Source organism: Nicotiana tabacum, chromosome 18 (assembly GCF_000715075.1).
Source record: "Nicotiana tabacum cultivar K326 chromosome 18, ASM71507v2, whole genome shotgun sequence".
Lineage (NCBI taxonomy): Eukaryota > Viridiplantae > Streptophyta > Magnoliopsida > Solanales > Solanaceae > Nicotiana > Nicotiana tabacum.
In genome coordinates, this window is record NC_134097.1 from 107159547 (window position 1) to 107231635 (window position 72089).

A 72089-nucleotide genomic window follows, 5' to 3' on the forward strand; every position below is an offset into this window, starting at 1 on the left:
CCACTCTAGTAAGGTCCGTGCCCGTGATCAATAATGGACCTGACGGGGTCACCTGCGAAGTCCCTAGAGTGAGATGCATCCCAAGACTGTATGACGGCATGTACGACTCATGTAGGTCACCCGGCAAATCAGTAGCAACATCATCAGCAGGGGCCTCAACGCCCCATTGCTGGGGACCACCTCCTCGCCGCCCACCACGACCTCGTGCGGCAGCCCTGCCTCGTCGGGCACCCCCACCTCATGCGTCACCCTACCTCGCTGGTACTTCGCTGGCTCCACATAATCAGGGTCATGTCCCAAGCGCTGATCCTCTCGAGCTCGCTGCAGTGTCTGGGCAACCACCTCTACAAACCGTCGGCCGTAATCGTGCAAAGCGGCCGCAGGATCACCGACATGCTCCTGCATCTGCAGTCCCATCTGGTAGACTATATGTAGGCCAATAGCCTGCACAACGTATAAAATATAAACTACATATATTGCACTAAGTTACAGTTATATAATTAATAATAATAGAAAACATACCAGGGCCTCGTGCCGCCCGACATATGGAACGTACCGACTGCCAGCTTGATGAATGGGATTCCCGACAAAAAGTCGGGTAATGCGGCAGTACCAGGACGTATAGAGATGAATAGTCGCCTTCTGGATTTGTGAAGGTGGGGGCGGAATCAGGTAAGCTCATTGGTCCCAAGTATGGACATGCGCCTCTAGCCATGCTACAAATGCGTCATCCGCCCTGGAACGATCATCCTACTGATAATGTGTAGCCTCCCACGTAGGCCCCCTCGGTATATACTACGGACGACCAAACTGGCAAAGTACTCGCTACGTGGCATGATGCTCCAAAATATCGAGGCACATCAGCGGTATGAAAGTGCTCCAAATCAGTCGACCGACCGAGCAATAATCGGGTAGGCCACCTATCAAGCCGTCATTGTATGGCGTCTAGATGAACTATCAAATAAGAACATAAAAGTGAGTATGCTCAACTCAAGTGAATCTATACCAAGTAAGTTTAGGTACACATTTACCTGTGCGCCCTCTAGTATATCCAACACATCCTTGCAAAGGGGGAACTTATGATGAGCATCATAATCTCGTACATATCCACGCCGGAGAACCCACCTCTTAGCTAGAGGGAGAAACAGAGGTGGTGCATCCGGAGGTAATGGTGGTAGAGGTGGCTGCAACTGCAGGAACCGCTCCCAGGCCCAAACTTAACATATAAAGTTGACGTAAAGTTTAAGATAAATTTTGACTAGATAGAATTGGAAGTAATGAACAGAGTATTCGAATATGTTATCACCTGTAGAAGCAGCAGAAAACCACATACATCGCTCTGGGTGCCCATGCTCGCTTGGTACAGATGCCTGTACATGTAAGCAAGAACAACATCACCCTAGCTGTACTGGGGTAAATCATCTAGCAGCTGAAGATGATGAAGAAATCGCAAGCTCACTAGATTTTCCGAAGTGTTCGGGAACAATACCCCTCCCCCCCTTCAAAAAGAAGGAGTAGCACCAACCTCGTATACCCGTGAATATTTAGATCATCTGTCTCGTCGGTAATGTCGGGGTGCAATATCTCCAAATGCTATATAATAGCCGTCAAACTCATGCGACTGGCCCCTGAATGTATAGTCTCATCCTGTGGCCTGAAACTAGTTAGCTGCTGCAGCAAGTCCAAATATTGCACACGCGTCATATATCTCATACCCTGAGGCAGTGCAATGGCCAGTCCATCAACATGCATCCCTTATAAAACCTCCACGTCCTGCAACGTGATGGTGGCCTCGCCAATCGGCAAGTGGAAAGTGTGCGTCTCCAGTCGCCACCACTCTATCAAGGCCGTGATCAGAGATCAGTCGAGCTACAGCCGCCCAATCTCAAAAATCCCGTAGAAGCCCGTATCCCGCAGGCACTGGACTACATGGGGATGGAGAACTCTGTCCCTCATAAAGTCCCACAGCTCGTCCACTCTCCTGGCGCGGAGAGGCTGGGCCAGTAGCTCTTCTTTTCATACGTAGGCGGACCTATGATCGCCTTGTAACACTAATAGCTCATCGGAGACAGGTCCAGGATGCATAGATGGCACGTCCATGTCATCTACTGTAAACTAAACAATATTAATTGTATGTTTGATCTGTAAATTAATTAATTAATTTTTATCATATTTAATTGGACAGAGTATATGTCTATAGGCTCCAGGCTCGATATTTGAGGCCCAGTAGCACCAAGCTATCCTGAATTCTTATGTGTGTCAATATTTTTATAATTTTGTGTGTTTGTTTTGTAAATTAAATAATTAATTTTTATAAATTGTAATTTCTATGGGTTTCAGACTCGATATTTGAGGCCTAGTAGCACCAAACTATCCTGAATTCTTATGTGTGTCAATATTTTTATAATTTTGTGTGTTTGATCTGTAAATTAAATAATTAATTTTTATCATATTTAATTGGATAGAGTATATATCTATGAGTTCCAGGCTCAATATTTGAGGCGCGGAAGCACCAAGCTATCTTGAATTTTTATGTGTGTCAATATTTTTATAATTTTATGTGTTTATATATCTATGGGTTCCAGGCTCGATATTTAAGGCCCAGTAGCACCAAGCTATCCTGAACTCTTATGTGTGTCAATTTTAATATTTTCATAATTTTGTGTGTTTGTTTTATAAATTAAATAATTAATTTTTATAAATTGTAATTGAACAAAGTTTGTGTTTGATCTATCAATATAAAAGATACTTAAACTACAGGGATTCTACGCTGAAGGCTCTACATTTTACTACGCTAAAAGAACACTGGACTTTAAACAAATAAATAATCTAAACTAGATAAAAATAACAAATACCTTTTAATAACACAACATTCACGAAAATACATATAAAACAGTAAAAGAAATTTATGAACATTTTTATTAACAAAAAAAAATAATTTCTCAATTTTTAAATATTTTTTTAAAACACTAATATCTTAGTCCTAATAAAAATAACATACTAGTTTAATTGCAAACAAAACACAAAACAACATGAAAACACATTCAAGATAACTAATATGCATTATTATACGAGTTTCGACATAAACTAAATCAGAATACTTTGATTTATATTTTTCGGAAAGTCGATGAGTTGAAAATTTGAGTCTGAAACGATGAAACCACAACAATAGAATGCTTTGCTAGGATGTGGGACCTACGTTCTTATCTTTTGTGTGGCGGGTGGGGCCACTATAATTTTTTAAAGATGAAATTTGGGAGGGGGGGACCGTTTCTGTTTGGAGGTTTTTAAATAGGGGGGTTGTCCGGTTCTGATTGTGGGGAAGGAGAAGGGGCATTATTTAACTAGAGTATAGCGCCGTTGTATAATGCGCTATACATATCCGTCACATCAGGTCATCATAGCACTGTTTATACATGCGTTATACATATACAATGCGGTTTTACACCGCGCTATACTTTAACGGCTAAAACATTGTTATAGTATAGCGCGGTATATAAAATGATCACTCTTTTTTTTTACACTTATTTGCATCATACTTGTCCAAAAAGACCACAATTGATTTCCGGATTCTAACTTAATACTGAGTTGCTATTAACGTGTCATGTCAAATTAACTTGGATTTTATATCTTAATAATAATGGTGCATGATTTGATTTTTTGTTTGTTTTCCTTTTATGGAAGTTGAGATTTATTGATGTGATGTGGAGAACCCCATACAAAGTTTATAATAAAGTAAAGAATTGTATTACAGGATGTGATTCATTTACGCCAACAGCAACAAGCATCACATCACATGTTAAAGGGGTAAATCAAAGGTGCTCCAACAATACACCAAAAAGAAAGAAAAAAAACCCAAAAATGTTCACTTAATGTGTACAAAAAGGAACTTCTACAGTTCTACTCCTTCAAATGTGCTCTACTGTCCTCTCCATATTGTTACATGAGCCCCAAAGAAATTATTTCTCTTTTCCCTTTTCCTTCTGAATTTTCATCCTAATGCATTGCATCAGAAAGAAGCAATCCTTTTGCTCTTTACATATCCATCCGTCTCTGTTTGCAAAATGAGACTCTTTTGCTCGTACATTAGTCCAATCTATTCCGAAGATATTTCTTTTGCCAGCTAAATTTTTTGAGTACAACAACAACAGACTCAGTGCATTCGTACAAGTGAAAGTAGGGTATGGAGAGGGTAGTATGTACGCACACCTTACCCTGCCTTGTGAAGGTAAAAAAGTTGTTTTTGATAGATCTCCGACTCAAGAAATTGGTTCCACGCGGTACTCTCCTAATGAGTTGCACCAAAGTGGTAATGCCGGAGAGATCGTTTTCGGAGCAACCAACTTTGAAACGAAGAAACTCTGCTAATTGTTCAATGTTCTCAACCACGCGACTGCTTAAGAATCATTGTAATATGCATTTCTATGGCGTTGATTCATCTCAGCATCTCAAAGATAAGTGTATCATCTGCAAATAGTAAATGGGGAAGTTGTAAAATATCTTGCCTTCCTTTGTTATCTATGAAGTCCTCTAGACAGCCTCCTATATATGCTCTTTCCAACTAATGTATGTCTATATCTATATTATATTAACGGTGGTGGGAAGCCCTTAGTCAAAAATTAAATTACCTTTTTATCCTTTTAAAAAAGTAAAAAGAACCATTCAAGACGATAAAAAATCTTTTCTAGATCGATTTTAGGATCATATTATGTTTTTTACCACTATACTTATTCATTTTGAGGACGAGTTCTTGAATAATGATGGCATTATCACTAGCTTTTTTATTTTTTAGAAAACTAGCTTGAAAAGGGGCTGATAAAGGTGTTTTAGAAAGGTTTCAAGTGATTAGTAATGACTTTAGTAATGATTTTATAAACAGTATTACATAAGCCTATGGGCCTAAATTTTTTTAAGTTATTTGCATTAGGAATTTCGGGGATTAGACATAGAAGGGTGTCATTTATGCCATCCGGAATTTTGCCACTATTGTAAACATCTTGGCAGAGGCTAATAACTGAGCTGCCTATTATGTTCCAATATTTTTGGAAGAAAAAAGGACGAAGTCCATCCGGGCCTGGAGCTTTAAAAGATTTAAAAGAAAAACAAGCTTTGATAATTTCAGAGTTTCTGATGGGGGTTATCCAGAGAGGATAGATCAGTATTATTAAAGCTTTTTGGGTCATTTTTTATACTATTCCAATCACTGGAGACATGAGAAGTTGTGAACCTCTTTTTAAAATAATCTCTAGTATGATTGAAGATGGCTCCAGGGTCTTCAATCCAGTTGTTATTATCATCTTTAAAGAAAACAATATTATTTCATCTTTTCCTATTAGTAGCCATAATTTGAAATTTTTTTGTGTTGGTATCTCCCTCATTTGGCCAATGGATTATCAGGCCATGACCATTATGGTGGATAGTGCCATACCGTGATAGCTGGTGTAATGATTATATTGCGCTTCTATCACCCAAAAAACAAGGAATTGACAAATTAAAGTTACCTAAACTTTTAGCTTTTCTGAAGTAACATCTCTTTTTAATTGCAGATGTTTATCTTAGCTGTGACTCGGTGATTTGTGTTTGGAGTGAATTATCTTAGGTTTGCATCTATTGAAACTTCCTTTTCACTGAGAATCTGAGTGGTTGTATAAGAGATGTGCACATAGTTATCTTAAATCCAATATATAAGGAGACAATCTATGCAAGGGGGAAACATGATGACTTTGCTTCTGTTTGTTTTCAACTCCTTGCTGAATTAAATCTGGAATAGTAATTCTTATTATCTTCCAATTCCAAGTGGCTGCCTTGGTACAAAGCAGAGGCATATTTAGGATTTAAACTATATGGCTTCAACCTTCGAGATTTTTGGCATTGAACCCATTATATTGTTAAAGTTATAGGCTCATATCAACTATTTGTTGCAATTTTAGTGAAATTTACAAATAAATTTATATTCCGCGTTGAAAATACTGGGTTCATCTGAACCCGGTACTAAGAGCTGCATACGCCCTTGGTACAGAGAGTTTAGCAAAAAAGATTGATACTTCGAAGAGATTTTAGGGTTATCTTTTGGCTTTACGGAGGAATATACCAATGGAATAGATTTGAAAGTTGATAAAGATGAGGGAAAAGGGTGAACGGAAAAAGTTGAAAGAGAAGGTGATGTAGGAAAACGAGAAAGATTAGCAGGATGTGAATCCAATAACTAAAAGCTTGATCAGTTATTATACTTAGCAAATAACACAACAATGTTTTTGCAGACGATTGTGGTCATCTGTTGAACTCGTCGTAGTTAAATTGGTGGCTGTTCCTGCAGGCTTTAATCTCCTGATGCCTCTAAATTTTTTCTTTTCCTCTTATGGGTTGTAGGTTGTGTGTAGGGGTGGCAAACGGGCAGGTCGGTTCGGATATGGGACGGTCCGAAACGGGTAATGAAAAAACGGATAAATTATCCGACCCGACCCATATTTTAATACAGATAAAAAACAGGTTAACCGGCGGACCATATTATCCATGGCTTCATGAATATGATCACTTTTGGGAGAATTCCTAGTCTCCCAAACTTGAGAAACCCCCAATTTTAGGTTTTACAAATGTAAAAGTTAAAATCCATTGGTTATCCATTTTCTAAATGGATAATATGGTTCTTATCCATATTTGACCTGTCTTTAAAAAGTTCATTATCAAACCCATTTTTTAGTGGATTGTTGAGTCCCACATCGACAATGAAGGGGATGGGTGGTCTCCTTATATGGCTTTGGACAATCCTCACCTCTAGAGCTAGCTTTTGGGGTTGAGTTAGGCCCAATGTCTATTTAACATGGTATCAGAGCAGGACCCATCTTGATTTTCTGATGTTGGCCCCCTATAATTGTCCACGCTCCAGATGTCCAGTCTTGGGCGTGAGAGGGGGTGTTGAGTCCCACATCGACAATGAAGGGGATGAGTGGTCTCCTTATATGGCTTTGGGCAATCCTCACCTCTAGAGCTAGCTTTTGGGGTTGAGTTAGGCCCAAGGTCCATTTAACATGGATAATATGGGTAGTTAACTATTTTCTTTTAACAATTTTGTCACCACTAGTTGTGTGCAACTGTACATGTGTGACACACTCGCATATGGGGTTGGGGTGGGGGTGGGGATGGGGGAGGGGGCCTTACTCGCATGTAGCCATTCATCTTGCTTCTTGCCTTATTTGAGACTATAAGACACAGACATTAGGTAAGGGAAGAAGGGACTGAAGTAATTTCGTATATCAAGATATGGTTTTCTGGATTTAGATCAAAATGGAATCCCCGACAACCAAAAAGGAAATTTAGTGGGTTGGCTAGTTTCAGCAAGAAATTAAGCCGTGACAGCTGATGGGTAAAAGATTGATAAGTATGCATGGATTCTTATTTTTTTTTTGGGATTTTATAGCCATTTGATTTCCAGAGCATACAAATGTTTGTAAAGGCAATATGTTCTTTTGTGGTCTTTCTGTTGTTTGTCTATTCTTTGAAGGGCTTAGATTTTTGTGATTCATCAACTTCTGTAGGTTACCATTCACAGAAAGCCCAGGAGAATCGTGTTGCGGAAGTCAAATGTATATAGTGTGAATAAGTCACAACTACTATACCAAAAATTATGACAGCCACCAAATAATAAATAAGACAATAAAACAACAATAAAGGGAACACCAGAATTTACGAGGTTCGACTAATTTTGCCTACTCCTCGGACACAACCAATATTTTATTTCACTCCAAAAATACAAGTGAAATAATACTAAAGAGAGAAGATACAAATGCCTTAAACAGATGAGAAGGCAAATGAGAGGTGTGTTTCAATCCTAAACATTAGGCCTTCTTTTATAGGGGGAAAATCCCCCCCAAACTTAACTCCCAACCGATGTGGGACTTTGGCATTTTGCCAAACTTCAACAAATCTCCACCTTGGCAAAATTCCACATTTTCAATTCTCTCTCAATAACAAATTTTGGTTGTGTCTTCATCTTCAATCTTCAGTGTTCAACAATGTTGATCAAATCCAAACAATGTTGAAACTTGATCGCAGTCACCACCTTAGTTAGCATATCAACAGGATTTTTCGTAATATGAATTTTCTTCACTGTGACTCCTCCTTCTTCTATGATTTCTCATACGAAATGATACCGAACATCAATATGCTTCGTCCTTGCATGATAAACTTGGTTCTTCGCTAATTGAATAACACTTTGACTATCACAAAAAATTGTGATACCTTTTTGTTCAACACCAAGCTCCTTTAGCAATCCTTGAAGCCAAATTGCCTCCTTCACAACCTCTGTAATAGCCATGTACTCTGCCTCTGTTGTAGACAAAGCAACTGTTGACTGCAAAGTAGACTTCCAACTAACTGGTGCTTTTGCAAAAGTAAACACATAACCAGTAGTTGATCTTTGTTTGTCCAGATCACCCGCAAAATCTGAGTCACAATATCCAACTACAGACTGATTGTATTCCTGCTCAAAAACTAACCCGATATCTACAGTATTATGAATATACCGTAGAATCCACTTCACAGCTTGCCAATGCTCCTTCCCTGGATTGTGCATATATCTGCTAATAACTCCAACAGCTTGTGAAATGTCAGACCTTGTGCAAACCATTGCATACATCAAGCTACCAACAACATTTGCGTATGGTACCTTTGACATATACTCTCGTTCAGCTTCATCCATTGGCGACATAGTAGTACTTAGCTTAAAATGGGGAGCAAGTGGAGTACTAACTGGCTTAGTCTTGTCATCTATGCCAAAACGTTGTAGTACTCTCTTCAAATATTCTTTCTGAGATAAACAGAGTTTCTTTGAACGTCTATCCCTAATTATCTCCATGCCAAGAATTTTCTTTGCCTCACCCAGATCCTTCATCTCGAACTCCTTCTTCAGTTGATTCTTCAATTTATCAATTTCTTCCGAATTCTTGGAAGCTATCAACATATCATCAACGTATAGGAGAAGATATACAAAGGAACCATCTTTAAGCTTGCGCAAATACACACAATGATCGTATTTGCTTCTCTTGGACCCTTGCCGCAACATAAACTCGTCAAATCGCTTGTACCATTGTCTAGAAGATTGTTTCAATCCGTACAACGATTTTTCAAGTTTGCATACCATATTTTCTTTTCCAGCAACTTTGAATCCTTCTGGCTGAGTCATGCAGATTTCCTCCTCCAATTTTCCATGTAAAAATGCAGTTTTTACATCCATCTGAACTAGTTCCAAATCCAATTGTGCTACCAAAGCCAACATAATTCTAATGGAGGAATGTTTTACAACTGGAGAAAACACTTCATTGTAATCAATTCCCTCCTTTTGAGCATATCCTTTGGCCACCAATCTTGCTTTGTAGCGAACATATACTTGGTTAGGAAATCCTTCCTTCTTTGCAAATACCCATTTGCACCCAATTGCTTTCTTTCCCTTCGGGAGATTGGCCAATCTCCATGTATGATTCTGATGAAGGGACTGTATTTCATCATTCATGGCAATCCTCCACTTATCTTCTTCTGAACTTTGGACAGCGTCTTTATAAGTAGTAGGAACATCATCAGCTACAATTGAGGTTGCACAAGCAACCGTCTCTATGAGACGAACAGGTTTCGTTATTGTTCTTTTTGGCCTGCTGGTTGCTATTGATTCAAGTTGTTGTTGAGGTTCCTGAGTTGGAATCTCCTCTACTGGCTCTCCTTCCAGAGGGTAATCTTCATTTGTTTCCTCCTCTGCTTCTTGTGTAGGAAAAATAAATTTTCCCTCAAACTCCACCTGCTTAGAAGCACCTTTATTTTGTTTGGTGTCTTCTGTTACCTTATTTACCATAGCAGATTCATCAAAGGTAACATCTCTGCTGAATATTACTTTCTTTGTCATAGGACACCATAAGCGATATCCTTTGACTCCAGAAGTAATTCCCATAAAAATAGCCTTCTTTGCCCTTGGATCCAATTTTGACTCCGTCACATGATAATATGCAGTTGAGCCAAACACGTGCAAAGAGTTATAATCTACAACAGGTTTTCCATACCATTTTTCAAATGGTGTCTTGCCATCAATAGCAGCAGATGGTAGACGATTAATAAGGTGGCATGCATATGTAATTGCCTCAGCCCAAAATTCTTTGCCCAAGCCAGCATTGGACAACATACACCGTACCTTCTCCAGCAAGGTCCGGTTCATACGTTCTGCCACTCCATTCTGTTGTGGTGTATGTCTAACAGTGAAGTGTCGGACGATGCCATCATTTTCACAGACCTTATTGAAATGATCATTTTTGTATTCACCTCAATTGTCTGTGCGAATACACTTGATCCTCTTGCCTGTTTGATTATCCACCATCGTCTTCCATTTGAGAAAAATTCCCAACACTTCATCTTTGTTCTTCATTGTATACACCCATACTCTTCGGGAAAAATCATCAACAAAGGTTACAAAATAGTGCTTCCCACTCAATGAAGGTGTTTTGGAAGGACCCCAAACATCAGAGTGTACATAATCCAAAATGCCTTTAGTATTATGGATGGCTGTATCAAATTTAACCCTTGTTTGTTTCCCTTTAACACAATGCTCACAAAACTCCAAGTTGCAAGCCTTGACGCCTTTTAACAATCCTTGATCTGATAGAGTTTTCAAGGATTTTCCTCCAGCATGTCCCAAGCGCATGTGCCATAGCTTGGTTGCTTCTGCCTCTTTGTCGTCACTGGATGTCACTGTCGCTGTCCCAATAACTGTACTGCCACGATAGCGGTACATATTATTATTCTTCCGATTAGCCTTCATTACCACTAGTGCACCGGAGCATACTCTCATCACTCCATTTTCTGCAATGATTTTGAACCCTTTTGATTCTAGGGCTCCCACAGAGATGAGATTCTTCTTCAAATCCGGTACATATCAAACATATGTTAATGTTCTGATCATTCCATCATGGTTCCTTAATCGTATTGAACCAATGCCATATGAGGTAAGATGGCTGTTATCCGCTGTGTGGACGACTCCATATTCTCCTTCTTGAAATTCCATGAACCAGTCCCTGTTGGGACACATATAATAGCTACAAGCCGAGTCCATCAACCATATGTCTGATGATGTTGATGACTCTGTTGTAACTAATGAGAAGTCTGAATCATCACAATCAGCTACATTTGAATCCATAATGGCCTTTCCATTGTTATGTTTGGCCTTATTCTTCAACTTCGGACAGTCTTTCTTCCAGTGCCCTTTTTCTCGACAAAAGGCACATTCATCTTTGATGGGTCTGGATCTTGACTTGGATCTTCCCTTCTTTGTCCTCGTTTGACTTTGAGGACGACCCCTCACAAATAGTGCTTCTCCTTCTCCGCCCTTTTGTTTTTCTCGCTTTCTTTGTTCATAGCTGTACAAAGCCGAACAAACTTCTCTGAGAGAAACTTCGTCATTTCCATGGAGTAGAGTAGTTTCAAGGTGCTCGTACTCATCAGGAAGTGACGCCAACAACATCAAGGCCAAGTCACCATCATCATAAGTTGTATCTATATTTTGCAAATCTGTGACCAACTTATTGAAACTGGTGATATGTTCATTCATCGTGGTACCAGGAACATAGGTGAAGTGAAACAGTCTCTTCTTCATGTACAATTTATTTTGACTGTTTTTCTTCAAAAATTTATCCTCCAGTGCTTTCCATAATCTACTTGCAGAAGTTTCCTTTGTGTATGAATATTTCTGCTCTCTAGCAAGGTAGGATCGAATGGTACCGCAAGCAACACGATTGATAATTCTCCAATCTTCTTCTCCAATAGCATCTGGTCTCTTTTCTTCAATAGCAAGATCTAGCCCTTGTTGAAAAAGGACATCTAGAACCTCGCCTTGCCACATCCCAAAATGTCCGGACCCGTCAAATATTTCTACCGCAAATTTCGCATTTGACGCAATTCTTGTCATAAGCGAAGATGCCAATGATGACATATTGTTGACACTTGATGTAGATTCTTCTTGTTTATTGTCTCCCATCTTTGACACAAATATTATTTAATAGCTGACGACATAAATCAAGATTATTTTCTTTCTGGTGTGGAAGATCAGACTAAGCTGCAACCACAGAGCATACTAAGACAGAATCTTGACACAGTTACCAAGATAAATCTTTTCTGATGTGGAAGATCAAACTATGCTGCAACCACAGAGCATACTAAGACAGTACCTATTAGTTTTAGGACATAATTGTTGCGGAAGCCAAATGTATATAGTGTGAATAAGTCACAACTACTATACCAAAAATTATGACAGCCACCAAATAATAAATAAGACAATAAAACAACAATAAAGGGAACACCAGAATTTACGAGGTTCGGCTAATTTTGCCTACTCCTCGGACATAACCAATATTTTATTTCACTCCAAAAATACAAGTGAAATAATACTAAAGAGAGAAGATACAAATGCCTTAAACAGATGAGAAGACAAATGAGAAGTGTGTTTCAATCCTAAACATTAGGCCTTTTTTTATAGGGGGAAAATCCCCAAACTTAACTCCCAACCGACGTGGGACTTTGGCATTTTGCCAAACTTCAACAAGTCCCTCGTTACTGGATGCGCTATACCTGTGGGATTGTTGGCATCTCTGTGTGTTCATTGTGGCTTCTGCGGCACAGCAGTTTAGCCGGTAGCTCTGACATTGACAACTGGATTCATGAGGCAAAGAAGTCAACAGTTGGCTTTTGGAAAGACCATGTAGAGCAACCGGTAACCTTTTTCTGACTTGGTATCCTTCCTATGATAGTTGAGATCGAAATAGCATTTTCTGAGTTCCTACTTGACATTGCTGAACGTGCTTTGTTTCATTAGCTTTCAGAGTCTACTGGGATTTGTTTATATTATGCTCCAAGTTTGCAAGCCTTTGTTGACATTTCTAAATTGTTTACTTATGTTTTTTTGGTGCAGAATTAATGTTGTAAATTAGCATAGATGTTAGGAGAATAATGAATAACTAGGCAATCTGGACGATAGTGCCAGTGTGCTTTCTAGATAGCATTAAAAGAACATATGTATTTCATATACTTTTTGGTGTAGGGAGAAAATACCAGTGTGTTTTGTGGATGAGTAATGTGATTTAGTGTGTAAAGTATGACATTGTCTTGGTATGTTATTGCTAAAATATTTTTGATTTTTCAAAAATAAAACCAGTGTGTCAAAAGCGAAAAGCGCAGAAGATCGCTAAAGCCTTGTTGGAGCTTAAAACGCAAAGCGCACTTAAAGCGTGGGCTTCACCGAAAAAACCGCACTATGAAGAATTTTTTAAATATATATATGTAATATATTTAGAGAACGCAGTGAGCATAAATGATATATATATATATATATATATATATATATATATATATATATATATATATATATATATATATATATATATATATATAGAGAGAGAGAGAGAGAGAGAGAGAGAGAGAGAGAGAGAGAGAGAGAGAGAGACCTCAATAGGGTGATTCTCCTTGGTGTCACCAGAATTATAGCCTCCAATATCTTCTTCCCCCGACTCATCAGAAACAATCTCATCTTCTATGTCAGCAGACTCAACACGTGGAGCTTGGGAGCTTTAGGCATTAGTTGTAATAACTCCTGACGGTCTCTTTTATCGTCTTGTGTATGTCAACACATCCTCACTACCCGACGCTCATGCAACATCACCCCAAGTCAAGCTATCATCACCCCACACCAAATCATCTTCTGCTTCCACATTAAAACCCATCTTTTCGGCCAGCCACTCATTACTATGATCAATGTTATCCAGTGAAATTGGATCAATAACACCCCACAAGTTATAAAAGGGCTTTTAAAGCACGATTATACTTGACATACACTAGATCATCCAATTTTTTGATGCTCCAATCTGTTCCTTTTTGTTGTATGGATCTGTTGCATGGATTATCTTAGTGCTAGTAATTTAGTCTAATTTATTAACTATGCAAAGAAAATGAATAAATAAGAAATATACCATTACGAGTACTTACATGCTCAAATATGCCCACACCAAGCAGCACTAGCAGTTAAACCCAAAATTCTAATGGCTAATTTTTGGAGATGAGGAGCTGAATTACCATATAAATTTCACCATTCAATTGTAAAAAGTGTTATGTTAGACAATCGTTATTTCTAAGTTAATGTAACTATGTAAGTATTAAGTAAAATTTTAAACATAAAAAGAATTTAAATGTTAATATTTTCACTTACCACGAGATCTTGTCGTTCTAGATCTTTTGCAATCGGAAGGCCAAATGTTCAGCTTTAGTGTACAGTAGTATCTCATATATAATCTTGTCATATACTTCAGTGCTTGTAACCAATTTTCCAATACAAGCACATAACCCATCTGTTACTTCTCTACAATTTTCAATAGCTGAATTTGATAGAAGTACTCTAAATTTAGATAATGTCAAGCTGCATGTATTGGATGATGCAATTGGCATTGCCATCTTTCATCAATAATCTTAAAGATATCTTTATACTTTGCTATATTCCCTTCAAATGCCTTTGCAATAGCCTCCTTAACTCTATCCATGGCTTCATAAATGTACCTCATTGTAAGTTTTTCCTCATTATCTGCTAATTGCAACACTTTAACAAGAGGCCTCATTGTTTCAAAATATAAACAATCTGGTTCCAAAATGTTGTCATCAAGACGGTATGAGCTACACTTTTTCCCTTTGGTAACTTAGACCATCTACTAATCACCCATTTGTTAGATTTTAACATTGCTCGCAAATTCGTTTTTTGACAATGCAACCGTTACAAAGTCAGAAAACTCGTTGCAAATCGAGTAATCCCACATTTCACCAACTCTTTAGTTTTTGTGAAATCTTTCATCATATTTAAGACTCCTGAGTGCCCATAAATGAAACCGACAAGGGCAACTGCTCTTTGAAGGGTGTTCTTAATGTTTGGAATTTTTCTTATGTCTTCCAACATAAGATCTATACGGTGGGCTACACATGGCGTCCAGTATATGTATCTTCTTTTTCTCTACAAGAGTTGACCTATAGAAAAAAAGTAATTAGATATGTTAAAATTTGGAAATCAGCTATAGAAAAAAAGTAGATAGATATGTTGAAATTTAGAAATCAATACTTTGAATCGATATTAGAAATTAAAACATAAAACTTAAACATTTAAAGCAATAAATTCTTACCAGCCAACACAAAGTTGCTACTATTATCACCTAAGTTGCTCGGACTCGGGTGCGGGTATCCGATACGGGGACGGTTTCGAGTATAGAATTCGGCAAAATCTAAATTTTAAGATTCAGGTGTGCGAATTCGTATATGGATACGGGTGCGGGGATACGGCTAAGAAAATTCAAAATAGTAAAAAATAGAGCTATAAATTTGTACAACTAGTAAATAATTTCGTATAAATTAATTTTGCGCGATTAAAATATATAAATTATTTAGCAAAAAATCAACATGCAAATAATTAATTTAGAAATTATTTCTATATATTGTATGAGAAAGAAATATTTGCAAATAGCAATCAAAAACATGTCAATGACGTGTCACAACTCAAAAGTGTGGAGAATAAAGAGGACAAGTGGCATATAATGGAGAATAAAGGGGTTACTTATTATTATATTATTACAATTAAGAGTCTTTAGGAAGGAACTGCCGGTCTTCTAGGTCATCTTCCTCAAAATTCCCCAACTTCTCATCTTCCTCTTACAAATGCTCAAAATCCCCAACTTCTTTCAAGCTCGTATAGATCGCCATTCATGCTTCGTTCACGTCCCTTTTGTTCTTCCCTCATAAGAGAAAAAGAAAGCAATTCAAGGCAAAGTTCCATCTACATCTGCTAGGTCTACATGAAGTCCAAAATCAGAACATGACACTTTGAATTTTTGGTTTCTCCGACACACAAAGCAGCAAATATGAGACAAAAATATTATAACATTGAAGGTATGCCATTTTCCATAACTTAAATCTGTTTAATTTTTGATTTCCCCCTTCATCATTTGATTTTTCGCATCTAAGAGCTGATCTTGCAAAAGGAGTACAGTGCGATAACAAGCGATTTGTGATCAATAAAAAGTACCACCGGATTCTGTACCCATCAGTCTTGGTTCTTGAGGCATCTTCGCTCCGTGAACCCGGCTGCTATTGAAGCCCGAATGGAAGCAAGCCGTCAAAGAATTCGGGAACTAGAAGAAAGACTCCAGGGACTACGCCAGGAGCAGCAGGCACTGATCGTGGAGCCAATCTTCCTTGGTGCCCGAGAAAACTAAAAGAGTTCGTCGACACTTTTTAAGAAATCAAAATCTCAATTTTTCTCCCAAATTTGTCGATGGACTCCGGTCAAAGTGTCCGAAGTCGGTTGATCGTATTCGGGACGTTTCCCGCTCTAGCACCCGTCCAAGTCTAGTATCAGGACGGGGACGACACCAAAATTGAAGAGTCCGTGCAACTTAGATTATTACTTATAACTTGAACCAATTATACTCTCTAACGCGCTCCACGTTTCTCTCCGGTCTTAACAAATGAGTAAGCATCTATCGACTCCATAAATGCTATTCCATGCGGAGAATTCACCGAAAAACTTATCAAAGTTCTTTGTTTCCTATCTGACCATCCATCCGCCATAATGGAACATCCATACTTCAGTCATTCTTCTCTATGTTTGTTTATAATCTTATTGGTTAACTCACCTCCTTCCTAAGTAACGGAACCCTTAATTCGTGGTAGCTTGGAGGCTTCAAGTTTGGACCATACCTTCCTATAGCCTCAACTGCTTCCTTGAAACTTTTTGAGCGAGCAACACTGAACGGGATCCCATTATAGTAAAAGAAGCGAGCAACTTTTTGAATTGTCATTGCTCTTGCTTCTTTATCACATGAATCTTTGATATTTGTTTGCGTAAGTGTTCCTTGCTTTTGTAGAAACACATCCATGGGTCCCTTTTCTTTGGCCAATTTCTTACTAGAGCCACTAGGAAAGCTTCCTCCAACTCTTTTCTTATGAATGATCTTGTAGTCTTCATCTTCCCCACTAACTTTGTCTTGATAATCAAACTCATCAAGTCCAGAAAATTCGTTAGTATAGAGTTTCTTTCTTATTTTTTTCTCCTCCATGTAATTTTTCAATTCCTCTCTAACCTTCTTTAGGCATATTGCGCACTTTGCTTCATTCCTAAAGTTCCCAATCAAATGTTGTTTTGCCCGATTAATTCCACATGTGGTTGTTTTTCCACAAAAATTGCACGTGACTCTTGTAGTGTCATTAGGATCCTTCAAATGATTATATTTCCAGCCAAGATCCATTCGATTGCCTTTGTACAGGTCCTCTGACATTTCTAATTCTGAAAAAAGAGTGAAAAAAAATTATAATGCATCTTGCAAGCAATTATAATTTTTAAATAATAATACATAACAAGAACATAAAGCTGGACAGTCCTCTATCATTTTCAATTCTAAAGAATTAGTAAAAAGTAATATGTAATGCATGTTGCATGCAATTATAATCTTTAAATAGTACTATACAATAAGAATTTTTAAATAATAATATATAACAAGATTATAAGATAGACATATCCTCTGCCATTTTAATTTTGAAATAAAATAAAATAATATATGACATTTTGCATGCAATTATAATTGTTAAATAATGATATACAACGAGAATACAAAGGTAAACACCATTGGGGTCCACCACTATGGCATGACTCCTACGAAACTGTTGAGTCCACCATTTGTATCTTTATTATTATCCTCTCTTAGTCCCTTTACAGGTGTTACATATATAGTGATAGTTATAAAAGTTGACAGTATGAATCATCAAACGAGGACAAATGTCTCATTTAATTCTACAAATTTTTTACAAAGACAAAAAGGACTAAATATAAAATTTCAGCACCAACCCCATTTATTTTCAACTTTACCAGTAACCCGCTTTACCCGAAAGGAAAAATAGCAAAAAACCTAATCACAAAAAATTAAGTCCTAATCACAAAAAACTAAGTCAACTCAGTCAGGTACTCATCTTTTAGTGGAGAATTTTTTTGTCTATATCTCTTATTAAAAAGAACGAACAAAAAGAAGAAAAAAATGAGTAAAAGAGAGAGAGGTATACAAAAAGGATAAGAGAGATAAAAATAGAGAAGAGAAGAAGACTTGTGATAGAGGCTTGTTCCGCTATAGGTCTCTGTCACAGGTCTTCTCTTCTCAGTTTCTTTCTCTCTTATCCTTTTTGCACGCCTCTCTCTCTCTTCTACTCATTCTTTTCTTCTTTTTATTCGTTCTTTTTAATAAGAGATATAGACAAAAAACAATTTCCATTAGAAAATGAGTATTTGAGTGAGTTGACTTTTTTTTTTTGTGATTATGTTTTTTGCTATTTTTCCTTTCGGGTAAAGTTGAAAATAAATGGGGTTGGTGTTGAAATTTTATATTTAGTCCTTTTTTTCTTTGTAGAATTATATGTGACACTTGTCATCGTTTGATGATTCATGCTCTCAACTTTTATAACTAGTACTATATATGTAACACCTGTAATAATAAAGATACAAATGGTGGACTCAACAGTTTCTTAGCAGTCATGCCATAGTGGGGTACCCCGTGGTGTTTACCTTTATATTCTTGTTGTATATCATTATTTAACAATTATGATTGCACGCAAAATGTCATATATTATTTTATTTTATTTTATTTCAAAAGTAAAATGACTGAGGATTTGTCTACCTTATAATCTTATTGTATATTATTATTTAAGAATTCTTATTGTATATTATTATTTAAAAATTATAATTGCATGCAAAATGCATTACATATTACTTTTTAATAAGTTTTCAGAATTATAAATGACAGAGGATTGTCCAGCTTTATGTACTTGTTATGTATTACTACTTAAAAATTATAATTGCTTGCAATTTTTCCAGAATTAGGAATGGTTGAGAAGTTGTCCAAAGGCAATCAGATGGATCCTGGCCGGAAATATAATCATTTGAAGTATCCTAATGATACTACAAGTCACATGCATGTTTTGTCGAAAAGCAACCACATGTGGAATTAATCAGGCAAAACAACATTTGATTGGGAACTTTAGGAATGCAGCAAAGTGTGCAATATGCCCAAAGGAGATTAGAGAGGAATTGAAAAATTACACGGAGGAGAAAAAAATAAGAAAGGAAGTCTATACTAACGAATTTTTTGGACTTGATGAGTTTGATTATCAAGATGATGTTGGTAGAGCAGATAAAGTCCACGAGATCATTCAAAAAGACACGGATTGGAGGAAGCTTTCCTAGTGGCTCTAATAAGATATTGGCCAAAGGAAATGGACTCATGGATGTGTTTTTACAAAAGCATGGAACACTTGAGGTAAACAAATATCAAAGATTCATGTGATAAAGAAGCAAGAGCAATGACAATTCAAAAAGTTGCTCGCTTCTTTTACTATAATGGGATCCCGTTCAGTGTTGCTCGCTCAAAAAGTTTCAAGGAAGCAGTTGAGGCTATAGGAAGGTATGGTCCAAACTTGAAGCCTCCAAGCTATCACGAATTAAGGGTTCCGTTACTTAGGAAGGAGGTGAGTTAACCAATAAGATTATAAACAAACATAGAGAAGAATGACTGAAATATGGATGTTGCATTATGGCGGATGGATGGTCAGATAGAAAACAAAGAACTTTGATAAGCTTTTTGGTGAATTCTCCGCATGGGCCCATGTTTATGGAGTTGATATATGCTTCCTCATTTGTTATGCCCGGAGAGAAACTATGTGAATTGCTTGATAGATACATGGAAAGCATAATGTGGTTCAAGTTATAAGTGATAATGGTAGCAACTTTGTGTTGGCTGGTAAGAATTTATTGCTTTAATTATTTATGTTTTACTTTGTATTATTGATTCAAAGTTCTGATTTCTAAAATTTAAAATATCTATCCACTTGTTTTTTAATAGCTGATTCCTAAATTTTAACACATCTATTTACATTTTTTCTATTGGTCAACTCTTACAGAGAAAAAGAAGACACATATACTGGACGCCATGTGCAGCCCAATGTATAGATCTTATGTTGGAAGATAGGAAACTTCCAAATATTAAGAAGACCCTTCAAAGACCAATTGCCGTTGTTGGTTTCATTTATGGGCATTCAAGAGTCTTAAATATGATGAGAGATTTCACAAAAAATAAAGAGTTGGTGAAATGTGAGATTACTCGATTTGCAACGAGTTTTCTGACTTTGTAACAGTTGCATTGTCAAAAAACTAATTTGCAAGCAATGTTAAAATCTAACAAATGGGTGATTAGTAGATGGTCTAAGTTACCAAAGGGAAAAAGTGTAGCTCATACCGTCTTGATGACAACATTTTGGAACGAGATTGTGTATATTTTGAAACAATGGGGCCTCTTGTTAAAGTGTTGCAATTAGCAGATAATGAGGAAAAGCTTACAATGAAGTACATTCATGGATAGAGTTAAGGAGGCTATTACATTCTGGAATCAGGTTGTGTATATTTTGAAAATAATGGGGCCTCTTGATAAAGTGTCACGATTAGCTAATAATTGGAAAAAACCTGCAATGGGGTACATTTGTGAAGCCATAGAATAAAGTTAAGGAGGGCATTTGAAGGGAATATTGCAAAGTATAAAGATATCTTTACGATTATTGACTAAAGATGGCAATGCCAATTGCATCATCCAATACATGCAGCTGGACATTATCTATAAAACTAGAGTACTTCTATCAAAATTCAGCTATTGAAAATTGTAGAGAAGTAACATATGGGTTGTATGCTTGTATTGAAAAATTGGTTCCAAGCGCTGAAGTACAAAACAAAATTATATCTGAGATACCACTGTAGACTAAGGCTGAACAACAATTTGGCCTTCCGATTGCAAAAAGATCTAGAACGACAAGATCTCCTGGTAAGTGTAATATTAACCTTTAAATTCTTAATATTTTATGTTTAAAATTTTACTTAATACTTATGTAGTTACATTAACTTAGAAATAATGATCGTCAACATAACACTTTTTACAGTTGAACGGTTGAATTTATATGGTAATTGAGCTCCTCATCTCCAAATATTAGCCATTAGAATTTTGGGTTTAACGGCTAGTGCTGCTTGGTGTTAGCGTATTTGAGCATGTAAGTACTCATTATGGTATACTTCTTATTTATTTATTATTTTTTGCATAGTTAATAAATTAGACTAAAGTACTAAACATTAAGATAATCCATGCAACTGATCCATACCAAAATAAGAACAGATTGGAGCACCAAAGATTGAATGATCTAGTGTATGTCAAGTATAATCGTGATTTAAAAGCCCGTTATGACTTGCGCAGTGTTATTGATCCAATTACATTGGATAACATTGATCATGGTAATGAGTGGCCAGTCGGGAAGATGGATGTTAATGTGGAAGCAGAAGATGAGTTGGTGTTTGGGGATGATAGTTTGACTTGGGGTGATGTTGCAAGAGACAGTCAGAAGTTGTTACAACTAATGCCTCAAGCTTCACGTGTTGAGTCTGCTGACATAGAAGATGAGATTGTTTCTGATGAGTCAGGGGAATAAGAGATTGGAGGCTATAGTTCTAGTGACACCAGTGAGAATCACCCTATTGAGGAAGATTATATGGAGGAATATTATGTTAGTGCTTAGAAGTGGAATCAAGAATGGGTTTATCTTTCCATATTAAGACTTAAGTTGATGGTTTGATCATAATAAGCAATTTATATATTTATCGTTTATGTGTCTAATATGTTCTTCAAAAATATATATTAAAAAAATTCTTCATAATGCGCTTTTTCCGGTGAAGCTCACCCTTTAAGTGCACTTTCCGCTTTAAGCTACAACAGGGCTTAACCGCTTTTCGCTTTTGACAAGACTGACTGCTGCTTCTCTTTAATTAACTATTCCAATGCATTCTCCACTAGGACTTTGTGTAGATGGTTTTCGGTGCTGAACTAACCTTATCTATATGCAATTGTTTGATTTTATGTCTTCTCATTTTCATCAGCTTCTCTCTATCAGAGACGATCTTTTCGATACCTTCAGGAAGAGGCAAAAGGGTGCAATGGAACCTGAAGAGGTGCAGTTAACTGCTGACTCTTTACACAGGTTAGTTTAAGTCATCACAACTCCTATGAGGTGAATCTTAAGATTGATTAGCAGACCTAGATGCATGCATTTTTAATTACTCCTTTTCTTGTAGATTTGTCTTATAGTTAATCCAAGAAAAGTAATTGATAAAGGACAAGATTCTAAAATATACTCATTTTCCCACTTGTGGGATTTCACTGGTTTCTTCTTCTTCTTCTTCTTCTTCTTCTTCTTCTTCTTCATATTTTTTTTTTTTTGTTGTTGTTGTAAATTGATCTCTTGCAATTTAATCTGACTTCTAAATCATTTTGCTTCACCCCACTTTCTAGTAATGTCAACATGACACAAAAAGTAGTCTAACAAGGAAAAGCAGGATAGCTTCGATGAATGCTCTGAAGTTTGGGCTGTGATGATGATTGCACAAAAAAAAAACTCTGAAGTTGGACAGGCCCAAATGTATATGTTATCAGCCAAATAACAGTCTATTTATTAATTATCCAAGACATTCACAGGCAGTAGAAGTGTTAACTTTTGAAGGCAATGAGGCTATAGAAAGCTGTAATAATGATAAAAGTGAAAAACCAGAAGTATGAGTGCATGTTGAATTTTCATCAGTCACCATTATAAGTACTTGCATTATGGAGAAAGAGGTAGTGGGATGGGGAACAGGAGAAAGGAAATGTATAAAATGCAGAACTTTTGTCATAACTGACCATCTTAGACCTTTGTAATTTCGAAATCTGATACACATATGAATAAACTGTGGTCCTGATGTCATGGAGGTGACAAAAAATGCCAATGTAATTGAGTGCGGAGTTGTTTTACTTTTTGAGAATGCTGGGTAGACATTCCCAGCAAAAGTAATGTATCTGCAAGATTGGTGCTTGAGCTAGGAGGTTAAGCATTATGAAGTGTATAACTTTCATGATAAAGGAATACTGAGAAGCAATTTCGTTTTAATCAATGGTGAAAGCTAGTTCTGAAGGTTAATATTGGTTGCACTTCCATTCATAAATTTAGATGATTAGATCCAGAAAGACATTTGTTGGATTATTTAATTAAACTGATTAATTAATTAAATAGTTTGTCTTTTGACCAGAATAATGGAATCCGCCAGATACTGTCCTAAATATTTTGCTCATCAAGATTTTTAACCTAATAGTGTTGGTAACTAACTTATCTTTACTGTACATTATTGTGTCCTAATGTAACTGAGATTTGTATTAGCGATTCCTTCTGAAATCTCTTCTGTAGTACTTATCAAAAGGAGACCAGCCTGCTGCATGGTTTTGTGTGATTCTTTAAGATTGCCTCTTGCCTTTACTCTTTTAACAGGCTATCAGGAACATTTTCACTGTAAACTTCTTCTTTGAAGTGCAAATAATGTAATTTCTCCAGTCCATTGTTTGTTTTGGCTATAAAAAGATTATGATACTGTTGGTTTGCAGAATGTTGCGAGCTTTTACTGAGCAGTCAAAGGGGGAGAAGCCTCTGCAAAATGCAACAGATCAGAAAATGCTTGAAATAGTAATGGCAAGGTGGGACGTCATTCTGGTCTTTGTGGTTGCTTGTTTGATTTGTGAAGGTGTTGAATCATACTACACCCCACTGTAGAGAAGGGTTAAATAGATTTCTTTTATGCCATTGTTATTTTCTAACTTCTAAGAATATGCCTGTTTCAGTTTCATCCTTTCTGATGCTAAGAAACATATGCTATTAAAGGTTTACTTTTGGTTGCTTGTCATTACATGTTTACCTAATTTCAATTTTTTGGATGAGGAAATAGAATTTAAGGTTCGCGATAGACATGCGCAATTTAAGGGCAAAGTATGTAGGGCAATTATTGTTCCTGCTTCCTTTAATTGGGGAGCCTCATACATGGAGAATCTGTTCTATATCTTTGTCATTGTACTTGCCATTTCAGCTAGTCGAATCTATCCAATTGTAGATGGAAGAGGGTTTTTTCCATATTGACAAGTTACAGGATAAGTGGATAACAAGAAGAAAAAACGTATTATGGTGTTTGATTGACTCAAGGTTGGGGTATCCGTTAAGAAATAAGTTAAGGGGGAGATATTTGTCAACTTAAGTTAAGAAACTGGAAGTGTCTCATATACTGGAAGGACTCTTTTAACTCACAAATGATAATCCTAACTCTGTCCTTTTCAGTTTCAAGTAGTTTGGTAGTTTTCCATGCGATCCTGAATATTTGTGAATTAGTGCATACTAGATTATATGCTAGCAGATCATGTCTGGAGCGAATTAGTTTATAGCTAATATCATGTAAGCGGGTTTTCTTAAAATTAGGTATGAAAAGGAACTGATGCATCCAATTCAAAATCTCTTCTCGGGGGAGCTTCTGTTCCAACTAGTACTTTCTAGTATTGGCATGTAACATATGTTTCTGCATTACAGGTCCAGAAGCTGAAGCTTGATATTGAGGAGTGAGTTTGTGCAACTTTTCTTGTCCTAAAAATGAAACATCTTGGTGTTCAAGTTCTGGTTTCCTTATCTGGTTTCTGTATGTCTAAAACAGGGCTATGCTGGAGCTAGATCAAATTCTTAGGGCAAATGAAATCAACTTTGCTATTTTAGCTGCTTTGCCTGCTTTCTTCCTCTCCCTTTTTTTTTTCATGGTGATGCGTGCTTGGATTAAACAGGTAAGATGGGTAAACAACAATAAAAGAGTTAAGTTTTAGCTCCCATATATTACTAAGCTTTACATCAAGCATTAGAGAATCATAAGCAGTAGAGCATCATAACAATTTAATATACTCTGTAGGATAGAGTCGATACTAAGTTCTCTCGTACTAACATATGATTGATTTACTTTGAGAAAACTAGAGCACTTAGCCAACAGAGATTTTTTAGTTCAACTAAGTAGAAATAGTCCCTGCAATACAACTATATCTCAACTCTGAATCCCAAACAAGTTAGGTTGGCTATATGAATCCTCACTGACCATGTCGCTCAGCTTATGTCCAGATTTATACAAAATTAAAATAAAAATTCTTTATCAAATTATTTTATTTAAAAAGTACTAGAATCCTGTATACTTTCTACTGACTAAAAGACACCTAGAAAACATAGGACCTAAAGTAAAAGTATTAACATGACATGACGAAAATTCAATTCCAGCTAATTGGTATCAGTATCACATATATAGATCATATTTTCTGTTGTACCCTATTCTCACTAGGTCTACATGATTACAAGAGATTGCAAGTCCTTCGGAATAACGCCCTTCCGTGTGTTTTTGGGTCTACCTCGTCCCTTTTTAACACCTTCACTCATTATGGTTCCACAATTATGGACCCGTGCATCTAGGACATAACTAAACCGTTTCAAGCGGACTTCTCTTGTTTTATTCTCAATGTGTACTACTTGCACCTTCTGCTGAATGTTCTTATTTTTAATCTTGTATAACAACACGCCCGTCTTAGTATCCGCATCTCTACGGCACTCTTGTTGCGGATATGTAGACTTTAGCGGCCCACATTCTCTCCGATATAATATTGCTGGTCTTATGAGAGTGAATGTTCGGCCGCTAAAGTCCTCAACATACCACAGAGATGCAGATACTACGATGGATGTGGGGTCATACAAGATTAGACAAGATTAATAATGCCACATTCAATAGAAGGTACAAGCAGCACACATTGAGGGCAAAATGATTGAGGATCGTGCGAGCTGAATTATTTGAGAAATAATCCATACAATATTTGAATGTTAATGAATTGTTTGAACAGAGTAGAGTTAACAGTTGTTAGTGACAGCTGAAAAAAAAAACTAAGCTGCGCCACAGCTTGTGTCTTTTCCCTTTCTAATTCAGTCATTTTAGACAAGAGGTGATTTATCGCTTGATAATTACTGAAAAGGAAAGGTTATCTAATTTTCAAGTAAAAGGTTATCTGTTTAAGTTGTTTCACTGAGTCACTCATTTCCATCTTATGGGTCATGAGATGTCATGCAATTCCTATTATGCCGTTGACTTTTGAATGGAACCAGGATACGAGAGCAGAAGGCAGAGGAAGGGTTGCACGAATTCAACGACGACTGTTAATCGTTGAAGTAGAAAGAAAGATTATGCAATCGGAAAGATGCAAACATCAAGGACAAGTGAGGATCTCTGTACTTTTTGACCGTCGTTATATTATTAAACTATTATATTTACAATTTTCAGTATTCTCTGTGCCATCTGTTGTAAACTGTGACCTATCCTGATGCACATAAATATATAGCATGTAAGATTTTGACGCTTGGGGTTACAAATTGGATTATACTGCATTTGCTCTTACTGAGTGTTCTGAAGTAGCACAAGATTCACATTCGTCTCAACTCTCAAGGGCTAATGAAGAAGGAAATATTTATATGGAGGGGAACCTGTTGATGTTACTTCAACACGCTGAGCTTGAGTAAAGTTGAGGGGGAAAAGATGAAAATGTATCAGACACCCTCTTATAGCTAAAGGGTCGTGCCCAATTAGCTCTAATAAATTAAGGTTTGTCAAAGTCCGTTTCCTGTTGAATCAGACACAAATCAGCTCTCTTATTCATGTCTTTCTAAGTAGAGATTAAGAACACTAAGCCAATAATATGTTCTCCATCTAAGGTATTTGAACAAGTCATCCTCTCCTCGGTGCAGAATTCAGAGCCAGCCAGCTGCCTCGGAAAGTCTCATATTTCTTCCACTTCCATATCATTTCTAGCATGACATTATCAAATAAGAAGCTATTGCTGTCAGTCCGTTTTCTCTAGCAGCTATGTAAAATGGCAAATAGATATCTCTAGGAGCTCGATAAAGATGTTTGCTAGACTGCTTGGCCCAACCCCTCCTTGCTTTCCCCCACCTAAAAGGAAAAAAGAAGGATAAAAAGAAAACCAGGAGACTTCCCGGGTCTTTGAGGCGTTCTCTATGATTTCAACCATGTTTCTTTAACAAGTTGCTTAACTATTGTTTTCCTTCTCCATTTCTCTTCTTCTTCCCTGCACTTTTCAGGAAAAAGATGCACAATGCATGTATGGGTTGGCGTTATATAATCTTGATCGCTTATACTGTGCTGTGGAAGGCCATGCAAGGTCAACCGGTGAATGGATAAGGTTTATTTGTCTTCATCTTAATTTTATTTGCCCATGAGACTTCTTTCAAATCTAATATCAGTCGCCTGAAATATTTCTCTATTACATTTCCGTCTTAACAGTTTGAGGCAGGATATTATTGACTTAGCGAAGCCAGATACTCAAACTGCACATAAACTCAAGATCACCTCACGCATGGAGCGGGTGTATGACTGCTTGCTTTCTCTACCAAAAAGTTGGTAGTTCAGATAATCTTCAAATTTGCTGTTTATTGGAACATATTTAAGAACCGATTTTTTGGTGATATTTTATCCAATGCTCGGTGTTTGCTGCTTTAGTTGCAATGTCCACCAATTTTGAAATTGTACAGCTGAATATAGAAATCCTGCTACCACTCCCTACCGAGGACATTTTGGTTTCTCCTGACTTTTCATTTGATATTACTTGTAAAAGCACAGAGGATTTTTCAGTGGCGGACACTGAAATGGGATTAAAGACCAGCTGCTCCGAAAAATGTTACCGCATGGTGGCTGAGTTACTGTATTTAATGACGTGCCTGCAGAAATTCAAAAATAGCCAGATTTACAATTGGTCGTTTTAAAATAGTCCAGTTTCAAAAGTAATCGAAATTTAGCCACTTTTCATGTAAAGATAAATCTGAGCGAAAACACTGTTCAAAAGCTGAAAAATATGTCAGTATATTATACTGGAGTTCCAGGATAAGTATGCTGGAACTCCAGAATAAGTACACTAGAACTCCAGCATAATATACTGGAGTTCCAGCAAGTATAATTGTCCAGTATAATATACTGGAGTTTGGAGCACCGGTGCTCCAGTCTCCAGTATATTATACTGGAGTCAGCAAAGTATACTGGTCCAGCATAATATGCTGGAGTTCATACACAGGTGCACCGAACTCCAGTATATTATGTTAGACCGGTTTCTGTTTCACCAAAAAAGTGGTTATTTTTCATTGACTTCGTAAACGCTGACTATTTTTGAATGATCTGTCCGAAAATTGGCTATACCATGCTATTTTTACTTTAATTCTTCCTCTTAAGCTAGTTCATTGGCCAAAAGACTACAAGGGTGATTGACCGGAATGGCCCTATAAGGGGATTGGTCTTTAAATATTATCCCTATTTTTTAATGTATTTAAAAAATAACCTTCGGACTGACGTAACTCTTCAGGAATTTCTCTACTAGATTGGTAGAGTTAATGTTGTATTTACTTTACTTGTATTGTTAATTGTTCACGAACTTGATTTTGCGTTTGTTCAATTGTTCACTGAACTTTACTAAATTGCCGTAACTTTGTGTTATTTGCAAATGTCCTATCTATTAAATTGTTCATCAAGGTCTACTCGGTTAATATGATTTTGTGCTTGTTCAAGTGTTTACTAAACTCTACCATATTAGTGTGACTTTGTGTTATCTGCATTCGGCCTATTTGTTAAATTGTTCATCAAAGTCTACCCGATTGGGCGTAATTTTTCTGTATTATTCAACAAAATGTTCTTGAAATTTGCAATTTCAATTTCGGTTAAATCACCCAAAATTTGCTCCAAATGATCTCAAATTTGAAACAGAGCCTCCAAATACCAACATAAATGATCCGTAGTCACCAATTTAGTCAAACAACAGCGAACCAAGAAGAGCCGCTTTGTCTTCTTTACAACTTTTTAAGGATCAATTATAAAGTTTTGAGATTTTTAAAGCAAACCACTAACTGTGTGTTTAAACTAAAAGTTTAAGCATAATAATTAATACTCTAAATGATTTTAACAGTAATTAACCATTACTTTCGAATTTTCAACCCCAATCAAGAATTTTGAGCTTCCAACTTGCACGTAGATTTGTTGACTCAATCTGATATTCTCTATTACTTGTTAATGCTTTTATTATTAATATTCCAACATTTTCTCTTTTTGTCCTGATAAATTTTCCCTTTAAGGAGATTAGCAAAATGTGTCTAAAGAAGAAAACATTGTCCCAACAAAGCTATGCATGAACATATCCCATTCGTATTCAATATTCTGTTTCATATGTGAAAAGGAATTTTTTCATTCCTATACCATATATGAAACTTTATTACTAAATATGTGCATAGTATCTAAATTATCCGCCTAGTCCACATTTTTCCTACAATTTCTGTATCATTCGTTTATTAGGAATTAATAGGGCAGAATCTTCCCTTAATAACGCGCGAAAAATCAGGAAATTTTTTTGGGATTGATTGATTCTACATTAAATTCAAGTTTTGAAACGGAAAGGAGATCAAATCATATCACGGAAATCCTTTATCTTCAATTTATAATCAAATTCTGTTCCGTTTTTTTTTTCTCACAATCGCTACAAATCAAAATCTCATTTCGTCATTAAATCAAAATCGCTACAAATCCACCATTGACAGCCATTAAAAAGCTTGAAAGCTTTGAATTCAAATTTGGATTTTCAAAAATCATTATTTGTTTGGATTGGGTGTTGTTGAAAATAATTGGAAATATGGTTTGGAGTTTATATCTCAATTTTGAGGGGTTTTGGTGAAGATTAGACTTGGTTTTGACTGAATTTCAGATTGAACCTCGAAGAAGAAGAAGAAGACATATTGCAGAAATTGTAGATAAATTGTAGATATTTTGTAGATAAATTGTAGATGATTTGTATTCTGATTGTAGATGCTTTATTTTGTGTTTTCACAAATAAAAAAATAACTAAAACTTCTACAAATCTTCTGAAAAAATGCAATTATGTCAAAAATCCCAATTATGCTACAATTGAATGGGAATTGGGATATTAAAATTCAATGTACCCAGTTTGTAGATATTTTGTAGATAATTTGTAGATTTTCAACATAGATTGTAGTTTAATTGTAGTATAAATGTAGTAATTATGTAGATACCCTTACAAATAATACTGTTTTATACATACTTAAACTGATTTGTAGTATATTTTTAGAATTTTTGTAGAAAATTTGTAGATGAAGAGAAAAATTTTGTAGTCAACATTTTTTCAACATAGATTGTAGTTTAATTGTAGTATAAATGTAGTAATTTTGTAAATAATTATGAAAATAATATTGCTTTATACATCATAAAACTGATGTGTAGTTTATTTGTAGATAAATGTATGAATTTTATAGATATTACCGTAAAATCAAACTTCCATAAAATTTGAAATATATGTGGCATAGGATGTAAAAATCTCTTTTATTTATTTCAAATTCTGATCAATCCAACTGTAACTACTTCATATTTTTGATGTATCAAATGTGTGTATAAAGTGTGCGAAATCAAGAAACTCAAAATAGAAATAGAAAAAGTAAAACAGAAGTAAAAATAAGAAATGGAGAATGGAGAAGTAGAGAACAGAGGAGTTTCCTCGTCGGAAACCGTCAACGGCGGCGAAGATGTATTTAATTCAAATTCTGATCAATCCAACTGTAACTACAATTTCTGCAATATGTCTTCTTCTTCTTCTTCTTCTTCTTCTTCTTCTTCTTCTTCTTCTTCTTCTTCTTCTTCTTCTTCTTCTTCTTCTTCTTCTTCTTCTCCTTCTTCTTCTTCTTCTTCTCCTTCTCCTTCTTCTCCTTCTTCTTCTCCTTCTTCTCCTTCTTCTTCTCCTTCTTCTTCTTCTTCTTCTTCTTCTTCTTCTTCTTCTTCTTCTTCTTCTTCTTCTTCTTCTTCTTCTTCTTCGAGTTTCAATCTGAAATTCAGTCAAAACCAAGTCTAAATCTTCACAAAAACCCTTCAAAATTGAGATATAAACTCCAAAACATATTCCCAATTATTTACAACACCTAATCAAAACAAATAATGATTTTTGAAAACCCAAATTTGAATTCAAGGCTTTTTAATGGCTGTGTGGAAAGCAAAGTAGTTCTACTAAGGCTTCTAAAAACAATAAACTGGTCAAAATGCATGTCCGTTTATCTTTTATTTCTGAAATATCATGATGTTGTTGCGCGAAGCTTGTTGTTCATATGCTTCTGTTGCTTTTGTTTCACATTCGTAGTGCACATTTCGCCTTCACGTTTGTAAATACTGTTCTGTTTAAAAATCTTCAATTTTCTGTGAATTTAGATGGAGAATTTAGTTTCAGAAGATGGAAAATGGTAAAAAGAACGTGAGTATGGGTAAAACGTGGGTGAGACTGAGGGGTTAGGAGAGAGAAACGTGCAGATTCCTTTAATTAAGGAGTAAATAATGTACAATTAATTATACCCTTAATTAATTATGGTATAGAATTAGTAATTTGGTATACTAAGTGTAATTAAGTCAAACCTTAAACATTGAGGGTAATAAGGTTTCCTGTGTAGCATAGGAATGTAAAAATTCCTTAATAGGCAAAAAGATAATAAAAGAACCAGAATGCAAAACCAAAGAAAATTTGTCCACAGCAGAACTCTTACAAGTTTGATGACTTTCAGTCTTAGATGGCTGTTGCTTCTTTCTTTCTTGGGACAAATCATTGGGATTCTGATTTTAAAAATCTTAGTAGATCAGTACTCTTACACTCATACTATCTTGGCCCTTCATAATCCACACATCTGCATATGTACTTTGATAATTGCAAAAGACGAAAGATCACTTCACCATCTAAATATACACGAGCTATTCTAAATGAATTAGACCTTAGACAGTATAGCCTCAGCATCACACAAACCATCATAATCAAGAATGAATGTTCCCCGCACCCTGCGCATAACAAGAGCTTAGTGCATCGGGTTGCCCTTTTTATATACATAATCATAATGAAATTTGTTATATCCAGAACCGAAGAGTAAAAATAGGGAGAAATGCCACTATTGTGATGCTCAATTGAAGATTCTATCTTCCAGCTACATATTCATATCATGCAACATGCTGATACAAAATCCTAGAATGGGCTAAAGATCAATGCCAAAGAGGCAAGTTTTGGGTCATAACTAGCTGCTTCAATGCACTAATAAACCACAAGTTCCTAGAATAATTTAGTCCATAAATGTGCTAATATTCTGGTATGAGAGGCTGTCGAATAGCTTTAGTAAGAAATAACTAGAGTATATGACAGAGATAGTCAGCTTAGTACAAAATGGAGCTTCTTTGCTCAAGTTGTTTCAGGTTTAATAATTAGTTGAAATCCAAGTGCTGCAAGTTGCTTCAGAATAACTTAATAGGCATGTGCTTGCTCTCCAGAAACAGGGGTTATGCATCTTTCTGGTGCTCGTTACATGCTCCCTTCAAGTATGATTAGCCTTATAAAATGTAGCTGCAATTTTTAGAAACGATTAAAACATTGGAACCATGAACAATTAAAAGGGTAAAAAGAACCAAAAAATGCATAAAGGTGATTTGGGAGGGTTGGAGAAGGTCACAGACTTTTGACTTAAGAGTGTTACAACTTCAATTAATCATGATTAAGATTATCATACATATAAGTAGCAGATGGAATATAACTTCCAGTTAAAAAAAGTAAAATATAACTCCTATAGACTTTCAAGGGAAGGAGAAGCTTGTTCAACCTTTTGCTACAACGAACCTTGTTTTCAAGGCTTAAGCTACTTACAAAATAGGATATACAATTAGGGAACATAGGTAAATCATGCTCTACTGACACAGTAAACATTGAGAACAGGATAAACAATGCTTCATCATTTTGATCCGCGAAATCAGTAGGGGGTGGATTAGTTGTTCATAATATCAGCTTTGACTTCCTGAAAGTTCATTAGTACATAACAACTAACAAAGCACCTCACTGATATGTCACAAGCCACTACTCAAATGACAAGTGAGAATCCATGTTTTGTTGGCTGATATATTACTCTCTTCTGCTTATCCGATTTCATCAAATTTTTGAGAATTACCAAAGAGTGAAAGATTCATTTTATTGACACTTTTTGAACCTAATGGTTGAACACTTCTTCTGATAGGAAAAACTATTTTATCTGGTCTACTTATCAAAAGAAAAAAAGAAAAACTACTTTATCTGGTTTAATGGTGTGTTTGTGCCCAAGGGTAGATGCAACAGAGAAGATGATTTGGGGACACGAGCAACTTATATTTATTGGGACTATCATTAGAATAGAAATGCCTCTAATGCTTTTCTACTGCAATAGAAAAACTCCATCGTGCTAATGAAACAAAATTTACCAATCTCTGAAGAAAAAGAGCAAAAAAAAAAAAAAAAAAAACCATCATTGCCAATCTCTGAAACTTCTCTCTCATTGTTGTTTAGTCTTTTAGTCATACCAGTACTTTCAACCTTATGGTAGAGCAGTTACATCTCCAGCAACTTCAAGACATCATCATATTTCATTATCAGTGACAATTGGCCAAATTTGTTGCCACCGGGGTGGTCTAGTGATAAGGGCGCAACACGTGAATCACGAGTTTGATACCTACCACAAACAAAAATACTGGTGTTTAAATGGAGAAGGGTAGAGGGGCGAACCCATTATCCATCGAGTTTCGGATAATGCGCCAATGGCCCTCAGGGACAGTGCGTCTAAGAAATATAGCAGCATGCTTGTGCCACCATATCTCCCTCTGGATCGTCCATTGGATGAGGAAGACATTTATTGAAAAAGCAGGAAGAAGATACGTGAACCAAAAAAATTGAAGAAGTTGAAGCTATCTGATCAATGTTCGTGCGATCTGATACAATTGTACCATTTACAAGGTTAGTTTAGTCTTTTTATATACTGTTATTAAACAATGATAAATGAAGCAAGGGTTTAAATAATATTAGGATATTAAGTGTTTGATTTTAAAATACAAAGGTAATGTCCGTTACTGAACAATATTATACGGGTGTGTACTGTGTAGGGTAGTTTACTCTACAAAATAGGATGCAATTGGTAAGTCTTTCTCTAGGAACATGGAAATAGCATGAGCACATTCTGAGAACAAGATAAACAATGCTTCATCATTTGATCAGTGAATTAGTTGTCTTTAACATCATGTTTCACATCTTGAAAGTTCATTAGTAAATAACATAACAAAGCACCTCACAGATACGTTACATGACAAGTAAAAACGCTACAGATTTTAAAGAACCACATGCAGATTTATCCGAGCGCACAGTTTGCCTTTAACATGCAGCAAACATTACTTTCATTAGAAACTGTTTGCCTTGTTTAAGCAAATAGACGAACTCCGTATCCCTGCCGACTACATCTGAGACATACAAAGAGTGCTTACACTCAACTTAAGCAATGAAAAAGTCCTTATCATTTCCAGTTGCACTTGAAATGCATTAAACAAGGGTTTTCATCTCACTTGCTGATACACAACCATCGCACCTATATATTTTAACTTTTAATATTTTGAAACCTAGAACAAAATATATGTGAATTCTTAAAAAAAAATTCAAGTTATAGATACAATCCACTGCTCTATCTGTGGGCAAAAATAAGATAATTACTATACTAGGAAGAATTCTTGGTCAGAATAGCATAGGTGACAAAAGTTTGCACTTCTATCTACCTTACAATGGAGAGGACCCTCGTAAACGAAGTTCATCCCAAAATCTCTTTCTCCTGCATTCCTTTTCTATGGTACTCCCACTCAACCCTCATGATTATAGCAGCTAAATTAGCTTCTTAAAATGCTTTCTCCCAGCAATGGAACTAGCTTATGCCAATGTTAATGTTAAAGTGAAAGAACACTCATCCTTTGATTGACTTAAAAAATATAAGAATTTGAATCTATTCCTAACATATACAGCTAGCGATTAGCAGCAAGGAGCGATTAGCAGCAAGGAGAGACCAAAACTGTTCTAGAAGAAAATGAACAGTTAGCTATTAGCAGCAAGGGAAAAAGCCAAAACCAGATACTAGACCAGACCATTATTTCTGCTCCAGAATAACCAATTTTCCTCGCAAGGAAAAAAGCCAATACCAGATACTAGACCAGACCATAATTATTGTTCCAGAATAACCAAGTTCCCTATTATGTTAATAAGTTTTCCCTGAAGAAGATAAATTAAAGAAGCTGCCTAGATCAAACAACAACCCTAGGAAGGACCCTAGCCGCAGAATTCCATGTGTTGCTCTTTAGTTTTACTCTGTCTAGAGGCATAAAACTCCCTTAAACCACTGCTCCAAATGAGAAACAATTTCCAGCGCCATTTAGCGTGAAGTTGAAGAGAACACTATTGTTCCTCATGGCTAACAAGATCTCCTAGCAATATGGTTAAAAGATATCCTTTACATCTGTGTCTAGTTCTATATTTGAAAAACGAACAGAATTTAACAACACTTGAGAAGTAAGTACTCTTACAGGTTATTTATTACTCAACTGTCTTGATCTGGGCTTTTCTACCTTTATTTTTGTTGCATGCTCAGTCCCTTCCGTAGAAAAAGGACAAACCAGACTTTTAACATAGATTTCTGCCTCTTGCCAATAATCAGAATTAATAACGTCCAAAGATTTGAACGATTCATCCTTTGGATTGTATATCATGAAAGTTGATCCAAATACAACCAAAATTTCACCTTCATTTGACATGAAAAAGGGTGGAAAACAGGGATGATCCACTTGATCATCAGGATGCTTGATGACAGACATCTTTGTCCAAGATTCTGTAACCCAATACTCCTCTTCATAACCCAAACATCTACATGAGTTCCCCTACGATCACAAATTATTGAAAGATCACTTCCCAATAGTCCTAGCCAAAACAAAGCAATTTCATCTCCTCCATAGCAGGGCAGCTCCACGTTTTCCCATTTCTCATCCGCCAAATCAAAAGAAATGATGTTCCCGAACATACACCTATTGGCACCAGGAGCCATAGTAGCCCAATGAAGTTTCCCATTCACAAACTTACCCAAAACATTTAATAGCACTCCACTTAGACAACCAATAACACTTGTCCAAGAATCACTCTTTAGACTAAATATTTTGAACTCAACTTGATCTAAACTGCCACATGTGAAGATACCCACTACCTTATAATCATCATGAAACTCATCATATCCAAAACCATAACTATGAAAATCATACGTCAATTTCTTCAGTCTAGGTCTAGAATCAGTCAACTTTTTGTACTTTCTAATTGATGGGTTCCACATAACCAAGTCATAGTCTTCCATGGCAAGACAAGTCAATCCATTAACTGAACCTACCATCCGACCAGAATTAGGAAATCTCTTGTATGATCCATTGGATTTCGTGGGATAATCCAAGTCAAAAGCCTCGATAACAGACTCATTAAATAAAGACGTAAGAGAACAATCAGTACTTAGATTCAAAATTCATCATAAGCCTATGGTGGGTGTAGTCCTTGTTATTAGCGGATATGTTGAGATGGGCTTTGACAAATTCAGGGCTACATATTAAAGCAAGCCAAGATTTTGAAACACACCTGAACCGCAACAGGGATTCCACGGGAAGCCTTAACAAGATTTCAGTGATGAGTTCTACTGGCAAAATAGGGATTTTAAAGCTTGAATCTTGCACAGAAGTTGATGGAAATCGAGAATGTTTTATGGGTTTGCTCTGTTTTGGGTGTTGTTCCATTTGGGTCGCTGAGTTTGACGAGGTAGAAGAGGGTTTTGACGAGGTTTTGTGCAGGACAGTGGAGAAATTTTTATTTCGGATAGTCACGTTTTTGTGTTTTTATAATAACCCCTTTTAGTATTTTTCCAAAGAACGCCTGCTCCATATTAATGGGCGCATAATATTTTAAAAAACACATAATTATTGTTAAATTGTTATAAAATAAAGACTATAAAGTAAAGACAAGTATAGAGAGAAATTGATATATTATTCGAATTCAAATTGATGTACATAATGAACTGAAATCTCTTCTATTTATAGAAGAAAGAAAGTTGTTGTGTAAGCTGCTACTATACCAGATATGGATAATCTTCTACTGAGAGCAATGTTTATCCATAACTGGGTACTGAAGGGATAAGCTTATTATACCCGGTATGGATAATCTTCTACCGGGGGTAATGTTTATCCATAACTGGGTATCGAAGTGATAAGCTTCTTCAGGAAGCTTATTTCCAATAGAGTACTTAAATAGATAAACATATTTACGGTGGAGTCCCATATGGATAAGCTTCTTCAGGAAGCTTATTTACAACGGAGTACTAAATGAACATCCATAATATAATATATTTATAACACTCCCCTTGGATGTTCATTAAAAAATAATGTGCCTCATTAAAACCTTAATAGGAAAAACCACGTGGGAAAAAATCCTAGTGAAGGAAAAAGAGTACACATATTTAGTAATACGCATTACTAGGTGCCTCATTAAAAACCTTATAAGGAAAACCCCATAGGAAAAAATCTTAGTAAGGGAAAAATAGTGCATCGCGTATTTTACTCCCCTGATGAAAACCTTGTTTCAAATATTTGAGTCTCCGCATTCCAATCTTGTATACCATCTTCTCAAAAGTTGAAGTTGGCAAAGATTTAGTGAATAAATCTGCTGGATTATCAACTTGAACGGATTTGTTGCACATCAATGTCACCATTTTTCTGAAGATCGTGTGTGTAGAATAATTTTGGTAAAATGTGCTTCGTTCTATCTCCTTTTATAAATCCTCCCTTTAATAGGGCTATGCATGAAACATTGTCTCTGTATAATATTGTGGGTCTTTTATCACATTCCAACCCACGTGTTTCTCGAATGAATCCCTGATCTCAATCATATGCACTTCCTGCTTACCGGTTTGAAATCGAGCTTTATGGGTATCGGATAAATAACATGCATCTGCTTTACCAATACGATTTGCACCACTTTTGTTAGCATTAGCAAGATAAATAAGTGCACCATCTACACCGAGATAGAGTATTTCAAGACCAAGGAGCTCCTCATCCTCTTCTAGAGGTTGGAACGGATCCTTATTCACTTCAAGTGATTGAATATTCATTGGTGTACTTAATGGGTACACTTTGTCCATGTAAAAGTATTTTTAAGACCCTCTTGGAGCTCTTCCGGAGTTCCAATAAGATTTATGTCACCAACATAAACAACAAGTGTAACAAATTTTGATGACATTTTCTTTATAAAAATACATGGACAAATAACATAATTTATGTAACTTTCTTTTAGCAAATATTTACTGAGGCGATTATACCACACGCGCACAGATTGCTTTAAACCGTACAAAGATCTTTATAATTTGATCGAGTACATTTTCAAGACTTTGAATTATATGCTTCGGGCATTTTCAATCCTTCAAGGATCTTCATATAGATTTATTCTAATAAGTCATATAGGTTAAAACTTGTATCTAAATGGTATGACATCTTCAAGTGTCTGGACTGCTGGTCCGATCCTCACAATCTTTTATAATATTGTGCACTATATTGTATCAAATATATCGTCGACGATCATTTTGTGTCAGTTCCGAAGCGACATAACTTGTGGAGATCTCATCACTTTCTTTATTTTCAGGTACCTGAACTTTTTCGGGAGTTTCATGAAATGTTATGTCGTGGGCTCTTCTAGAGCTTATTTCCTCCTCATTATGATCATTTTGATCATTAGCTCCTACTATTTTTCAAGGATTGTTACCTTTGGAACCGATTGGTCTACCACGCTTCATGCGTACAGTAAACTCTATCCTTCAGGGATTTTAATTTTAATAGGAGCATTTGTAGCTGAAATATGATATTTAATTTTGGATCAGCAAATGCTTCTGACATTCGACTTGAATTATCTTCTAAGTGAGGATCATATTAATGATAATTCGATTCATATAGCATATTTTTCAACTGTTTATTCCATCCCTAAATGTTAGAAAAACTAACATATATCCCCAATCATCTTTGGGAAACATATCTTTGTGTATTATGATAGAGAAATTAATCATATACCACACAACAAAAGATAGTAAAAATATTTGGTTTCCGATCCTAAACCAATTGTGAAGGGAAGACTTATCATATATTGTTGATCTGATGCATACAAGTGCTGCTATATGCAATTTAGAAAATCTTAGACCAACACATGAAGCTTTGTTCTCATAAGCAATGGTTTAGCCATTAATAAGAGGTATTCAATGCTAAACCAGCTTGGATATAAACCAACATTATCAAGATGAACTGTCTTGATTTCATAATCTGAAAATTATGCTCTTAATCGAGAAAAACAATTCCAAATGCCAAACTGCAGGTTGACAATAATTACACATGTAACCATCTCATATATGCACCTATAAGTGGTTCACATGATAGGTGAGCGGACCCATATTCACCTTTTATATATTTCAGAATCAGGGGTCTTAGTCCCAACTTTAACTGGTATAATCAATTCATTATGAGAGCAAGCAACGCATGAGAATTCCTGAAGAATCTTCTAATTCTTTAGTATATGCTTATCTGAATTCTCAAATAGCTCATTTAAAAATGGCAAATTAAAACTTCAAGTTTATCATGTCATATGTTATCTCTTAGTAAACTTCTGGTTTACTATGGCATAAACTTTTGCTTTAGTAAACTTCTGGTTTATTGTGATACATGATATAATACAAATTAAAGAATAAGACAGGTAACTTCTCACATACATATTATTTTACCCCCTATGATTGTGGAAACATGAAGATTATCAATCTTCCAATCATTTGTAGTCTCAATATGATAGCCATTTGTATTAGTAAACTTTAGGTTTACTACAACATATGTTTTGACCATAATCATATAATATGAATGACATATTTGTATATAAGCTCTTCGAGAGCCTTCATTTATTCCACAATCTAATATTTATCGGGCATTACTGATGTCATGTATCCTTTAGGCAAACAATTAGCTCTTCAGGAGTTGTTGATACATTTTGTACTATCAAATATTTCTCATACACTTCTGGTATCATGAGAGAAAATCACAATCAAATAAACAATGTAAAACAATTGTTTAAGCACAAGAAAACTCTTCTTCATAATATTTTCCTACTTCAGGAGGCAATTTCAATTGTGTTACTTCTTCAGGAGCAAATTTAAAATACGAAATATTGAGTATATATTCTCTCAATTATATTACCTCTTCTGATAGTGAATTGTGATATATTCACATCAAGAGTGCGTTCATATTTACCCGATTTATTAATATTGTCATATTCGCATCAGGGAATGAATTAATATTATCCAAAGTTCTCATCCTTCAGGAAATCGAACATAATTATCTGAATGCGCATTAATCACATCAAATTGTAATGCCTCAATCTCTTTTAAAATATTTACTACTTCAGGAGCAAATCGAGGCGTGCATTTAATATAGAGAATATTTATGTAGCTTATCTTCAATTGTAACCATAGAAAGCCTAAATTATCACTTCTGGTGATCATAGACATATACCACTTCTGGTGGTTAATTACAATGAGATATATGAAATATAACTACTTCTGGTGGTTGTATATTTCTTGCAAACTCTGCTAGAGTTTAAGTTGATCTAATAATATTATCCATATTCTTCAAAATGACATAAATAAGATATTATAGTAAACATCATTATCAAATCATAATTTTTTCTTTATGTACAACAATTACATAACCATACAATCTATTACAAACAACAAAAATTAAAATATTTACATTTCTATAGATTCACCACCGATTACATGACTTGTTTCTCCTTCTGGGAGTGCAAGGTAATCAGTTACATCCAAATGCATGAAGTCTAAATTATCTTCAGAAATAAAATTTGCTTCAGCATTTTTCTCTGTCTTCTTTAGGGAGGCTTGATAAAGCTCAACCAGGTGCTTTGGCGTACGACAGGTACGTGACCAGTGCCCTTTTTCTCCACATCTATAGCATGCATTTTCTGCATTTGGTGCTTGCACCGCTTCATGCTTTTATTCCTTCCTTTTCCACTGCTGGTGGTGAGGAGTGTTCTTTGGTGCATTATTATTACCATGATTAGAGTTTCTTTCCCGACCATGACCATGACCACGACTGGGGCCACGACCTTTTCCACGTTTAGCCTGGTGGAAGTTCGTCTCATTCACTTCAGGGAATGAACAAGAACTAGTAGGTCGGCTTTCATGATTTTTCATTAATAGCCCATTATGTTGCTCGGCTATAAGAAGATGTGAGATAAGTTCAGAATACTTTTTAAATACCATCTCTCGATATTGCTGCTGCAGGAGCATATTCGAGGCATGAAAAGTGGTGAAAGTTTTCTCCAACATATCATGATTAGTAATATTATCACCACATAACTTCAATTGGGAAATAATTCTGAACATAACAGAATTATACTCACTGATAGATTTAAAATCTTGTAGCCTTAGATGAGTCCAATCATATCGTGCATGTGGAAGAACGACCATCTTCAGGTGGTCATATCTATCTTTCAAATTATTCCACAGTATGACTGGATCTTTGACAGTAAGATATTCCATTTTCAGCCCCTCATCAAGGTGATGACGTATGAATATCATTGCTTTGGCACGGTCTTGGTTTGTTGCCTGATTTTTGTCTTTGATGGTGTCTGCCAGACCCATCGCATCAAGATGAATTTCAGCATCAAGCACCCAAGACATGTAGCTTTTGCCCGATATATCTAGGGCTACAAATTCAAGTTTAGAAAGATTTGACATTATTTAGGAAAAAAAGTTCTTACCTCAATACTTTCAAAATATTTGCTCGAGATGGCAGAGTCTTATGCTGATAACGTGTTATAAAATAAAGACAAGTTATCACGACCCAAACAGAAGGGCCGCGACGGGCACCCGGTGCCTTACTCAACCGAGTACCAACATAACATATCTTTCTTATCATGTTATCATGAGTAAATGAGCTAGAAAACTCGTCCTGAGATAACAAGAATAAAACATAAGGGAATAGTCAACATATGAAGACCCAACATGATATACAAACTAATATATGTGACATACGGGCCTATAAGGCCGACATGACCATTAGTAAACTCGAAACATAGGCCGACAAGGCCATACAATTATCCATACACCTGACATATGTCTACAAGCCTCTAAGAGTACATAAAATTATAAAGGTCGGGACAGGGCCCCGCCATATCAATCAATATATATCCAAAGCATACTGACCAAATAGGCAACTCCGGAGCAAGTGGAGTGCACCAACACCTTCGCTGAGCTGATAGCCTACTAGGAGGACTGTCAACCTATCAATCGGGACCTGCGGGCATGAAATGCAGCGTCCCCAGGCAAAAGGGACGTCAGTACGAATAAAGTACCGAGTATGTTAGGCAGGAAAGCATAAACAAGAACAGTAATGTAAAGAGAGAGATAAAGGAGATACAACCTGTAACATCAGAGTGCCTCTGGGGGTTACTGATATGAAATGCATAATACATATATATACATAAACTTTTTAAAACATTCGCCTTTGTGGGCATCATCATAATATCGTACCCGGCCTCAAAGAGGACTCGGTAAAAGTGTACCCGACCATCATAAGGTTCGGTAGAATCGTACCCGGCCACGTGGAGCTCGGTAAACCCAACTGATCAGTGGTTGCACAATAGGTGCCGTACCCGGCCGACTATAGAGCGGCTCGGTAGAGTAAAATAGATACTATATATAATGCATGCTAGACTCATGGAATCACATTCTAAACCTTTTGGAGTGACTTAAGAATGCTATGGACATCCATACCCTCAATATGAACCTTAGTAGGATTCAAGGATCATACACGCTTGCTTAGAATAATTTTATAAGGAAAGAACAACATGGACAACCTTAGTTGCTAGGAGTAGATCCGTAATGAAGTAGCGTATTCATTTCACTTTAGATCATGCCAAAAGAAAGAAGAAAGTGCCTTAACATACCTTAAACCCGTTGAGTCCTTAATCCCTTCCAAGCAACTCTTCAAACAAGTCAACTCAATCTATCATAGTATAAGGAGATTCAAAATCAGTGCTGAGCAAAGACTAAGTCTATAACTTAAGCTAGTAGCTCGTTTACGTAAATTTGGGCATCATCTCCATTGTAACAAGGGCCTCCTCCAATACCATATACTAACAACAATGACCAGAGCAATCCATCAATACATAATTATCAATATCAAGACACCATATAACCACAACAAGTCACAACTACATTACGACGAGCGACAAACTCCGATTGGAATCCGTATACCCCTTATCAATCCTTATAGACTTCTTACTTCAACATAAAAGTATCATTAACTTGATAATGAAGTCATTAATCAATGATTCCAGCCTTATACCATATATTTATAACAACGAAAATAATCCACAACTTCAACTATCCCCAACTAGCAACTTTATTCACTAGTTCAGGTCTAGCCCATCCATTTAACTTAATCAATATCAAGATAACCTTAGGCACAAGCAAGAACATAATATACATACCTCCTACAGTAACTTCAAGTCAAAATCCAAGTTATATTCATTTTACAACAACCCTTAATAGCAATACAACACCATAGAAGTGACTTAAGCTAGTCCAAGTATTATCTTATAGTTTATCATCCTAACAACTTAACCAACATACAAGCAAGCTTAAGCACAATTAGTAGGTTGTTATACTCACCTTATACAGCAGCAACAACTTGGAATTTCATCCAAATACAGCCCACAACAATCCTCAATGACAACACAACCTCAAAGAGGTGTTGTTCTTCACTAGAACTAAGTTTTGATGTTGAAATATGGTGTAATCACTTTGGAATCACTTCAAACCCTTGTGATATATGTTTAGGAGGGTTAGGAGAAGTTTGGAGACGAACTTTAGTTGAAAAATGAGCAAAAATAGGCGTCCAAATCGTTTATAAATTGAAGTAGGTCAACCACCGCCTAAGTGGGTCCCATTGGGAGCTGCTTGCGCGGTCTCGCGAAAATGCGAATATCTCTCTACTCCGATATCGTATTGACAAACGGTTTAATGCGTTAGAAACTAGACTCGTAGACCTTCAATTTGGTAGGTAGAAAAACCCATTATTCCAAGTATATTTGGAGAAATGCTCAGATACATTTGACCTAAATTTCAGCAAATTTATGAATGTAACTTGTGATGACCTTTGCCAACTCTTGTTCCACAACTTGCTTGCCTTCAAAATGTAGAAAATGAATATCATACGACTAAAATAACTCATAGAATAACCTACTTATCATGTTAATAACCCTAGTCTCACCCCAAAGTACATGTTATAACATTCGAAACTTGTCGACTTTCGACGAAACTTATTTTCTTCAATTGGTTTAGCTTCTAAGATTTCCAACCCTCTTGGTAATCGTTATTCATGATCTTAAATATTTGTAACCTCCAAGGTAACATTATTAACTTACTTTATTTTCTTCCAAATAGAATCTCATTTCCGAGCTTACATCAATGACTTACGATGTACTCTCACGTATGAAAACTTGGGGTGTAACATCATTCCCCCTTTGGAACATTCGTCCTCGAATGTTGACTGATGCACTTATCAATTTCATAAACTATGGCTCTTACGAATACTTTAATGTTCATCTTGCCATCTAAGCAACAGTTTTGTGAATAAATCCAAACGCTTGGGCATTCCCCCTTTTAGGCCTCTTTGTCACGCCATGACATGTGGTCGGAATTTTTCCAACATCGTAACATTTGCTACCTTATATCATGCAGTATGTACGACTGTGTCCTTATATGAGTGCCTAGCGACTCGTCTTCCCTTTTTCCTCCATCTTTTAGCCAATCTATAAGCCTCAACGTATGAACATATACAGAATTATGAAAAGCTGTCCCTCTAGGCATCTATAGGTGTATTGATGTCTTTCGCTTGGTACTTTATCGAACTTAAGACTATTGCTATCTCTTGTTTCATAGCCTTGCATATCTATCCTTATGGATTTACTACATCTAGGCAGGTTATACTATACCATAAAACTTACTTCGTTTTATAATTACCGAGACTTGCTACCCAACTCCAGGTTACTCTCTCGCTGCTTATCCTATATGTATAAATCTAAGTCCTTTTAGTGATTCCTCATTTTTATTCATCTTAATAATAACAAACAAATCTCATCTCATACTTTGGAACTTGTACCCATCTATTGTTTATTCACCTTAATGTTGATCTATAATCTATCACTGATAACTTGCAACCTCTTACGTAATACACTGTCACTAGGGCTCACATCTTATTGGGGAACATCTGAAGTGATTTTCCTGATCCACCTAGGGATAATACTATACTTCAATAACCATATTTCATTGCATCCCAACGTGATTCATCTTATGGGGGTATTCTAATCCCGTGCAATTAATGAAATCCCTTTCTCGTTAAATCATTACTCAATCAAAGGCCTAAGAATCATCCTCTTATCTATCACAATTACACCCTTATTCTACCGCCAGGGCAACATTCCATCTCTTTTAAATGCACCTAGTCTTAGACTCCTCTGGGTTCATTTAGGTTGTATAGAGTTTTTTTATTCATATGGAAATCATCAGCTCCCTTGTTTTGATGGGTTTAATCCCGAGGACATACATATTCTCGTCACCTTCTCACTCATCTTTTCATATCCTTACTCCTATCTACCTAAAACCTTGTTGCTCTACAATACTTTACCTTAGGACCTATACCGATCTATTTATACTACTCCCAACCTTCCTTTAACTTGATAGCACCATAAATTTCCTTTTGTGTCTTCTCAGTTGTCCTTAAATGTAAGCAATTACTTTTGATGGTCGTTTTATCACTTGTTGCATGAATACTTGGCTTGTCCTTTTTGCCCACGAATACTATAATTTCTTGTACCTTATATGATCTCAAACATCACCTTTGATAGCTTCCTTTTTTTCCATTCATTAGCCATGATAGGTGCCACTTTCTTATGGAGTGTATACAATATTGTAGTGAGACTGTTGTTACAGGATCATTTACTCTCTAGCTCACTATGCTTAGGTGGAAACCTTCTTCCTTATTTCCTCAACTAGTCTTTCATTGTAGTACTTAGGGAGACCTTCTGGCTCTTGTAAAGTTGCGAGCTTGATATATCGTACACCCGAAGGTAATTTTCGTTATTCTTACTTGCCTATAATAATCCTTAGTTACATAAATTTATGCCTTTGTGCTCGTAGGGTTACTTCTAAGCTCAAATTTTTATTGTTTCCTTAGTGACACTCTCTCTTATTTTCATAAACCTTTAAAAGTGGTACCTTTAATTGCCTCAACTCCTATCTGAATTTTTTTCAAATGATTGTGATCTTGTATCTGCGAGACTGAATTCATTATGCTGCAGTTCACTACATTTATCTTGCATGATCTATTGATTTATCCGTGACCTCTTGTCTAGCCATAACTGGGCTCTTCCTAAATCAACTACTAATTACTCGTTGGTCCATTCTCATATATATATATATATATATCTATTCTACATAATCCCTCTTGGGATATATCCTTTGTCTTAACTTATCTCTCACCACTAGCTCCAGATGTATCAAATGTCCATTCATACTTATTTATCAATAACATCCTGGCCGGAAACTTTTACTGCCTCTCCCCGGTGTCGTGCTTGTATAATGTTCTGGATTCGCAACATATCTGCAGGAACTGAATAAATGCAACATCATCCCTTTCTCCTTTTTACCACATTCTTCCTTTACCATTCCATAGTTAACTGAACCGCTTAACTCCGACTTAATACCATATCACACCATATTCCCCCCTTCAGGGGAGTACTAAGATTTAGTACTACGACGATCTACCTATACTTGTTTTACCTTTTCATATTCGGCGTCTTTTCACATTATCAATGAACCTTAATCACCTTATGGTAACCTTCTGTACCAGGGATAACTAAATTTCTTACGCACGAAGGTGACACCTACGGTAACTGGCACATTTAGTCCCTTAAGATTAACTCTGCTCAGAGTGCTTGCTTTAGGTAAGCGACTTCCTAAATAACCTTTAAAGGTTATTCGTCTGTTGTCTATTCTATTATTGTTTGGAGCACGATCTTTGAAATTCTCACGATGTCGACCATTATCAAATCCTCCGGGCCCTAATTCATGTTCGGTTTTATCTTGTTCACCAGCCCATACTGATTTTTATTACTCTGGGGTCTAACCTTTCCTCCTGGTAATCACGTTGAAGTCACCAACTCATTTCTCGAAATAAAAATATGATTTTATGGCTTATACTCTTTTATTGCCTTAAGGCTTGTCACCTCTTGTATTTTCCTTCACTTTGACTATAGACTCTGTCATCGTGTCATATTTTGATTTACTGTTATCACCCCTATATCACATCTTACTCATGATGCTTCATTTATTTTCTTCTTATTCTCCGGATAATATTCTTTTTGTCTATCACTTTATTCTGAAAACTTCAACAAAAAGTTCTTTCCCTATAAGCTCCCCTAGCTTCATCTCATTAGAATGCCTAACATTCTTTTTTTTACTCGGGGCTAGAGTCATACTAAGGTAAATATTTGTCCCTTCTAGGATCCCACTGCCTATATTCTGAAATTTTTGAATATTCCAGTATTCGTATCTGATTGTACTACTCTAGAGTTCACCATCTGGGTGTCTTAGAAGGATATCTTTTACCACATTTGTACCATCTTTCGGAAACATTGGTTAATGATAACAACCTATCCACAATTTTTGGGTTACTCTAACTCCAACTGGATCCTGATATCCCATCTTTCTCTTAAATAATATCTATTAGCTCCCATAGAACATAACTGAGATGGGTGTGGCCAATTGTACTTACCTCTGTCATTGATGAAGGTACCAAAATGCTTATATTTCTCTGCCTAATTTGAAAATATTGATAATCTTCATTATCTGGGTGCCTCGTACCCCTCTTCACCTTACTTCTTTTACTTGTTGAAACTTGTATCTAGCTTCTGAATCCCTCATAGATTTTCACCATATTCGTGAATAGATATCCTTGCCTTAAGGCTCCTTATTAAGAAGCATACACATCTTAGTACACACACGATCTGTTGAAGACCACATATTTACTCATCATAAGTATGATGTGAAATCGAGTTCCTCTGACTCAACTCTTTCACATCCACATGTAATCTCTTACCAACTATCTTTGTGGAAGTAGGTATCGTTGTATTATGACTAAAGTCGAATTTAGGAGGTTGAATTCTTACAACTAAGCTCTACTGCACGATCTAGAGTAAGAAGAAAGAGTGACAGACCTAAATGCCCTGTAGCCTCCTGCTTATAAGTGTGGTGCACAACACACCCATAAACAAGACTCTACTAGACACGGTTTGTAGACTCCCTAGGACAGAACTGCTCTGATACCACTTCTGTCATGACCCAAACCGAAGGGCCGCGACGGGCACCCGGTGCCTTACTCAACCGAGTACCAACGTAACATATCTTTCTTATCATGTTATCATGAGTAAATGAGCTAGAAAACTCGTCCTGAGATAACAAGAATAAAACATAAGGGAATAGTCAACATATGAAGACCCAACATGATATACAAACTAATATATGTGACATACGGGCCTATAAGGCCGACATGACCATTAGTAAACTCGAAACATAGGCCGACAAGGCCATACAATTATCCATACACCTGACATATGTCTACAAGCCTCTAAGAGTACATAAAATTATAAAGGTCGGGACAGGGCCCCGCCATATCAATCAATATATATCCAAAGCATACTGACCAAATAGGCAACTCCGGAGCAAGTGGAGTGCACCAACACCTTCGCTGAGCTGATATCCTACTAGGAGGACTGTCAACCTATCAATCGGGACCTGCGGGCATGAAATGCAGCGTCCCCAGGCAAAAGGGACGTCAGTACGAATAAAGTACCGAGTATGTTAGGCAGGAAAGCATAAACAAGAACAGTAATGTAAAGAGAGAGATAAAGGAGATACAACCTGTAACATCAGAGTGCCTCTGGGGGTTACTGATATGAAATGCATAATACATATATATACATAAACTTTTTAAAACATTCGCCTTTGTGGGCATCATCATCATATCGTACCCGGCCTCAAAGAGGACTCGGTAAAAGCGTACCCGACCATCATAAGGTTCGGTAGAATCGTACCCGGCCACGTGGAGCTCGGTAAACCCAACTGATCAGTGGTTGCACAATAGGTGCCGTACCCGGCCGACTATAGAGCGGCTCGGTAGAGTAAAATAGATACTATATATAATGCATGCTAGACTCATGGAATCACATTCTAAACCTTTTGGAGTGACTTAAGAATGCTATGGACATCCATACCCTCAATATGAACCTTAGTAGGATTCAAGGATCATACACGCTTGCTTAGAATAATTTTATAAGGAAAGAACAACATGGACAACCTTAGTTGCTAGGAGTAGATCCGTAATGAAGTAGCGTATTCATTTCACTTTAGATCATGCCAAAAGAAAGAAGAAAGTGCCTTAACATACCTTAAACCCGTTGAGTCCTTAATCCCTTCCAAGCAACTCTTCAAACAAGTCAACTCAATCTATCATAGTATAAGGAGATTCAAAATCAGTGCTGAGCAAAGGCTAAGTCTATAACTTAAGCTAGTAGCTCGTTTACGTAAATTTGGGCAGCATCTCCATTGTAACAAGGGCCTCCTCCAATACCATATACCAACAACAATGACCAGAGCAATCCATCAATACATAATTATCAATATCAAGACACCATATAACCACAACAAGTCACAACTACATTACGACGAGCGGCAAACTCCGATTGAAATCCGTATACCCCTTATCAATCCTTATAGACTTCTTACTTCAACATAAAAGTATCATTAACTTGATAATGAAGTCATTAATCAATGATTCCAGCCTTATACCATATATTTATAACAACGAAAATAATCCACAACTTCAACTATCCCCAACTAGCAACTTTATTCACTAGTTCAGGTCTAGCCCATCCATTTAACTTAATCAATATCAAGATAACCTTAGGCACAAGCAAGAACATAATATACATACCTCCTACAGTAACTTCAAGTCAAAATCCAAGTTATATTCATTTTACAACAACCCTTAATAGCAATACAACACCATAGAAGTGACTTAAGCTAGTCCAAGTATTATCTTATAGTTTATCATCCTAACAACTTAACCAACATACAAGCAAGCTTAAGCACAATTAGTAGGTTGTTATACTCACCTTATACAGCAGCAACAACTTGGAATTTCATCCAAATACAGCCCACAACAATCCTCAATGACAACACAACCTCAAAGAGGTGTTGTTCTTCACTAGAACTAAGTTTTGATGTTGAAATATGGTGTAATCACTTTGGAATCACTTCAAACCCTTGTGATATATGTTTAGGAGGGTTAGGAGAAGTTTGGAGACGAACTTTAGTTGAAAAATGAGCAAAAATAGGCGTCCAAATCGTTTATAAATTGAAGTAGGTCAACCACCGCCTAAGTGGGTCCCATTGGGAGCTGCTTGCGCGATCTCGCGAAAATGCGAATATCTCTCTACTCCGATATCGTATTGACAAACGGTTTAATGCGTTAGAAACTAGAATCGTAGACCTTCAATTTTGTAGGTAGAAAAACCCATTATTCCAAGTATATTTGGAGAAATTCTCAGATACATTTGACCTAAATTTCAGCAAATTTATGAATGTAACTTGTGATGACCTTTGCCAACTCTTGTTCCACAACTTGCTTGCCTTCAAAATGTAGAAAATGAATATCATACGACTAAAATAACTCATAGAATAACCTCCTTATCATGTTAATAACCCTAGTCTCACCCCAAAGTACATGTTATAACATTCGAAACTTGTCGACTTTCGACGAAACTTATTTTCTTCAATTGGTTTAGCTTCTAAGATTTCCAACCCTCTTGGTAATCGTTATTCATGATCTTAAATATTTGTAACCTCCAAGGTAACATTATTAACTTACTTTATTTTCTTCCAAATAGAATCTCATTTCCGAGCTTACATCAATGACTTACGATGTACTCTCACGTATGAAAACTTGGGGTGTAACACAAGTATAGAGAGAAACTGATATATTATTCGAATTCAAACTGATGTACATAATGAACTAAAATCTCTTCTATTTATAGAAGAAAGGAAGCTGTTGTGTAAGCTGCTACTATACCAGATATGGATAATCTTCTACTGAGAGCAATGTTTATCCATAACTGGGTACTGAAAGGATAAGCTTATTATACCCGGTATGGATAATCCTCTACCGGGGATAATATTTATCCATAACTGGGTACTGAAAGGATAAGCTTATTATACCCGGTATGGATAATCTTCTACCGGGGGTAATGTTTATCCATAACCGGGTATCGAAGTGATAAGCTTCTTCAGGAAGCTTATTTCCAATAGAGTACTTAAATAGATAAACATATTTTCGGTGGAGTCTCATATGGATAAGCTTCTTCAAGAAGCTTATTTACAACGGAGTATTAAATGAAGATCCATAATATAATATATTTATAACATAAATGAGATATTTAAGTTATCAAATATGCTTATCTCTTTTACAGCTTGTTTGGATGGTACGTATCGTTTCATAATGTATCGTATTGTACTGTATTATATTGTTTTGTATCATTTGATAAATATAATGTTTGAATAAATTGTGTCGTTTACCATCATTTCATGATATCACACACCACCAATATGAAGAATAAACTTGCAATATTATAAAAACAATTATGATACATGATAAAATTTATATAAAAAGGTAAGATAAGTGATAAAATAAAATCATTAAATAATAATAAAGGGTGAGATTGAGAGAAAAAGACAATGTAACGACGCGACCACACTAAATCCGTCATCACATAAAGTGACACATTTCATCGTTATGTAACGGTGGATTTAACGATACGACACAATAAAATTTAAGTAACAATCAAAACAAATATCGTATTTAAAGTAACAATACGATACAATACAGTGGGTAACAACCATCCAAACAAGTTGTTAGCTAACTTAATAAAGAAAAGATCCTGCCTCATAGAAGTCTTCAAATGCCTTATTGTAATTTTTGATAATTTTTCTAGAAATAATTTGTGAAAATAATTATTATTTACGTGACCTAATACAAGATAAAAAAAATACTTTTATCATGATTTTTTAGAGATTGTCAAAAAATATAAATTAAGAAAATAAATCTATTGGCAATTTAGAAATTTAGAAATAAAGAGATTGGCCTTATAGCTCATGGAAAAAAATTGATAATCGACGGTGCAAAGCCTAAAATTAATTAATATTGAATAAATATTTTGCATTAAATAACTTTATATGTAAAAAATGTAAAAACCTATCATTTATTGAAACGAAAACATGAAGGAAAAAAATGATAATTGATAACAGCTTTTTTACGGTATATAACAAAACACGAAGTCATACGAGGGATTGATTATTATTGTGAAACAATTTGTCTCAAAATTGCTGTTCACAAAGAGCACGTCCTACCTCAATTAGGATAAAGCAAGCATGCTCAATTCCCAAAAGATAAAACCAAAAGAATAGGGGGAAGAAGCTAAACGGTCCTATAGAGACATGGTCACAGCTACAAATAATATGATTTTCACCCCAAATAACAATCAATGCAACATTGATTTGTCCGAAAACTTGTCAGAAGAAGGGACCTCATTAACGAATACATTACATTCTACAGCCCAAGGCATTAAATGGATCACTCTAACAGAGGAAGAAACAAATCAAAATTTATGAGCCATGGCAATATTCAATCATTGTCAAACTTTTTGGCAAATGCATGATGCATCAATATCTAAAAGGGAAAATCCAAGACCTTTGGAGGCCAACAAAAACTTTCTCTCTAATTGATTTAGGAGAAGATTTGTTTATCATCAAATTAAAAAGAAAGGAAAATATGGAAAAGGCACTCCATCAAGGTCCATGGTTTGTAAATGGACACTACCTCTTCGTAATCAAATGAAAACCAAATTTTGTGGCTTCTAAGGAAAAATTAACTACCTCGGCCATATGGGTGAGACTGCCACAACTACAAACAGAGTTTTATGATGGAAAAATATTACAAAAAATTGGCAATTCAATTGGGCGTCTACTGAAAATAGATGTCTGTACATCAACTACAATGAGGGGTCGTTATGCGCGACTGTGTGTGGAAATACTGCTGAATACCCCAGTACAATCCTTCATTTACATTGGCAGTCATAAACAAGCCATTCACTACGAGGGAAAAATCTTCTATGTATAAAATGTGGGAGGTTGGGGCACCCACACACCCTATGTACTTTTCAACAACAGATCTCACAAGAAACTCCAGGCTCCGAGCCCACACTGCAGAGATCACCGAAGGAGGACCAAAAAGAAAAGTGGCATACAGTTATGTTCAACAAGAGTAAGAATAAGAGACAGTTTGGGAAAACCAATCCGGTATGTAGCATAATTCCAACGGAAAAGGTTCAAGGTCCAGGTATCTCTGTAAACCTTTATAATGCAAGCACTGGTAAGTATATTGATACTCAAATTCTTCAATACAAAACTAAGGATTCCAGAAAGTTCACTATAAACAACAAGATTATGGACAAAAACTCCCTTCCGACTCAAAACCACTTTACCATATTAGAGGAGGAGCACATGGTTTTGGAAAATATTAATTCAAATGAAAATACTAAAATTCCTCAAATTTCCCCTGCAACCAGCCACTTGGCCACAAAAAATAATGATGTGGCAATGCAAGACTCGTACGTGCCTGCTTCTACCACTAATTAAAATAGTGGCATGCAAATAGATAATAAAAAAGTTATTATTAATCCTAATGATACTATTAACCCTACACGGTAGGCCTTTAATCCTATCAATCAAATAACTTCTACTCCCTCTTTTGCTGATCACACAAGCAAAAATCTTTCTACAAAGATTGAAAATATTAACCAACCTAAGCATGTCATCCACATCGCTTCAAGTGAGCCAACAGATGAACAAATGGCCAGTCTCAATAATCACGGAAAGGATATCGAATTCCTTCATATCCCCTCTTTTAATCTAAAAGGCAATCATTCAGACTCCATGCAGGAAACTTACCCAATTATTACCCCTACCACCAATCTCATTCCCTATATTGATAGCCAAACTCCCACGTTGTTTGGAGACCTTTTAAACCACAAATACTCCATACACAATGCCAAGAGTCTCATCCTCTTTGAGAGGAGAAACAGACTAATCCAGATAATAAGACAACTAAACAATCCAACAATGGAAAATCAACAACAAATTCCTCCACAACCAGTACAACCCCAAATAATATATCTCCAACCTCCCCAAGCCCAGGATTACCAACCTCTGTCTTGGGTGGAGATATGGCTAATGGGTCATACTGTCTCATTCAACATCCAAGTAAATGGTCAGGAGGCAATACTGATCCTCCACAACAGAAAATATCTTGCCCAGTTAATATCGGAGGGGATGAGACTAGAAATGAGCAATTATCTGAACCAAATCTGGCTCAACAACATCCTGCACCCCCTTGCTCCCTCGATGAACCCCAATCTAGTCCAAACTATAATTCATCAGTGGAACATGCCACCCCACTTCAACCCCATCCAACCTCAAAATATACTCCCAGATTTCCCATTATTCCCTTCAGAGATGCTAGCCCACCTAAATCCAATATTCATGCCTTGGGAAATCAATCCCCAACCTCATGACCAAACTCTCAACTAGGGAATCCCCCAGGAAGTACCCAACCCAACCCATGCAATGCAAGAGCAGGGACATGCAGAGGCAGAAATGGAGGAAGACGTAGATGAACCCCTCAACCTAGCCTTAGAGCGAGTCCTAGAATTCTCAAACTTAGACGGGGTAAAGGTGTTTCTATTCAAGGAGATGCAGGAGAAGAGGCACGTTCTCAACTGTCCCCTAGCACTCTACAAGTGCTCGATGGACATAAGGCCACCACATGATCCAACTGTGGGCAACAGGTCTATGATTCTAGTGCCTACATTAAGGAGGAACCCTATATTTCTAGGGTTGAGGGATAATGGAGAGGCAGTGATCCAACACCAAACTTATCCAATGAATCACCCAACTAATATTATCATTTGGAATATAAGGGGAGGGAACAACGATAATTTTGAAGGAATTTCAGGGAAATGATTGATACCCATCGTCCTGATAGCCCTTCTGGAAACTAGGTTGGTTAACCACGAGAAGTGGGTAGATGATTTTGGCTTTTCTGAACTCATTGAAGTTCCAGCTGAGGGGCAGTCAGGAGGTATGGTTGTCATGTGGAAATATGAGGTTGTCTCAGTCCAAAACTTCACTCGTAGGAATCAAGAAATCCATGCAACTATTAAGGTATTACCCATTCGCAAAACTTGATTTTTTTCTTTAATTTACGCTAGTACAAATTATCAGTATAGAAATATCTTGTGGGATAACATAGAATGCATTTATAATAGCTACAGTGGGCCTTGGTTGATTGGAGGGGACTTCAATGATATAGTTAGTTCAAACAAGAAATATGGGGGAAGGTCTATAAACAATAGTAGGGCAGAATTCCTTCTCTCAAAGCTAACTAAGTGCAACCTTATGGATCTAGGGTATAAAGGATGTAAATACACTTGGACAAATAATAGACATAAAAATAGAGGCTTAATTATGGAAAGATTGGACAAAGCCCTAGAAAATGAGCTATGGTGTGATCTTTTTCCAAATCATTCCACAATTCACTTACCTAAGACTCACTCGGATCAACAACAACAACAACAACAATAATGACCCAGTATAATCCTACAAGTGGAGTCTGGGGAGGGTAATATGTACGCAGACCTTACCCCTACCCCGAGGGATAGAGAGGCTGTTTCTAGGAGACCCTCGGCTCAAAAAAAGCAACAGGAGCCAATATATTAGTACCATAAAAATGCATGATAAAATAACAGCAATATAAGAGATATGAAATACAGAATACGAAATACGAAATGGATGGCTGGTATAGTAAAACTAGCAGGTAAAGCCCTGCATCAATAGACGACCAATAACATTCTTAGTCTAACTCCTAACTGGCTAGTCTCACTCTATTGTGTTGTAGAAATATTCACAAGTTTCCCCTAACCTACAACCTTAATGCTCGACCTCCATAATTCCCTATCAAGGGCCATGTCCTCAGTAATCCTAAGTCGCGCCATGTCCTGTCTGATCACCTCTCCCCAATACTTCTTATGTCGCCCTCTACCTCTCCGTGTGCCCACTACAGCCAGTCGCTCACACCTCCTCACCGGTGCATCAATGCTCCTTCTCTGAATGTGCCTGAACCATCTGAGTCTTACTTCCCGCATCTTGTCCTCCATGGGGGCCACGCCTACCTTCTCTCGAATATTTTCATTCCTAATCTTATCAATCCTTGTATGCCCTCACATCCACCTCAACATCCTCATCTCTGCTACTTTCATCTTCTGGATGTGTGAGTTCTTTACCGGCCAACATTCAGTTCCATATAACATGGCAGGCCTAACCATTGCTCTATAAAACTTACCTTTTAGTAACGGTGGAACTTTCTTGTCACACAAGACTCCCGACGCTAACCTCCACTTCATCCACCCCACCCCTATACAGTGTGTGACATCCTCGTCAATCTCCTCTATCCCCTGAATAACTGATCCAAGGTACTTGAAACTACCCCTCTTGGGAATGACTTGAGAGTCAAGCCTCACTTCAACTCCCGTTTCCGTCAGCTCAACTCCAAATTTGCACTCGAGGTATTCCGTCTTCGTCCTGCTCAACTTGAAACCTTTAGACTCAAGAGCATGTCTCCAAATCTCTAGCCTCTCGTTGACGCCGCCTCGTGTCTCGTCAATTAGAATAATGTCATCAGCAAATAGCATGCACCATGACACCTCCCCTTGAATATGATGAGTCAGTGCATCCATCACCAGGGCAAATAGGAATGGGCTGAGCGCAGACCCTTGGTGCAACCCCGTAACAACTGGAAAGTGTTCAGAGTCGCCTCCTACTGTCCTAACCCGAGTCTTAGCTCCAGCATACATGTCTTTAATCACCCTAATATAGTCAACCGGGACCCCTTTATCCTCTAAGCAGCTCCATAAGACCTCCCTAGGGACCCTATCGTACGCTTTCTCCAGATCAATAAACACCATGTGGAGATCCTTCTTCCTATCCCTGTACTGTTCCACCATCCTCCTAATAAGGTGGATAGCTTCTGTGGTAGATCGCCCCGGCATGAACCCGAACTGGTTGTCTGAAATAGACACCGTCCTTCGCACTCTTATTTCTACCACTCTCTCCCAAACTTTCATGGTATGACTTAGTAATTTGATGCCCCTATACTTTCATGGTATCACTCGGATCATAATCCTTTATTAATTGAATTAATTCCTAAAAATAGACGTCATCATATTCAACCATTTCGCTTAGAAACCTTTTGGTGCAAGCATCCGGATTTCATTAATGTTGTTAAAGAAAACTGGACGAATTCTGATTATTTAAGAGCCAGTAACTCCTTTGTCCAAAGTGTTAAAACCTCGAAACATAAGACCTTTGGTAATATAATAGGGAAAAAGAGGAAAATTCTAGCAAGACTCCAAGGCATTCAAAAATCTAGGAACTACTCTAGTAGTATTTTCCTTCAAAACCTTGAGGTTACCCTTAAGAGAGATTATAATGACTTGCTGAAAATTGAGGAGGATTATTGGAAACTTAGATCTAGAATCATGTGGATAAATGACGGAGACGCGAATATAAATTTTTTCCATATATCGACCACTAATAGACGAAGGAGGAATAAAATCATTTATTTTAAGGATGAGGCAGGAAATTGGATAAATGACCATATTTCAATTACGTTTCATGTTTTAAATTATTTTACAAATATTTTTACCACATCCCATAGCTGCTCTAATTGGAAAAAATGACTAGTATAAATTATAGTAATACTTTACCTGACCTTAGTCCTCTTGATGCATCCCTATTAGACATAGAAGTTAAGAAATCAATCTTTTCCTTTAAACCTTTTAAAGCCCCTAGTCCGGATGGACTTCATCCATTCTTTTATCAGAAATATTAGAGTATCTTGGGTCATTCAGTTACTAAGATATGCCATGATATCTTCAACACTCAGATAATTCCTAGGGAAATCAATAGAACTTTCCTTTGTTTGATTCCTAAAATCCTAAATGCTAACAACATTAGGAATTTCCGTCCTATTGACCTTTGTAACACTATCTACAAAGTCATTACCAAAATCATGGTAAATAGTATCAAGCCTTTCCTGGATAAAATCATTAGCCCTTTCCAAACCAGCTTTATGAAAAATAGAAGAGCATCAGACAATGCGATAATAATCCAAGAATTAATTTCTAACCTAAGAAAATTAAAAGGTAGGTAGGGTCATATGTTATTGAAAATTGACTTGGAGAAAACTTTTGATCGTATTGAATGGTCCTTTGTCTATCGTGCCCTTAAATTCTTCAATTTTCCTCCAAACTTTGCAAACCTACTTATGAATTGCATCACAACAAGCTCTATTGCAATTCTAGTAAATGGATCCACCACTACATTTTTTGAACCAAGTAGAGGCATCTGACAAGGTGACCCTCTATCCCCATATATCTTCATCCTTTGTCTAGAATTGCTATCTAGATACATTGAGAATCAAATTGACACTTGCAAATGGGACACAATCATAATAGGTAGGAAAAGACCTAGGTTCTCTCATTTGTTCTTTGCCGATGATCTCACTCTTATGGCTAAGGCAAATATAAAATCATGCATTGCTATTAAATCAGCTCTAGATCTGTTTTGCTCCCTATCCGGCCAAAGCATTAACCACTCTAAGTCCAAAATTTTATTCTCCCAGAATTGCAACCCTGCCATCACCAAGGAAATAACCAACACGTTAGGGATCAAGAAAAGTGACCATTTTGGTATATACTTAGGTTTTTCAATTCTTAATAAAAATCCAAGGACGGCGGATTACCAATTTATAATAGATAAAATGAGGTCCAGACTTGCCTCTTGGAAGATGAGATTCATTAACATAGCTGGTCGAACCACTCTTGCCAACTCTTGTCTCAACTCTATTCCTAATTACTACATGCAATATACTATTCTACCTAAGAAAACTCAATCTCTTATAAATAAATTAGAGAGACTTTATATGTGGTACTAATGAAGGTAAAAAGAAAATTCATCTGATCAAATGGTCACAAGTTTGCCCACCACAAAATTCAGGGGGTCAGGGCATCCATAGTGCTAATAATAAAAATATTTCTAACTTGGCTAATTTAATTTGGAGACTCCTCTCTCAATCAACTTCCCCCTGGGCAAGACTAATTATCACAAAGTATGGTAAAAAATGCCCTATAGTAAATGCCTCATTTATCTGGAAGGCCATATTAAAAGGATGGGAAATATGTAATCAAGGAGTAAGATGGTCTCCTCATATTAATTCCAACCTCAACATTTGGGACAAAAAATGGATCCCAAACACTGATAAGCTTAGGAGTATAATAGAGCGTCCCCTAAGTCCGGATATTTACAACCTAAGAATCAAGGACATATTCCTAAACAATAAATAGGATCTCACAAGACTTACCATAGATATCCCTCCCGATATTCAACAAAAGATCCTTAAAACCAAAATCCGTACAAAGAGTCCCTTAAATGACATTGCTATTTGGTCTCTTACACCTAAAGGCATATTCACTAGTAAAAGTTGTTACAACCTTATGGAACAAGTAGAAACAAATCATTTGGAGTTTGAATGGATTTGGTCCTTAACATGCCCTAATAAAATAAAATTCTTCCTATGGCAATGTCTACATAGTAGACTTCCATGTCGAAAGTACCTAGCCCATATTGGTATCAACATTGATTCAATTTGTCCCATATGTGACAAAGGAGAAGTAGGGTCTATCACTCATATCTTCATGAATTGTTCCATTAGTGAAGCTTTTTGGGATAACTTAGGGGGTATAACCATGCATGATCCTTCTAAAGGCAACTGGCTAACGCACTTAAAAAACCTTAATATCCCTATAAGACATAACCAAATCGACTGAAATTTTATTCTCCCCTTCACCCTATAGGAAATTTGGATTACAAGGAATGCAAATAACCAAAACAATATGAAAAATATTGTTTTCTTTAAAAATGTATTGCAAAAAGTAGTAGAGTACAAGATGTTGACGGAATACAACCCCCTCCCCATCCACAAAATTCGTATCCAAATTAGGTGGCAACGGCCTCCAAAAGGATTGTATAAGCTTAACGTTGATGCTAGTCATAAGAACTTCTAAAGTTCCCTTGTGGGAGTAATCCGTAACAATAATGGGCATTGGGTTGTTGGTTTTACCAAAAACATTGATGCGGTGGGATCACTGGAAGCTGAATTAAAAGCAATTAAGATGGACTAAAAACTGCCCACGAACGGAACTTGTTTCCACTTCAAATCGAAACAGATTGTGCAGAGGCCATTCAAGCTATACTATACAGTAACAAACTATTTGATAAAATTATTAAATTTTTGCAGGTTGTTAATGCACCAAGGGAAGGTGACCCTCCTCCAACACACGTTTATGGAGTGCAACAATGTCGCTCAGACCATGTCTAAGATGGAAGGAAGCCCAGGAGTGAAGAAGAAAGTTTTTGTGGTAGCCCCAAATGTGGTTTTTAATCTTGTTAACTATGATGTAGACAAAGACCTTTGTTTTGTTAAGTACTTATCTATGGATGCTTGCAACAGTTTAGCAAGCCTAGGCAACCAATGTGTCCTAAGTGACATACTATTAGGTAATGTTGTAATACACGCTACTTAGTTTTTAATATATATACTTCCTGTTTACTCAAAAAAAAAATATTCTTTCAAATCTTGGCATTTGACATTTTTTAAGGAAGCGCTGAACCATTCATGGTATACTATTGAGAGGAAATTTTACCTTCTATAACAAAGGTATACATCATATTTATTATAAATCAAAATTATTTTAAAATATTATTTCTATAGATACCTTTTATATTTTATAGCAAAATAAGTATTTATGATGTATACTACCATTGAGACAAGAAATGAGGCAAAAATAAGTATTTATGGTATATACTACCATTAAGGCATGAAATACGCTATTTATAGTTTTTTCTGCTCTCTTAGACATCTGAACATATCTATTTTTAAGGTGATTGTCGTTACTGTATTCATGAATACATGCACGTACAGCTGGGACTGTCATGATTTTAGGCGCTTTTTACTGCTGTATTCATGAATACAACAACGCGAATACATGTGAATACATGCACGTACAACTGGACTGCCCTGACTTTAGGTGCTTTTTGCTGCTGTATTTATGAATACAACAACGCGAATACATGTAAATACATGCGCATACAGCTGGACTGCCTTGATTTTAGGCGCTTTTTGCTATTATATTCATGAATACATAGCGCGAATACATGTTAATACATGCGCGTACAACTGGACTACCTTGATTCTTAAGCGTTTTTGCTGATGTATTCATGAATACAGCAGCGCGAATACAACGAATACACTACCGTAACAACTGAATAGAGCTATAAGAAGTAGTATATGGTAGCTATAAGAAATTAATAGCCACTAAACTATAGTGGTTTCTGAAAATTACTATTGATAGGCCTTTATCGACGAAATGGTCAAAGTCTAATCAACAATAGATTTTTTTGAGGTCACTTTAGAGGAGTTTAAGTATTTCTTGGTAGGTTAGGAAATTTAACTATGATTGATAGAGACGGAACAACTGAAAAAGAAAATCATAATCTCAAAAATAACTAGATTATAATCTTATTAGTATGGATCGTATATTATATTGAAAAAATTAGCGATATCTCAAAAGGGTATATGAGTCTTTCCATTGCAGTTTGTCTCGTACATTGTTGACTCAGGTTTTAGAATAATATTAAACTTTAAAAACTGACTAGATTAGAATGCTTGCTATAAATAATTTAGGATGCCATGTCAACATGCTTTTCTCATTTGTAATTAGCTAATTTTTGCTTTGAATGCTCAGGAAATTAAATAGTGTCGATATATGAAGATTTGTTCATATGTGATATTGCATTTGCATATATAAGCAAAGAGAAAAACCGATAAATCTTGTCTTATTAATCTTCATTTGATTTATAAATTTAGAAAATCGACTTAGTGGATTTGGTTTTATTTTTACAGATAAATCAACTCAAAGTAAACAATGATCATCTATAGATACATAAAAAAAATTGTCATATAATTGGTGTCTAAAACTTCACACTGCGAGCATCAACAACAATATTGATATTCTAAAAGAGTAAAAGTACTATATACTAACACTCATACGATAATAACATATAAATCTCTATGATAACAATAATTGGTAACCTCATAAAAAGGATTACTAACGTATTATGACAGGTTAAAGTACACTGATAGTGTAAAATAATTTCTACAATGCCGGCATGTGTAACTTAAATCCATTCTAAAAAGAGTCTATCCATTATATTTTCTACGGAGAAGGTCCAATAATATTCTTAAACTATTGGATATAGCTCAATTTTGTCCTCCGTTAGCAAACTGGGCCATTAATATCCCTCACATTAGCAAACTGGATCAATAATGCCTTCATTTTAATGGCTGTTCACATAAGCCTTCTCAAAGGTATTAATTAGCTGACATGACATCCACATGACATCCACGTAAACGGATCTCTCTTAAGCATGTTCCAATAACCCATTAGCCCTTTGAGAAAGCTTATGCGGACAACCGTTAAAATGAAGACGGTATTGGTTTAGTTTGCTAACGTGAGGGATATTAATGACCTAGTTTGCTAACGGAGGACAAAATTGAGCTATATCCAATAGTTTAAGGATAATATTGGTGTGACGATCCAGCCAGTCGTCTCATGAGTTACCGCTCTGTTTCTCCCATTTCTGCTTCTTATTGCTTTGTCTATCGGTTATATGCATGATCGGGTTGGCTGGCTTGGGATTGGAAAGGTTTTGAGAGTGTTTGAGACACTTAGTCTCTTTTGATGAAGCGTAAGTTGGAAAAGTCAATCAGATGTTGACTTATGTGTTAGAGGGCTCGGATGTAAGTTCTGATGGTTTGGTTAGCTTCGGGAGGTGATTTGGGACTTAGGAGCATGACCGGAATGAGTTTTGGAGGTTCGGGGTAGATTTAGGCTTGAATTGGCGAAGTTAATATTTTGGCGACTTTTGATTGGTAGGCGAGATTTTGATATACAGGTCGGAATGGAATTTTGAGAGTTTCAGTAGCTCCGTTGTGTCATTTAGGATGTGTGTGCAAAATTTCAGGTCATTCGGAGGTGGTTTGGTTGAGGTTTTGATCAAAAGCGTAATTTAGAAGATTTTGAAATTCTTAGGCTTGAATGCGATGCTAATTGGGTATTTCGATGTTGTTTTGAGCATTCCGAAGGTTGGAACAAGTTTGAATGAGGTTATGAGATATGTTGGCATGTTTGGTTGAGGTCCCGGGGGCCTCGGATGAGTTTCGGATGGTCAATCAGACCATTTCATGTAGTTTGGAATTGCAGAAAAACTGCTGAAGTGTTGCAAAGAATTTGACCTTCGCGCTCGTGAGTAGGTCCTCGCGTTCGCGAAGGGTTAGTTGAGAAGGCAGATGATTTTAGCCTTCGCGTTCGCAAGGAAGGCTCCACGTTCGCGAAGGGCTGGATGTTTGTGCATCGCGTCAGCGAGAAGGGGAGCGCGTTCGCGTAGAGGAAATTGGTCAGCTGGGTTTGAGGTCGAGTTGTTCATCGCGTTCGCCAGAGAGCGAGTGCGTTCGCGAAGAGTTAGTCTGAGGAACCATCGCGTTCACGATGGGCATGTCGCGTTCGCGTTAGAGGATTTTTTATCAAAGTCATTTTGTGCTTCGCGAACGCGAGGCGTTGACCGCATTCGCGAATAAGAAATTAAGGCTTGGGCATAATGTTTAAATACTCGTCTTGTTCGCGATTTTGTGGTTTATTTCTTCCATTATTGATCGTTTTTGGAGCTTTTTGAAGATGATTGAAGAGGGATTCAAGGAGAATCACTTGGAGGTAAGATTCTTGGACTTAAAACTCGATTCTGATATGAATTCCACCTAAATAATCATGGAAATTAAGCCAAAAATTGAAGAACTAGGGCTTGGAAACTTAGACCTTTGATTGAGGATTTGAAGGACCAATTGAGGTTGGATTTCAGAACTTTTGATATGTATGAACTCGTGGGGAGATAAGGAACCTATTGATGTAAAACTTATCGAATTCCGAGACGTGGTCCTAGGGGTCGGGTTTTGGTAATTTCGGGATTTGTGTCGTATATTGATTATTTTCACTTGGGCTTCGTTCCCTTAGCATATTTTGATGCTGTGTTTCTGATTTTTGATAGATTCGACACGAGTGGAGGACGATTCAAGGAGCAAAGGCGTCACGAGCTAGAGATTTGACCGGTTTGAGGTGAGTAATGATTGTAAATGATGTTCTGAGGGTTTGAAACCCTGGATTACGCATCGTTGTGCTATATTGAGGTGACGCACACACTTGATGACGAGCGTGGGGTCGTGCACTATTGAGGATTGTGACTTAGTCCGTCTTGAATGACTATGTTACCACATATTTGACTGAAATCTATTTGCTATCATCATTATTTGGGCTAAATGTCATATTTGGGCTTCATGCCAACTATTCGAACCCTTCAAGGACTTTTATTGATATTTCCTCATTGTTTTGACTTTATACTTGAACTCAGTCCTGATACATTTCACTATTTTCGTACTCAGCCATGTTTACTCTGTTTTAACACTTAAATGATCTTTTAAATGATATTTTGGGCCGAGAATCATGTTTTACTATTGCCCGAGCGGCTCGTGAGGATTTTGACTAAGTAAGGTCGAGGGCCTATGTTATGAGGAAACATTTGATATTGATTATGAGGCCGAGGGCCTGAGATATGTACGCCACGAGGTGGCTTGATTGATATGAGGCCGAGAGCCTAGTGATGTACGCCACGAGATGGCTTGATATTGTGCTTGGGCCGTAAGGGGCCCCTCCAGGAGTCTGCACACCCCCAGTGAGCGCGGTACCCATGTGATGTGAGATGTAGCTCGAGGGGCTGGTATTGTTTTAAGATATTTCCTGAGGGGTGGATTTGTTTATACTGTGCCCGAGGGACAAATCTTTATGTATTTATCTTTCTGAATTATCTGTCATTATCTGTTTAATCATTGAAAAGGTATTTCCAGAAGTTTAAATTGAACCTAAATGATTATTCGTATTTTTACTGATTTACTGTTTTAATGGTTTAACTACTTCATTATAACATGCTTTGTGCCTTATGTGATTTCCTGCTTTCAGTATTTATTTATGATTATTACTCACTAAGTTGGAGTGCTCACTTTACTCCATGCACCCTGTGTGCAGATTCAGTCGTATCTGGTCCCACTCCTGAGTGCTGATCTTTCGGGCTCAGGCGGATCCGAGGAGTCTCTAGGTAGGTGTCGGCGTTCGCAGCCCAGAGCTCTTCCCTATCTTATTTCTTCATGTTCTTAGTTTCTTTATTAAACTCTATAGTTTGATTTGGAGTATTCCAGATTGTTTAGATGCTCATAACTAGTGACACCCCGGTTTCGGGCTGTGTTGGGTTGTATTCTGCAAACTTTACTATTATCTGCTACTTTGAGACACTACTATTTATGTTTCAGACTTATTTCTTATTGTTTATCTGTTAATAATTGAAATTGGAAGTGTCGGATGGCCTTGTCTCCACGAGAGGTGCCATCACGACCGGGTCTGGGGTGTAAGGTTGTGACAAGTTGGCATCAGAGCCTAGGTTACATAGGTTTCACGAGTCATGAGCAGGTTTAGTAGAGTCTCATGGATCAGTACAGAGACGTTTGTATTTATCCTCGAGAGGCTACAGAACCTTTAGGAAAAACTTCATATTCTTGAAATTCTTGTCGTGCGACTTTGTTGATTCGAGTACTAAACTTCTGTTGTTCTATTATCTCACAGATAGTGAGGACACACGCTACTGGTCAGGATGGATGACCACTAGTACCACCAATTGTGGCCACCAGAGGCCGAGGACGTGGTTGTGGTCGCGGTAGGGGTAGAGGTGTGGCCCCGTATAGCAGCTAGGGCAACACCTACAGATCCACCAATAGCATTAGTTCAGGATCAGGTCCCAGTTATGGGCACTCCAGCAGCACCAACTCAGGCACCGGCTGTGCCCATTGTGATTCTGGGTCTTCAAGAGGCCTTGGCTTAGATCTTATCAGTTTGCACTGGCCTAGCTCAAGCGGTTTTAGCCACTACAGCCGCAGCTACTTCTCAAGCCGGGGGAGGCAATCAGACTCCCACCGCTCGCACACCTGAGCAAGTCGTGCAGGGACTTCAGACATCGAGGGCACATCCAGCCCAGCCGGTTGCAGCTGCTCAGGACTATGTAGTTCCTGCCATGCCATAGGACGAGCAACGTAGGTTGGAGAGGTTTGGTAGACCTTAGTCTCTGACCTTCAGTGGTGTAGAGGGCGAGGATGCCCAAGGTTTCTTGGATAAGTGTTAGAGGATGCTTCGTACAACGGGTATTCTAGAGACCATCAGGGTCGCTTTCACTACTTATTAGTTTTCTGGAGCCGCCTTCACTTGGTGGGAGGCTTTGAGAGGCGTAGGCCTGTTGGTGTAGCACCCCTTACCTGGCAACAGTTCTTCGTTCTCTTTTTGGAGAAGTATATGCCGCAGTCCCGCAAAGAGGAGCTCCGTAGGGAGTTTGAGTGGTTGTGTCAGGGAAAGATGATTGTGACGCAGTATGAGATGAGGTTCTCTGAGTTAGCTCATCATACTATTTTGTTGGTTCCGATAGATAGAGAGAGGATTAGGAGGTTTGTTGATGGCCTCACTTATCAGCTTCGTATTCTCATGACTAGGAAGAGGGTGATTGGTGCTACCTTTAAGGAGGTTGTAGACATTGCTCGGGAGATTGAGTCTGTTCGTCGCCACGAGTGCGAGGAGAGGAAGGCCAAGAGGCCTCGAGGATCTGGTAGTTATAGTGGTACTCCTTCGAGAGGTCAGTTTTAGCACGACAGAGGTCGTCCTTTCAGGCATACTCAGCCAGCTCGTCCAGGTTATCGTGGGGCATCATCGGGTCATGGTTCTCACAGTTCTCATCAGTACCAGTCATCACTTAGTGCCCTTCCAGCTCAGAGTTCATCCCGTTCTCCATCAGTTCAGGGCTCATCTATGCCAGGTGCATCTGCTAGTCACTCTGGTGCGAGGGGTTCCCTTCAGTCCCCTTCTCCAGCACCTGGGAGTTGTTATGAGTGTGGAGAGATGGGCCATATATGGAGGCAGTGCCCTCGTCGTCTTACGAGTTCATCTCAACAGAGGGGTCAGTCATCGGCTTTAGTGTTAGTTACTTCATCACCACCTGCCCAGCCAGCTAGGGGTGGAGGTCAGTCAGCTAGGGGTCACCTCAGAGGGGGAGGTTGATCAAGTGGCGGTCATGCCCATTTCTATGCACTTCCAGGCAGACCCGATACTATTGCTTCAGATACTATTATTATGTATTGTCTCAATCTGCCATAGAGATGCCTCTGTATTATTTGATCCCGGTTCCACCTTTTCTTATGTGTCATCATACTTTGCTCATTATTTGGGTACACCCCGTGAGTTTCTTGCTTCACCTGTTCATATATCTACCCCCGGTGGGCAATACTATTGTATTAGACCGTGTGTACCGGTCGTGTGTGGTGTCTATTGGGGGTCTGGTGATCTGTGTGGATTTTTTATTATTGTGTATGGTGGATTTCGATGTCATTTTGGGCATGGATTGGCTATCTCCATGTCGCGCTATTCTGGACTGTCATGCTAAGACAGTCACATTGGCTATACCGAGTGTGCCACGGATCGAGTGGTAAGGTGTACTGATTTTGTCCCCAGTAGGGTGATTTCGTTTCTGAAGGCCCAACGTATGGATAGGAAGGGTTGTCTTTCGTATTTAGCCTTTGCGAGGGATGTCGGTGCAGAGACACCCAATATTGATTATGTTCCAGTTGTGAGGGATTTTTCTGATGTGTTTCCTGCAGACCTGTCGGGCATGCCACCGGATAGGGATATTGATTTTGGTATTGACCTGGTGCTTGACACTCAGCCCATTTTTATTTTTCCGTATCGTATGGCACCAGCGGAGTTGAAGGAGTTAAAGGAGCAACTTCAGGAACTCCTTAATAAGGGGTTCATTTGGCCTAGTGTGTCACCTTGGGGTGCGCCGGTTCTATTTGTGAATAAGAAGATGGCACTATGAGGATATGCATCGACTATAGGCAATTGAACAAAGTAACAGTTAAGAACAAGTATCCTTTGCCTCGCATTGATGATTTATTCGACCAGTTTCAGGGAGTAAGAGTGTTCTCTAAGATTGATCTCCGTTCAGGTTATCACCAGTTGAAGATCAGGGATTCGAATATTCTTAAGACAGTGTTTAGAACCCGATATGATCATTATGAGTTCTTGGTGATGTCCTTTGGGCTGATCAATACCCCAACAATGTTCATGCATTTGATGAACAACGTATTTCGGCCTTATCTTGATTTGTTTGTCATAATCTTCATTGATGATATTCTGGTGTATTCGCGTAGTCAAGAGGAGCATGCAGAGCATTTGAGAGTTGTGTTGCAGAGATTGAGGGAGAAGAACCTTTATGGAAAATTCTCCAAGTATGTGTTTTGGCTCAGTTCAGTGGCTTTCTTGGGGCACGTGGTGTCCAACGAGGGTATTCAGGTTGATCCAAAGAAGATAGAGGCGGTTCAGAGTTGGCCCAGACCGTCCTCTTCCACAGAGATTCGCAGCTTTCTTGGTTTGGTGGGTTATTATCGCCGGTTTGTTCAGGGATTCTCATCTATCACATTGCCATTGACCAAGTTGACTCAGAAGGGTGCTTCATTTGTATGGTCGGACGAGTGTGAGGAGAGCTTTTAGAAGCTTAAGGCAGCTTTGACCACAACTCCAGTGTTAGTTTTGCCATCAGTTTCAGGTTCATATACCGTGTATTGTGATGCTTTGAGAGTTGGTATTGGTAGTGTATTGATGTAGGAGGGTAGAGTTATTGCTTATTCTTCTCGTTAGTTGAAGCCTCATGAGAAGAACTACCCTATTCATGATTTGGAGTTGGCTGCCATAGTTCACGCGTTGAAGATTTGGAGGCATTACTTGTATGGTGTGTCTTGTGAGGTGTTTACTGATCATCGTAGCCTCTAGCACTTGTTCAAGTAGAAGGATCTTAATTTGAGGCAGCGAAGATGGTTGGAGTTGCTTAAGGATTATGATATCACTATATTGTACCATCCGAGAAAGGCCAATGTCGTGGCCGATGCCTTGAGCTGAAAGACAGTGAGTATAGGGAGTTTGGAATATATTCCAGTTGAGGAGAGACCTCTTGCAATTGATGTTCAGACCTTGGCCAATCGGTTCGTGAGGTTGGATATTTCGGAACCCAGTCGGGTATGGGTTTGTGTAGTTTCTCGGTCTTCCTTATATGATCGCATCAGAGAGCGCCAATATGATGATTCGCATTTGCTTGTCCTTAAGGATAGAGTTCAGCATGATGATGCCATAGATGTGACCATTGGTGATGATGGGGTGTTGAGGATGCAGTGTCGGATTTGTGTGCCCAATGTAGATGGGCTCCGGGAGTTGATTCTGGAGGAGGCACATAGCTCGCGGTATTCCATTCATCCGGGTGCCGCGAAGATGTATCAGGATTTGAGGTAGCACTATTGGTGGAGAAGAATTAAGGAAGACATTGTGGGATTTGTAGCTCAGTGTCTCAATTGTCAGCAGGTGAAATATGAGCATCAAAGACCAGGTAGTTTGCTTCAGCGGATGGATATTCCAGAGTGGAAGTGGGAGCGGACGACTATGGACTTTGTAGTTGGACTTCCACAGACTTTGAAGAAGTTCGATGCTATTTGGGTGATTGTGGATCGGCTGACCAAGTCCGTACACTTCATTCCTATGTGTACTACCTATTCTTCAAAGCGATTGACAGAGATCTATATCCGGGAGATTGTTCGTTTGTATGGTGTCCCAGTTTCCATCATTCAGATAGGGGCGCTCAGTTTACTTTGTAGTTTTGGAGGTCTGTGCAGCGAGAGTTAGGTACTCAGGTTGAGTTGAGCACAACTTTTCACCTTCAGACGGATGGGCAGTCTGAGTGCACTATTCAGATATTGGAGGACATGTTGTGTGCTTATGTCATTGATTTCGGAGGGTCATGGGATCAGTTTCTACTGCTTGCAGAGTTTGCGTATAACAATAACTACCAGTCGAGTATTCATATGGCTCCATATGAGGCTTTGTAAGGGAGGCGGTGTAGATCTCCAGTTAGTTGGTTTAAGCCGGGTGAGGCTAGGCTATTGGGGACAGACTTGGTGCAGGATGCTTTGGAAAAGGTGAAGGTGATTCAGGAGAGGCTTCGTATAACACAGTCGAGACAAAAGAGTTATGCTGATAGGAAGGTTCGAGATGTGTCCTCCATGGTTGGTGAAAAGGTTCTGTTGAAGGTTTCGCCCATGAAGGGTGTTATGAGATTTGGAAAGAAAGGGAAATTGAGTTCGTGGTTCATTGGGTCTTTTGAGGTGCTTCGAAGGATTGGGAGGTGGCTTATGAGCTTGCTTTTCCACCCAACTTGTCGAGTGTGCATCCGATATTTCATGTTTCTATGCTCCGGAAGTATATTGGGGATCCGTCTCATGTTTTGGATTTTAGCACAGTTCAGTTGGATGATGATTTGACTTATGATGTAGAGCCAGTAGCTATTTGGGGGTCGTCAGGTTCGAAAGTTGAGGTCAAAGGATATAGCTTCAGTGAAAGTGCAGTGAAGAGGTCTGCACGTGGAGGAGGCTACCTGGGAGATAGAGCGTAGATGCGGAGTAGATATCCTCACCTGTTTGAGGCTTCAGGTATGTTTCTTGACTCGTTCGAGGACGAACATTTGTTTAAGTTGGGGAGGATGTGACGACCAGGCCAGTCGTCTCATGAGTTACCGCTCCATTTCCCCCATTTCTGCTTCTTATTGCTTTGTCTATCGGTTATAGGAGTGATTAGGTTGGTTGGCTCGGGTTTGAAAAGGTTTTGAGAGGGTTTGAGACACTTAGTCTCTTTTGATTAAGCTTAAGTTGGAAAAGTCAACCAGATGTTGACTTATATATTAGAGGGTTCGGATGTGAGTTCCGATGATTCATTCTTCGGGAGGTGATTTGGGACTTAGGAGCGTGATCGGAATGAGTTTTGGAGGTTCAGGGTAGATTTAGGCTTGAATTGGTGAAGTTGATATTTTGGCGATTTCCGGTTGGTAGGCAAGATTTTGATATAGCAATCGGAATGGAATTTTGAGAGTTGCAGTAGCTCCGTTGTGTCATTTGGGATGTGTGCGCAAAATTTCAGGTTATTCGGAGGTGGTTTGGTTGGGTTTTTTATCAAAAGCGTAATTTAGAAGATTTTGAAATTCTTAGGCTTGAATCCGATGCGAATTGAGTGTTTCGATGTTGTTTTGAGCGTTCCGAAGGTTGGAATAAATTTGAATGAGGTTATGGGATATGTTGGCATGTTTGGTTGAGGTCCCAAAGGCCTCGGGTGAGTTTTGGGTGGTCAATCGGACCATTTCATGTTGTTTGGAATTGCAGAAAAACTGCTCAAGTGTTGTAGAGAATTTGACCTTCGCATTCGCGAGTAGGTCCTCGCGTTCGCGAAGGGTTAGTTGAGAAGGCATATGATTTTAGCCTTCGCGTTTGTGAGGAAGGCTCCGCATTCGTGGAGGGCTGGATGTTTGTGCATCGCGTTCGCGAGAAGGGGAGCGCGTTCGCGTAGAGGAAATTGGTCAGCTGTGTTTGCGGTCGAGTTGTTCATCACGTTCGTGAGAGAGGGAGTGCATTCGCAAAGAGTTAGTATGAGGAACCATTGCATTCGTGATGGGCATGTCGCGTTCGTGTAAGAGGATTTTTGGTCAAAGTCATTTCGTGCTTCGCGAACGCGAGGCGTTGACCGAGTTCGCAA

General features: G+C 37.4%; 1 protein-coding gene, 1 long non-coding RNA gene and 1 pseudogene across 2 annotated transcripts; 2 read left to right on the forward strand and 1 right to left on the reverse strand.

Annotated features, from left to right (window-relative positions):
- The first annotated feature begins 18639 nt into the window (after positions 1-18639).
- On the forward strand, positions 18640-21126 carry LOC142172957 (uncharacterized). The gene is made up of 3 exons (XR_012702230.1): positions 18640-19838; positions 19999-20909; positions 21025-21126. It is a non-coding gene; the product is annotated as an uncharacterized LOC142172957 (long non-coding RNA).
- Positions 21127-21575: 449 nt separating this feature from the next.
- Positions 21576-27774, forward strand: LOC107807921 (protein DGS1, mitochondrial-like). Its single transcript, XM_016632377.2, has 8 exons — positions 21576-22110; positions 23541-23630; positions 24400-24465; positions 24501-24536; positions 24629-24752; positions 26101-26211; positions 27091-27191; positions 27293-27774. The coding sequence occupies exons 1-8, from the start codon at positions 21971-21973 to the stop codon at positions 27411-27413; spliced, it is 789 nt and encodes a 262-aa protein (XP_016487863.2). The 5' UTR covers positions 21576-21970; the 3' UTR covers positions 27414-27774.
- A 4223-nt stretch (positions 27775-31997) lies between these two features.
- On the reverse strand, positions 31998-36756 carry LOC107807922 (F-box/kelch-repeat protein At3g23880-like; annotated as a pseudogene).
- Positions 36757-72089: the final 35333 nt, after the last annotated feature.

What these genes read in the sequence shown, in the direction of transcription:
- LOC107807921 (XM_016632377.2), top strand. Translation starts at nt 21,971, where the DNA reads ATGCAATTGTTTGATTTTATGTCTTCTCATTTTCATCAGCTTCTCTCT. An exon ending in ACTGCTGACTCTTTACACAG is followed by an intron (nt 22,111 to 23,540) that starts GTTAGTTTAAGT and finishes GTTGGTTTGCAG; the next exon opens with AATGTTGCGAGCTTTTACTG. An exon ending in GAGCTTCTGTTCCAACTAGT is followed by an intron (nt 24,466 to 24,500) that starts ACTTTCTAGTAT and finishes ATATGTTTCTGC; the next exon opens with ATTACAGGTCCAGAAGCTGA.